Raw genomic sequence first — 69623 nt, 5'->3', positions numbered from 1 at the left:
CCTTTCACAGGGGTCGCCTAAGATTCTCTGCATCAGTGTTCTCTGCCTGTAATATGGATAAATGTTAAGGTTGGGGTTCACCACAGCATGAGGAACTGTATTAAAGGGTCGCGGCATTAGGAAGGTTGAGAACCACTGATATATACTCTGTTGAGATAATTAAAGGAGACTTTAGACCATTTACTCACACGAAGATATGTGAGAGGTACGGACTACACCTTCCGATTATGAATGGCTCAGCAAAATTTATGAATGAAATGTCATGAATGGAATGTTATTATTATACTGAATATTGTGTTGATTTCACTACTTCAATATAGTTTATATATGTCTTCACCAATTCATCTCCGGGTCCTGCCTTGAGTTTGCGGGTTGTTTTGCTTTGGCCGAGCTTTTTCTCTATTCTTGTTCCCACGGCTACCCATTTCTTTCTCACTCTTCACCACTACACCGTGTTGGCAAGCGTGAGCTCGGGTGTGTTTGTGTATTAGAGACCACGCTCTCTGCTAACTGATCAGCTTCCCTGCCTAGGAGAGAAGGGGCTTATAGGTGGTTCTGTGGGCAGGAGAGAGGAAGCCACAGAATTAGCAACAAGATTTGTTTGCTAATCCTCCAGATATCCTCCCTGCCTGCTTGGCCCAGTTACGAACCTGGAAGGGGGGTGTGTGAGAAAAAAGGGCATAGATGGCAGGTGGTATGGGGAAGGGAGGTGTACCTATTGGCTTAGCAGTCAACTGAGAGGGGACCCCTCCACCTGGATAAGCACAGGGGCCTGGATCTGAGACTTGCAAAATTTGAAGCTGGATGCTCTTTTGTAGAGAAGAGTGCGAGCAGGTAACACCCAGCTGCCCTTTAAATCCCTGCAAAGATCAGTTTAATTCCCCCCTTTCCACTGCCTCCTTTCAATTGACCTACGATAAACTTACTGCCTGGGCCTTCCCTGTCCCAGATAAATCGTTGCCGTTTGCCGTTGCCCAAATCCTGCTGGCCAGAAACCGCTACTGAAGCGATCTAGTTTTTATTTTAACAGCAGCATACCAGTCACCTGCTGCTCCCAGCCTACTTTTTCTTTTAATTTGCAAAGAAGGTTCCATCTTTAATGCCTTCATCCTCACAACAGTAAGTACTCAACAGAGCTGGAGACGAATTGTGGGCAAAGAGTAGACGGGAGTCCCTTTTTCAGCATTTGGAAGTCACATAGAAGATATTGAGCCATTAAAATAAGGGGTTTTTTTTTCCTGTGTTATTTGTGAAAGAACAGATCAATTGTGGGAAAGCTGCTTTCCGATTTTTCCCCTGAAGCGCCCATTTTCTGTTCATACCAGATTGGGAAGAAAAATAGATTTCTTCCACAATTATTGCAGTGTATTGGTTGTTGTGGGCTTTCCGGGCTGTGTGGCCGTGGTGGCCGTGGTCTCGTAGATCTTGTTCCTAATGTTTTGCCTGCATCTGTAGGTGGCATCTTCAGAGGTGTAACACAGAAGTGTGTTGCACAATGTGTCCAGTGAGAAGGGAATGTTTAGTGAGGTATATATATTTAGTGGGGTATTCTCACTGGACACAGTGTGTAACACACTTCTCTCTGTGATACACCTCTGAAGGTGCCAGCCTCAGATGCAGGCGAAAAGTTAGGAACAAGATCCACACAGCCCGGAAAACCCACAACAACCAGTTGAATCTGGCTGTGAAAGCCTTCAACAATACATTTCAGTCTATGTTCCACACAAGCCTTTCCAGCTGGAGACTTGGCCCCTACATTTTCTTGGTGGTCTCCTTTGCTATAGCTTTTAGGAACTTACAAGGGAGCCACGTAGTTGGAATTTGGAGGTGAAATGCTGATTTTGTTTATGGACCCTTCCCTTTTGCCCCTCTAATAACTGGATATTGCCTTTCCCTCCTCTGGACCTCTTTAGTACCAACATACCTTCCCTGTCTCTCCCCTACATGAAGACCCAAAAAGCTGACCTATATAAGAAATGGACTGAACTGTGCATGTGTGAGAGCCAAGCCCGGATCCGGAACCAGCAGCTGCTGCAAGATTTTTTGGGACTGGAGGCCCAATTAGCAGTTTTGGTAGCCAAGACAGATGCGCTGAGAAAGAGGAAGGTGAGAATAGCCAAAGTTGGCAGAGATTATGAGCCAGAGTCCCAGGTGAGAACATCTGCAGGAGTTTTCCACCTGCATCTTGTTTGGGGCTCTGCTGTTGTGCATTCCACATGTTGACAACAGGCAGAAAGGCAACAGATACAGTTTTCCAGCATGGAGGTACAACTGAATATCTGCTTGCTGAGTAGTAATAGAGACAGGAATTTTGTGGGAAGTAATAAAAGGAGCAAATCAGCCATGGCTACAAAGCTCCCCCTCCTAAATTACATTTTCTGACTGAAAAGTTGGGAAGATTGCTTCAGATCCATAAGTGACAGCACCCACAGCATCTTTGTGGCTTGGCAAACAAATATGAAATTGCTTGAAAAAGCCCTGAGGTGTCATAGGTTTCAAGGTAACAAAACATTTATCATTAACCCAACAACTTTATGACTAGAGATAAAACTGTATCATCATAGCTATGAACATAGCAACATTTGCAGAGACAAGGTCTTCAGTCCCGTACACCTGCTGTACACCTGGCAAAGGCAAGTCCTGGCAAACGGTCCTGTACACAAGGAAAACAAAGTTCAAAATGTTAACTAAAAGTGCAGGGCTGCTCCTTCCCCGCATGCTCCTCAATGGCCCTTGTAGCTGCTGCCCTGGTTGCAGCCTTTCTCTGGCTTGAGCCTGTCAAGAAATTAGCTTTTTCACTCAAATCAGCACAAGGCCTTCTTTCTCTTGCAGCTGACCGGAACGACTGAGGAGAGTGGAGCTCTTGCAGTGGGTCATACAAGAGCAACTTCCTCAACTGTGCATGCTCTGCTACCCTTTGATCCCTAGGCGCTAAATTATAAATCCTTTAATAGTAATAACAATACATTAAAGTGAAAATGACATGGGGTTACACGCAGGTCTGAACGAGGCTTGATGGGATGCAATGTTTAATGAATTCATAGCATTAATAAGTAGGGTTGACAAACCTTCAGGTGATGTCTGGAGATCTCACAATTTTGACATCTCCAGGCAACAGAGAGCAATTCACCTGGACTCTATGGCATTGAATACCACATTGAATTCCTCCCCTCAGCGCACTCTCCTCCCCTCAGGCGCTGCAGAATCTCTGGGTATTTCCCAATTCAGAGCAGGCAACCCTATTAATAAGATAGGGAAGTGATCAGATAGCGGGGCGGGGGTGGTGGGATATAGCAGCAGGCCAGCTGCTGTCAGTAACATAACCAAGCACTTCTGCATTTGGTCAATAAACTCACACTGTTTTGAAAAGCAAAGTAAAGCTCCATTAAATAAAGCTAGATGTTTTAAAATCAAAACAGAATATGGTTTTAGCATTGACAGGATACACAGAAAATAACAAAGCTAACTCTATGAAGAAGAAGAGGAGGAGGAGGAGGAGTAGTTTGGATTTATTCTCTTTCTCTCCTCTTTCTCCTAATCCCATCTTTCTCTCCTGTGAGGAGACTCAAGGTGGCTTACAAACTCCTTTCCCTTCCTCTCCCCACAACAGATACTTTGTGAGGAAGGTGGGGCTGAGAGAGTTCTGAGAGAACTGTGACTAGCCCAAGGTCACCCAGTAGGAATGTAGGAGTCAGGAAGCACATCTGGCTCCCCAGATAACCCTCTGCCACTCAGGTGGAGGAGTGGGGAATCAAACCTGGTTCTCTAGATTAGAATCCACCTGCTCTTAACCACTACACCACACTGGCTCTCTACTTACTGACATCTTGTACAGCGTAATTGTTTCTTGAGGTCTGAAGTTTCAAAATATAAGCAAAGTTCTCTCCTAGAGCAAGGTGGAGGGAAAGGCAAAGGTCGACTGATCGTTACAATGGATGTGCTTATGGAAACGGTGGCCACAGTCTGGTGACCCCTGTCAACTAATCCTGGGACTGTCCTCATGGAATCCTCCAGGATGAGTTAACCCAGTGGTGAGATTCAGCCTATTCGCACCTATTCGGTAGAACCAGTAGCTCATTTTTTGTCTAGTCCAGAGAACTGGTTCTAATCCTACCACTGAGTCCTTTCGGAACCGGTGGTTAAATGATTTGAATCCTACCACTGAGTTAACCCCTCCCAACTGAAAGTTCTCAGCCACAACAAAGGATCTAATTAAACCTAACCTGGGAACTTGTCCTTGAGGTAAGCAGGAATTGGGGGTGGGGGGGAAGCACTCTGCCCCTGACAAAGGACAGCAGCCAGCTACAACGGAAAGATTCTTTCAAGATGATCTTTGACAGGGCTGTAGATGGCCACAGTGGAGTAAAATGATGACTGTGCCGCTGAGCTATTTTCGGCTGGGAAAATGGCACGGGTGAGTCTCCCACCCAGTCACAGGCTGAACTGAGTCCCTGCAAACAGGAGTTTTAGAGAAATACAATGCTGTGAACTATTTCCCCCAAACTCCCAGAATCTCACAGTCGAGTCTTGATCTGAACTGTAGCCGTTGTTCTTTCTTCTGGGTGACCACTGTGAGAAAGAAGCCACGTGGACTTTTGATCTGACCCAGCAGGGCGAGTCATTTCTATGATGGGAGAGAAAGAACTGATCTGAAACTTTAATCTCTATTTCCTATTAGTTAAATTGAGCCTCCTTGGTTGACAGATTGGGGGTAGGAGTCAGAAATCCAGACCCAAAACTGCCTTTTGTTTTAGAGCGATTATGAGGAATTCCTGCAGAGACTGAGGAGGGACCTGCCGAAGAACCATGGAGCTAGTAGGAGACAGGTAAGGTTCAAAGGTAGGTCTTTGACAGGTAGGTCAAAATCGATTCCTTGTAGAAGCTACTTTGGCCTCTGCTAAAGCTGCCATAAAATTCACAGGCATTCAAGACTTGGCAAATTTTAAAACTCAAATTCCAGTTAATTTTAGAATTCAGTTTTTAAAGTTACAATGTTTAGTCAGTTAACCGGTTGATTAGATACCTTCTGGGTTTTTTAAAAATTGGGCAGAAGATTGAAAAAAATTGGTCATTATTGTAGGGATGAGCCCTGCGAACCCAGCAGAGCCTCAGAAAGAGCGCAGGAATGCCTGTGCCATCTGTGCCCTTCTGGGTGCACCCGCTCACCTGTCCCCAAGCCCCCGTGAGTCATAGGTCATGAGATACCTGACTCATGGTCACGAGACATCCCAGACAAAGGGACAAAGGGGCGCAAGCCCCCAGGTATGGATTAGGCCCAGACAGGAACGTTTCCTCCCGCACGTAGGCAACCCCATGAGTCACATACCGTACAGTATTCTCCTGCTCTCCCACCTCCCGATCCGCCCCTATGAAACCCTAATAAAAGGTGCCAGGGACCAGACCACGGCAGAGTTGCCAGATCCACGGATCACGCTTCCTGCCGCTGGCTCTCTCCACCGGATGATATCGCTGCGTCTCGCCTCTTCCTCGCGACCCTCGCGGACCGACTTCAATTATTTATATTAGAAGTAGTGGTAATAGGGGGAAATACTTGGAGGTGTGGGTGGGTGGGATGCTTCTGTCATGCCCTGGTGCGGGGTGGGGGCATTCCGGGTGTGGTGGGGGTGCAGGGCGCACTCATGCCCCGACACCATTCCCCCTCACTCTGCCCCTGCATTTCCTCCTCTTACTTAGAAAGACAGTTCTTCTAGTTTTTTCAAATATTTCAATTGTTTTCTTGGTTTTTTTCCTCACAGGAACCTAAAGTAGCTTTCTGTATTTTCTCCTCCACTTTATCGTCAAAACAGTCCTGTGAGCTAGGTTAGGTGGGTCGTCTGTGATTGGCCCAATTTTCTATACTATTTCCCACAACTCCTGGGTGATTAAAGCCTATTCTGGCATGAGGGGGGGCAGAGGTTGGTTAACCTATTCAATTCCCCACTGCTGGTGCTGTGCCCTCCCCACAACTGTCATCTCCCTGCCACTGCTGTTTCCAGAACTTTGAAAAAAAAATCACAATGTCTTACTGTGGATAATATTTTCCTGTTCTTGTAAGCAAACGTAAGGTTTAAGGCATCATTCGGATTGTCTTTTCTACAAACAAACAAAAATAAATCCAGGTCTGTTTCCTTTAATTTGACTCAGTAGGGTTGAATTCTAGTATGCAGTTTATCTATCTATCTATCTATCTATCTATCTATCTATCTATCTATCTATCTATCTATCTATCTATCTATCTATCTATCTATCTATCTATCTATCTATCTATCTATCTATCTATCTATCTATCTATCTATCTATCTATCTATCTATCTATCTATCTATCTATCTATCTATCTATCTATCTATCTATCTATCTATCTATCTATCTATCTATCTATCTATTTATTATATTTGTAAACCGCCCCATCCCCTAAGGGCTCTGGGCGGTAGACAACAAACATCATAAACAATTCAACAATAGCAGTCACATTTAAAATCAATAAATTACATAAAATTACATAAATTACATAAAATTACAGCGTTCCATGTAAGTCACATGACGTCCAGTATTAAACTATCAATAGATAAAAAGACCCCTCCCACTGATATCATATTTGGCATTCAGACCCCAGTTCTGAAAGTTGAATTTAACTGTCCCTGTTTAATTGCCGGGTCAATTGTTGGTTATTGCCATCAAGTCGTTCCTGAATTACGGCGGCCCTGTGAATTAACATCCTCCCAAACCTCCTATTGTTAACAGCCTTGCTCCGCTCTTGCAGACGGAGGGTAGGGCTTCCCTTCTTGAGTCAATCCTTCTTATGTTGGGTCTTCCTCTTTTCCTGCTGCCTTCAACTTTTCCTATTACTTCATAGGGTTGCCGTGACTTGATCACACTTAACACAGACACACACACACGTATATACGTGCATGTGTTTTTAAATTAAACCTTAACATTATTTCAGCATGGCAAGAAACAAGGGAGCCCCCGATGAGGGTATTAATGAAGGCGTATGAACAAAGATTACACTTCTTTTTGACTCTAACGATATTGCTTTTGACATCTAGGATTTGGACTCGGACAAGCCCCCGGAGTTGCTCTCTGCCGAATGGGATGGGCCGCTGCCTTTTGAAATAGACTACCAGAGTGAACCATCATCATTTACCCCCTTTGCCATAGCACCAGCTCATACCCCAAGAGCTCACAGGAGACTTAGGCCAAGGTTTTGGGAATGTAATCAGGCCAGAGCCCCTTTGGAGTATCCTTTCAATTCCCCCACAACTCACCCTGCTAGAAAACATGGCAGCCCAGCCTTGCCTTCCCTGTGGTCTCCACAGGGATTGCAGAAAGTTAAAAAGGCCCGGGACTTTCCTGGTCAAGAAAGCAGCCGTGCTTCATCCTCTCAGCCTTGGCCAGTCCCTGGTAAGACGACTGTGTTGGAAAGAGGCCTTCCTTTCCCAGAGGAATGGCTGGAGCCTGTCATGACCCAGGTTCCTCAGGGTCAAACTATCAGTAGTCCTATGGCCAGGAAAGTGTTGAGGCAGGAGACACTACCATACTGGGAAAAGCCAAGTGACAGAGAACTCAAGGGAAAGGAGGGAAACAAAAGGGGGAGCAATGTTGATGAGGGGGGAGAAGCTGCAGGAAGTCTGAATTTGGTCCTGGAACAAACTGCAAAGGAGTCCAGGTCTGTGAGAGAGGTACCAGCCCAAGTAGATGAGACTGGGGGACTGGAGCAGGGACAAGAAGACCAGGAGGACAACTATGTGAGTGAAGTAGGAACACCTGGAGAAGGCAGTAGGCTGGGATGTTCTGAGCAGAGTCCAAAAGATTTAGTGGCAGACAGTGTAGCAGAAAGGGGGCAGGCAAACGTTGGGTCAGGAAGTCAGGAGGGTGGAAGTGAGGAGGGAGAAAGGAATCCACAGCATGGTTCTGGAGAGGGAGAAAAGAGTGAACTAGAAGAGGAAAGACGATCTGCTGAGAAGTTTAGCAAGCCAGACAGGAGTGAAGAAAGGCAGAATGGTGTCAATGGAGACAAGGAGGGAGACCTAGAGCGGGCTACTGGGAGCCAGGAGGGACCCAGTTGCCCTGAAGAGGAAGAAGATGCTGCCAGCACCGAAAGCAGCTTGGACGAAGTCATTATGGGACCCAAGATGTGTGTCCCATCACAGCAGTAAGTTTCCTCTTCCCGCATAGTTAGAGATGGGACTATAGGATGAGAGTCCTGTCCTATCCTTTCTGGAAATGGATCCCTCCACCATGATTTTTTCTTTCTTGTCTTCAAGGGTCAATAGTGGGGGATCTCAGACCTCTAGTCTGCAAAGTGAGAGGCCTCTAGCTGCTGGGACAGGTAAGTATAAGGTCTGGGTCCCCTTTTCTAAACCTGATCAAGACATCGTATAGGAATTGTCCTTCCCAGTCCTCTACCTCCTAGTCTGAATGGAATGAGGAGAAAATGTACATCATCAGCAGAATAGGCCCCATTTTAATTGAAGACGAATGTCAATAACACATCTGTTGGTTTTTGTATCTTGCACAAAACCGGAATTTAGCAGAGTGCTGAAAGGCTATTGTGCACAGTTGGCGAGGAAGGATTAGAGCTAATTGCAAATTAGGTGTGTGTTTCTGGATGGCCCTCTCTGCTTTCACAGTCTGTTCAGTGCTTCAAATGGAAGATTTAGTATTCATCAGTTAGTAACGTTCAAACTAATTTTATGAGATTGGCCCTACAAAGACAAGAAGTATCTGTGCTTAACTAGGAGATATCTGGTAAATCCCATGGAATCCTCTAAAACTGTGCAGAACAAATTACAAAATGGATTTCTGTTTCTAGTTTCACCTGTTTCCTCCTATGTACTTTGAAAATGACTAGTAACTGGCTATGGATTTAAAAGCAGCGCGTGCTTTGCTGACCAGCAGTGTGGAAAAACTGCTGTAAAATTGCCATAAAAGTATATTGCTAGAAAAAGTAAGATTCAGTTGAATGTATATTAAGTCTAGAGCTTTAGCAACTAGTATACTGTACATGCCATTGAATCTCACCCTATTTGGGGGAATAGGGTGGCCAACTTCCTGGAGATTGTTTCTGGCAATACTGCCTTGTAGTACTGTCCAAGATGTTTGGAGGTTATTTAAAAACACAGTCTTAAAAGCTCAGCTGGAATGTGTTCAGCAGGTTAGGAAAGGCAGCGCTCAGTCAAAAAGAAAGCCACCATGGTTAACAAGGGAGGTTGAGGAAATTATTAGGGAAAAAAAGATGTCTTTTAGAAAATGGAAGTCCAACTTAACTGATGAAGAATACCAGAGAGAACACAAATGGTGGCAAAAGAGAAGCAAGTTAGCTGTAAGGGAGGCAAAAAAGGATTATGAGGAACACATGGCTGCGAACATCAAGACCAGCAACAAACAGTTCTTCAAGTACATCAAAAGCAGGAAGCCAGCTAGGGAAACAGTAGGCCCATTAGATGACAAAGGAACAAAAGGTGTGCTAAAAGATGACAGGGAGATTGCAGAGAAACTGAACGAATTCTTTGCATCTGTCTTCACCCAAGAGGAGGTGAGGAAAATTCCTGCACCTGAACCAAGCTTCTTAGGAGGTGAATCTGAGGAACTAGCGATGATAGTGGTAGACAAGGAAGAAGTTCTGGCAGCCATTGATAAACTAAATGCTACCAAATCCCCTGGCCCAGATTGCATTTATCCAAGAGTTCTTAAAGAGCTCAAGCATGAAATTGCTGATGTTCTCACATTAATATGCAACTTATCCCTGAAATCTGCCTCCATCCCTGAAGACTGGAAGATGGCCAATGTCACACCAATCTTTAAGAAAGGGTCTAGGGGGGACCCAGGAAATTACAGGCCAGTCAGTTTGACATCTGTTCCTGGTAAATTAGTAGAATCTATCATTAAAGATAAAATTATTAAACATGTAGAAAAGCAAGACCTGCTGAGGAAGAGTCAGCATGGCTTTTGTAGAGGCAAGTCCTGTCTTACAAACTTACTAGAGTTCTTTGAGGGTGTAAACAGACATGTGGATAAGGGGGAACCAGTGGACATTATCTACTTGGATTTCCAAAAGGCTTTTGACAAAGTTCCTCACCAGAGACTGTTGAGAAAACTCAGCAATGAAGGAATAAGAGGGGAAGTCCTCCTATGGATTAAAAACTGGTTGAGGAACAGGAAACAAAGGATGGGTATAAATGGGAAGTTCTCACAATGGAGAGATGTAGGGAGTGGTGTCCCCCGAGGATCCGTATTGGGACCAGTGCTCTTTAACCTATTCATAAATGACCTGGAAGTAGGGGTGGGTAGTGTGGTGGCCAAGTTTGCAGATGATACCAAATTATGTAGGGTGGTGAGAACCACAAAGGATTGCGAAGAGCTCCAAGCGGACCTTGATAAATTAGGTGAGTGGGCTAAGAAATGGCAAATGCAGTTCAATGTAGCTAAATGTAAAGTGATGCACATAGGGGCAAAAAATCCATACTTCACATACACGCTACAGGGGTCAGTGCTATCAGTCACAGACCAGGAAAGGGATTTGGGCGTCTTAGTTGATAGTTCCATGGGAATGTCAACTCAATGCATGGCAGCTGTGAAAAAGGCAAACTCTATGCTGGGGATAATTAGGAAAGGAGTTGATAATAAAACTGCAAGGATTGTCATGCCCCTATATAAAGCCGTGGTGCGACCGCACTTGGAGTACTGTGTTCAGTTTTGGTCGCCACATCTCAAAAAGGATATCGAAGAGATAGAAAAAGGGCAGAGAAGGGCAACGAGGATGATTGAAGGATTGGATCACCTTCCTTATGAGGAGAGGCTGCAGCGTTTGGGACTCTTTAGTTTGGAGAGGAGACGTCTGAGGGGGGATATGATTGAAGTCTATAAAATTATGCATGGGGTAGAAAATGTTGACAGAGAGAAGTTTTTTTCTCTTTCTCACAATACTAGAACCAGGGGGCATTCATTGAAAATGCTGTGGGGAAGAATTAGGACTAATAAAAGGAAACACTTCTTCACGCAACGTGTGATTGGTGTTTGGAATATGCTGCCACAGGAGGTGGTGATGGCCACTAACCTGGATAGCTTTAAAAAGGGCTTGGACAGATTTATGGAGGAGAAGTCGATCTATGGCTACCAATCTTGATCCTCCTTGATCTCAGATTGCAAATGCCTTAGCAGACCAGGTGCTCAAGAGCAGCAGCAGCAGAAGGCCATTGCTTTCACATCCTGCATGTGAGCTCCCAAAGGCACCTGGTGGACCACTGCGAGTAGCAGAATGCTGGACTAGATGGACTCTGGTCTGATCCAGCAGGCTAGTTCTTATGTTCTTATGTAGCCCATTTTCGGTTGCTGTTTCCTCAGAAATGGCGGCTTTCCGAAAGTCAACAATTCCAGGGGGTAGCGGTTGCAGTTCAGGTGAGGTTAAATACTCAGAAGCAGGGGTGGGGGAGATATTATGAAGAGAAGCAATTGCAAAACAAGATCCAGTCAAAACAGAAATCAGTTTATTTAGAATACATGAGACACAATGACTGCAGCCTTGAATGAGTTTGTCTTGTGACAACGCTAATAACTCACGTATCCGACTCTTTGTTGCCTGAGGGAAGAATGAGCTCCAGGGTGCAGAAAGACAACACAAACAACCACCTTGTTATACAGACAGAAGCCTTTATTGGCATTATAAATTACCATATTACAATGATAAAAACAAAAAAGGGACCGTTTATCTATTCACTGAACCCATTAAAATACATTAAAAATATGCATTAGATATCTACATACAGACCCTGTATACAGAAAACAAAGAGAGCTAAATTTACCATGACTATTTTATGGAGAGTAATTACGCTTAGCCAGGTAATGCTTCAGAAAGTTCGCAACATTTTCACATATAAGATCACAAGAACCATTGAGTAGGAAGTTCATAACAGATGATGACATGTCAATATTTGACCTCTCTATCAAGGGATGAATAAAAATGGGGCATGGTAGATCATATATGGAACACTCTAAACAAACATGTTGCAACCACCTTGTGTGGAATAAAATTTTGCCCAGCCTGTTTATTGGTAAGCTGACTGAAGGAAGCAGAGGCGCAGCATAGGGGATGGATCTGGCACTGGGCAGCACGTCTGCTGTCCCCAAGTGACCACTGGGCAGCACGTCTGCTGTCCCCCAGTAATAACCTTCCACAGCCGGATGCGTGGGGGAAAAACCAACACCTGGAGCAGCAAGATACTGGGAGCCACCTGGACTCTAGCCTCTAGATGAACTTTCCTTGCTGCCAGATGTTGGTGTTTTTCATTTATCTATTTATGTAATGTGCTTTAAGAACTATGTTGTGAATAGTTAGATTTGGTTCCATTAACACCTTAGAGATCTTCTGGGTATAAGCTTTTGAGAGTTAGAGGTTTGCCTCTTAGAAGCTTATACCCAGAAAGCCTTCTTGGTTTCTAAGGTGCTAATGGACTTGAATCTAACTGTTCTGCTGCAAACCAGCACAGCTACCCTCTGAAACGTATTGCTAGGAATGACTCTTAAAATTCTCTAAGTAAATAAATACTGGTATGATTAATGGACCTGGTTCTGCTTATTTCACAATGTGGAATTCTAGCACATTCAGTGGTGTTTATTATCTGCTTAGGTCAGTGGTGGTGAACCTATGGCACACCAGATGTTGTAGTCCATGAACATCTGGAGTTCCATAGTTCACCACCACAGGCTTAGGTGGTTATGTGGAATAATGAGGAAGCAAACAGAATTTAGGATCTTGGAACACACCCTAATATGCATTTGCCTAGGGTCAAGATGTGTCTACCTTTCTTCTAAGAGAAGAACTTTTGTGCAACTGTGCCAGCTGCAACAAAATAATGGGAACAATATTTTTGCCAAGTATAGCAGAGTGTCCTGGGCATCTAGGAATAGGTGCCTTTTCTGTACTCATAAATCCCAAAGTGCTTCTTTGAAGTAAATCAAGCCCTTGAGATATGCAACACACACACAAATTAACGTTATGTGAAAGGACAATGTAGCAGCAAATGAGATTATTTGGGAGAAGAAGAGAAGAAGAAGAGTTTTGGATTTATATCCCCCCCCCTTTCTCTCCTGTAGGAGACTCAAAGGGTCTTACAATCTCCTTGCCCTTCCCTCCTCACAACAAACACCCTTTGAGGTAGGTGGGGCTGAGAGAACTCAGAAGAACTGTGACTAGCCCAAGGTCACCCAGCTGGTGTGTGTTGCAGTGCACAGGCTAATCTGAATTCCCCAGATAAGCCTCCACAGCTCAGGTGGCAGAGCGGGGAATCAAACCACGGTTCCTCCAGATTAGAATGCACCTGCTCTTCACCACTATGCCACTGCTGCTCCCTTTAGATTTCTAAATTGCTAAAACTAGGGGTTTGTTGATGCAAATGGGAAGCATTCTCATGGAAATGTATAGTAAAGGTGCTACTTTCCCCTTTCTTCTGGCAAATTTGTCCTGCTCATGTATATCCTATCCAAACTCAGAATCCATTTGTGGGGAAGAGGAAGATGAGGAGGAGGAAGAGGATGATGAAGATGAAGATGATGAAGAAGAAGAGGAGGAGGAAAGTGAAGCTGATACAGATATTGAAGCAGCATTGGCTCCAAACTCCAATAAACCAGAAACTACAAGGTACATCTTTATATCCTCCTTGCCATCAACAGTAGCATGTCTTGGGGGGGGGGGGGGGGGAAAAGGGGAGGGAGTTCTCACTTGGTATGTAGTTTGTGTGGTGGGGGGGGAGAGCAACATACAATATAAAATGAGATGCATTTGTGGAAAGGGGAATTTTGTTTATAAATTATTGGACTGGTCAGTTTTTGGGTCCCGTGCAACCATTTGTTTCCCTTTTGTTTTATCTGAAGCAATTGTAGCCACAATGAATTTGTGATAAAATTATTATTCACAGGTGCAGGTTTCATCTTCTAAACTGATGTTGCTGTAAAATTATCCTCCGGCTGTGGAAAAGGAACTTCGCCTCCTGCGGGATTTTCTTCCCTGGACTCAGATTTTTGCTATCTCACAAAATACTAATTGTGAGATGAGGGTGCCATCTACTGGCACAGAACTCATAACGCTGCCGTGTACTATTGTCATGTACGTTGGGGAGCAGGTCCCCCAGAACCTAGTAGGACTTTGCTTCTAACGAAATGTGTATAAAATTAGGCTCCAAATGAACTTCTCCAGTCCTTGTCCAGCTATCTTCTAGCACCCCCCCCCAAAGTTCAGTTCATCCCTTTTAACATATAACCTTGTTGTAAAGATTCAGTTCACATCACTTACTACTGCCAAAGGCTTTCACGGCCGGATTCAACTGGTTCTGGTGGGTTTTCCGGGCTGTGTGGCCGTGGTCTGGTGGATTTTGTTCCTAATGTTCCGCCTGCATCTGTGGCTGGCATCTTCAGAGGTGTATCGCAGAGGGAAACCTGTTACACTTCCCTCTGTGATACACCTCTGAAGATGCCAGCCACAGATGCAGGCGGAACATTAGGAACAAGATCCACCAGACCACGGCCACACAGCCCAGAAAACCCACCAGAATAATTTACTGCTATTTTTAGAATCTGTCACCCAGCTCCCCCACCCCCCATAAACCATTCCAATTTTTGTAGGTTTTTTAAAAAATCTGTAGACACAGATTGGTTGGCATTTAGCCCGATGCTGCTGCATATTCTCCTTTTCTCAGAGTCCTGGGTACAATCCATTCTCCTTTTTGCCTCTTCAGCATGCAAGCACAGTATGAGACATTCTTCCTCTTCTGCAAAAAAGATTCTGATGAGAGGGTAGGGCCTAATATATCAGTGTCTCTTTTTTCCTCTTCCTAGGAATCGGCTGAGAGAAGCTACAATTCCAGACTCCCCAGGTGAGAGAACATATCCCATTTTTCAGTATGTGAAAAGAATGCCACTTGCCACCCTGAGACACAAACACAACTCAAATATTTTGCTTCTCCAAGAATGCTGTTCTCAAGATCTGGATTGTTTGCTGAATTTCAAAAAAGTCTCATGATCCAGCAAGCAAGAAGGGCGTTTTTTAGACGAGGCTTGTAGTACTTGGCTTCCTCCAGGAAATTATAGGCCCAATGCATTCAATAAGAAATTAAGGCAATCTGCTCTTTTGTTAGGATTGTCAGCCCTTGGGTCAAACAGTAGAGCAAGCAGAAAATACTAATTCAGACTAAAATACACAGCCCTTGTTCTCTTTGTCTTTATCTGTGGCTGAGGAGATGCCAGGAGGGAAAAAGAAGAAGAAAAGGCAAAGACAATGTTTGGATGGTGGGAAACTAGATATGTAAAGTCTGGGATTTAGCCAGGCTTTCCATTCAAGCCGATGTCCACAACTAAGAATAAAACATGTGCTCTTCAAGACTGGTAGCTTTCCCCATTTTCTTAATCTTCCTCTTTCCATTGAAATGGCCCACTTTCCCATTCTCCTCCTCCCATTGCTTTGGCATGGCTCTTGGTTTCTGCTATGAAGCCCTCCCCCCTTTAACTTTCTCATAGCCTCTCTCCACCCTCCCGCCCACCCCAATTTTTCCACACCTCCTGCGTAACTCTCCCTCTTTAATCCCCAAGCCCCCTCATTTTCTTCCCCTCTTTCATGGACTAGCCATGAGTCAGATAGGACTGGACATCGGGCATCCTAATTATCAGGACTGGGGCTAGTCAAAGTAATATTTCATTTTGACTTATCAAGTGTTTTGTAGACCGCTGCGTTTACATTCCCTTTCTGTCCATTTTTAGTTAATAAAATTCATATGTTTATACGATGGTCTCATGAAAACACTACCTCCATGTATAATCTGTGTCTACAGATTCTCAGGAACCAAAAAGCCCAGAACATGTGAGATTAAGCCATGTGCATCTCCACCGTTCCCTGGGTAACACTTGCCATTGGAAAACCAGCCAGCTGGCAATCTTGAATGCAAAGGCTCTGGAGAAAATTACAAGTATTTGCATGTGTTTAACTGTACTAATAATGAACACCATTAAATACCTTTAAGTGAATTAAACTGTTTCAGTTTGAGTTCTGGTTATTCTGAACTAATTTGTTTTCAGATACAGATACACACAGACACAGACACAAAAGCTCTACAATATTTCAAAGCCTGTTGAGGGATAATTTGGGGATTGAAACAGGTTAGTAGCAGCTGGGAGTATGGAATGAGAACCTAGAGAGATAATTATCTCAGAGTAATTAGGGTTATAAAGGAGGTTGTGATCTTTGTGCATGAGTGAGTGAGGCTGGTGGATCTTATTTCTCCATAGAGGAAAAGGGGGCCAGAGGTCTAGTATGAAACCCTTTTTACCATAGTGACATGATTGTCTGCCTTCTTTCACAGAACTCGAGACTGACTCAGAAGAGGCGAATAAAGACCGGGATCTACATGACAAAGACGATTTTTATGACTGAAGCCAAGAGCAGAAAAAGGAAAAAAGGAAAGGAAGAAACGAGGACAGGAAACAGAGTTCAGCCGGTCACAGCAGGGATGGAGGACTTATTTGGCAACACTGCAGTTGCAGTAACTTTAGCATGCTTCTACCATCTTTTTGACCACAGTGGTGAGAAAATTAAGAAAAGAATGGACTTCGCCCCCTCCCCTCTCAGGCTACCTCCCTGGCTTCTAGTATTCTTCCAGGGGGATTACCAACTTTATTTCCATGGTAGGATTTTTGTGTTGTTAAAGCTGCACAACTAGAGGAAATTCATCTGGCAAAGTCCCCCCTCCCGCTGCTTTATGTGCTTTCACAAGGAGGTTTTGTTCTGCTTTTGCTTCCAAACTGGAGCACTGCTTTGGTATCATCTACATGACATTGCGCTCTAATGTTCTTTTCAGGTTTTCCCATTTCCCAAACCTTCAATACTCTGATCTTTTAGGAAATGATGCAACTCAAGCATGCAGGCCAAGTAGAAGAAATAGTGCAGAACAGAATAGCGCACAGCGCAGAAAACCCACCAGAACCAAACAGTGCAGACTCTCCTGCCCTGGAAAGGTCCTCCCAAAATTGGGCTTTTCCACATGAAGGGGGGGGGGGTTTGCATAGGTTCTGGCCCCATACTGCTTCAGCTTATCCCCTGATTTCTGCAAATATTTTTGTGCCTTTAGTTTTCTCTTCATCGCCCCCTGCCTTTCCCAGTCCTTCTGAGATCACTTTATCCTGATCTTTTTTGGAAGCTAATTTTCAGTGCCCCTTTTCCTTGTGCATAATGTTTCCATCGGTTTTCTTTATCTCCTCTATTCCCACACACCCCTGACTCCCTTTTATAGTGACTGGACTGTCATCATCCGTCAAACCATTTTCTCCCATCCCAGCCCTGAAGATGAGTGGTTTTGTTTTTGATTTTTTTTAAAAAAAGTCACTAAACTATAGGTATATTGATATAGCGTTGTAATGATAGTTTAAACAGGTCCTTAAAAAACCCATTTTAGTGATTGGTCCGGTTGATATACTGGCCTTGATTGATTTTATCCTTGAATTCAGCAGCACCAAAGTATTATGCATTATGGAAATTTGATGGATTTTATTGTATGATGCTGTTTTATGATGTTGTAAATTCTTCGTTGAAAGCTGCATGGAGGCCATTTGAGGGAAGGGCAGTCTAGAAGACAAATACATTTCTTTTTTAAAAATACAGCCATTATATCAATAAAAGTGTGTGAAAAAATATAAAATGGGGGTGCTGTGATAGCACTGATGATGACAGAACCCTCCCGTGAGAATTCTGACTATTTGAGATATGTGTGGAAGAAAATAAACTGCCTCCAGAACTGTGAAAATGTAGAGAGAGGGCAGACCTGTGGAAGTACTGTGCTCCAATTAACTCCAACGCTTGTGGATCAACTGCCAACAAAACCAGGAGTGAACTGAGCATGTGGAAAAGCCCATATGTCACCATTTGTATGCTGTCCTTCTCTTGCCACTGCCATTTTCCCAGCCATGGTGCTAGAGGGCTTTTAAAAGAAATTGCTCTAGCAATTACTATTTTTTTAAAGTTATCACAAAGTATTCTGGTGGAGCTGCAAGAAAAAACACAAAGAAAATGGAAGTTGTGAGGAGCTGACAGATAAAATAGTTCAGGAAACTGCTTGTAGGGAAGTTCTGCTGCCAACCACGTGTCTCTGTATTTGCAGAGTATATGAATGCAACAGTGATATTCCATGGTGTGTGGTTAGCAGCCGTAATGACGTATAAAATGATGTTAAAAAGTATAACTGAATCAAAATAAAATCTGGCAACATTTCTTTTTTGTGACCTACCTTTAAATAAGCCAAGTTGCTGCTCCTGTCTGTTTAGAAATTTAATAAAAGAGAGAATTTTATTCTAGGTGTGTTTATCCTCCCTCCCCCGTCAAAATGCTGATTTTCCAGGATAAGTTGGACCTGGTAGAGTTAGCTTTAAACTGCAGAAGTTTCTTGGGATTTAGATCTGACAGCTTTACCTGGCCTCTATGGTTTTTCCTTTCTGTATATCTCAGCAGAGTTGGGGGCCACCAGATGTAAAGATGGGGATATCAGCTCACATTTTGGATATGATTACTACATTTGGAGATTGATACTCTTGGACACCCAAGATAACACCTTGGATTTTACTATACACATTCCTGTTGAAAAGTATAATAACTTTTCTTCATTATGCAATGCTCCATCAGATGAAACCTTTGATCATGTGGTCAAGAACAAGGACCCTTTACCATCGTGGAATCCCATTACATCCCCTGAATGCTCACAGGATTGGTAAGGCCCCTGGGAAGGACCACATCCCTTCTGAAGTTTACAAGCAGAATGAGCAATGGTGGTACCCAATTCTAGGAAGGCCTTTTACAGCCATAAATTAATCTTGCCCTATCCTGGTAAACTTGAAGTAGAGTATTATAGTCCCCATTTATAAGAAAGGGGAGAGGCTCAACCCAGCAAACTACAGACCTATCAGCCTTTTAGACATATCTTCCAAACTTTATACATATTACCTTCTCACTAAATTGAATAAACGGGCTGATGAATCTAAGCTCTTTAACATCAGGCTAGTTTTCATAAAGGTCTCAATACTATTGACCATTGCATGACTTTAACGACCCTGATCCAGAAGTATACTTCTTTTCCAAGAGGCCGCTTATAGGTTGCATTTATTGACCTTTCCACTGCCTTTGATTCAATAGCTAGATTGAAACTGTGGGCAAAACTGCACAACACAGATATGGATAGAAGACTGTTTAGGCTCTTGAGAGAACTCCATTCAGACCTCACAACCAGAATAAGAATAGGGTGCTGTGGTTCTCTTACAGACCTTATTCCCTTGGAGAAGTGTGTAAAACAAGGGGGAATGAGGTGGGAAAATGGCGGCTTCGCACCGCTGGGGAGGAGCGAGGGTGGCGTGGCTGCGAAGCAGCTGCGCCCCCCATGCAAACAGCTCCCTAGGGACGGTGTTTTTGCCATCCCTAGGGCACTGTTTAAAGCCCGTGCGGGAAGGGCCAAGGGTTCTTATTGGTCCCTTTTAAATTTCTACATAAATGACTGTGTTCAGTTTACGGATTCTTGTGAGCATTTCCCACCCTCCCTGGCTGGCAGGAAAATATCAGTGTTATTGTGCGCTGACAATATGGCTTTTCTGTCATTTACTAAAGTTGTATTTGGAAAGATGTGGTGAGGTTAGCTGAGTATTGTGAGATGAATGAGCTAAGAATTAACTACAGTAAAATTAAAATAGTAATTTTTGGAAATAATATAGCCAAGAATAAATGGGCCATTCAAGGACATGAAATAGAACAATGTTTCATTCTTCAGATATTTGGGTATAAACCTGAAATCTACCCCATTATGGCAGGCCCAATCCAAGGCAGATCTTATCACAGCGTGATGCACAATGGGCGTCATATTAAATTTTTATCACTCAAAGTGTAGCCAGCTGGTTGAACAAGCCCTTAAGGTATTCCAGAGCAACATAACTGGCCAAACTCTCTATGGGCAGAAATCTGGGGATGGAAATTGAGTCTAGTAGAACAGTTAGAAACTATTCAGAACACATTTTTGATTAAGATCCTGGGTCTTCCCCAAGCCACCCTACTGCACTGTTAAGGCTGGAAGTATGCCTGCCTGCCATTACTAAAAGGGTTTATCTCAGATTGCTAATTTATGGCAATCCCCCCCCCCCCCCAAAAAAAACCCTAGAAAGTCACTCAGAGAACCACTTAGTCAAGTTCTGTTATTGGCACCAGGTGAAGGATAACAAATGATCCAATTTATTAGCTCCCATTCTACGATTATATTCTCTGCCATCAATTGAGACAGTTAAACTATGGGAAACCAATAAAATTAATGACTGGTTTTTTAAAAAATGGATGCCTTCTGACATATCAAGAGAGCAGCTGGCTCAAAATTTTCAATCTGGTATCCTAAAGTCAAAAAACATAAAAGTTATTCCCAATATATAACTGATCTCTCCAATACCACATTAAGAAAAACATTTACTAGCCTTTGCTTTTAATCCTTTCCCACCAAATACCTCCATGGTAAATACTGGAAGCTTCCAGGAGGAGGAGGAGGAGGAGGAGAGTTTGGATTTATATCCCCCCTTTCACTCCTGTAGGAGACTCAAAGGGGCTTACAATCTCCTTGCCCTTCCCCCCCCCCCCCCAGCATCTTTGCCCTTGTGGCCCTGACCAGCCAGAAGATTAACAGTGCAATCCAGAACACAGTTACTCCAATCTAAGTCCACTGATTTCAATGGGCTTAGACTGGAGTAAGACTGTTCTGGATTGCACTGTTAGGCCACTATGTCTTATGGTTTCCCCTATACAATGTTATTCGAGGTAAATGTCTGTCAGATCCCCCAGTCAGACAATAATTCACTTGATGGGTTCAAGGCTTTTATTGAAGACATGGCAGGAACGTAGAAAGAGAGTTCTGGCGAAAACCGCACCAAACTCTTGATAATATGAGTGCAAGATCCCCAGCCCCCACATGAGAAGCAAACAGTTCACATTGTCTAGCCTGGAGTCTACTCCCAGCCACAGACTTCCAAGGCCACAACTAGAAATGATAAAACTGCACCTGCCAAAGCGAAAGCTAATTCCCTCCACCCCACTGGAATCATCATGACAATGTCTCAACTCAATTTTATCTGAAATCACTAGTTCTGAAGATGACAGGCTGTGATTTTTATTGGCTGATGTTTTCCCTAGGGTCACCTCTAAGGCCGCTACATTTATTTTCTTAGCATCTATCTGCAAAGGCAGGTGCAAAGGCAGGTGTGTTTCCACCTTAAGGAGGAAACTAGAAGCAGATGAAAATTTGAAAACTAAATTGTAAATGTAACCTGAGATGTTTGAATTTTACAGTTTCATATTGATGATAGAGATATTGTGCCAGTGTACGTAGGGGACTACATGGTTTACAGTATTTTATATGATTGTGATGGTCTAAGATTTATAATAGATTACACTACTACTCTCCACCCTGTCGACATCATATTAACTGCAGGTACCCTGAATGTCGTCTTTCTCTGCCTGGAATTTAATTTGAGCTTCTGTAAACATAGTGGCTGAAAGTGATATCCCTGGCCCAAAATCTGACAGCTCCACCCTGGGAAAAGTCTGACGAAATTGCAAAAGTCATGTGGCAGCAAGTTGTTCTAGTGGTGGTCTCTGCCTGGCTAGGGTTGCCAGCCTCCAGGTGGTGACTGGATATTTCCTGCTATTACAAATTATCTCCAGGCAATAGAGATCAGTTTACCTGATGAAAATGGCTGCTCTGAAAGGTAGAATCTATAGCATTATACTCTATTGAAACCCTTCTCCCCTCCAAATTCCACCCTCCCCAGGATCTACTCCCCAAACCTCCAAGTATTTCTCAACCCAAAGGTCACAACTCTAGGTTCAACCAAGTCACACAAGTTGTGTAGAGGCTGTCACTTGGCCCTAATGTTGGGTTGCATCCACTGCTGCACTTGGGTGTAGTGTACAAAATGCGCTGTAGCAAGTTACTGATCGTTACTTCTGGCCCTGGCCCTTGTGAGACTTTCCTCCAAGGCTTCTGTTGTTATTTGTCTTTTAGCTTTTAGGTTTTTCATCAAACCTGGGAATTCTCTCTGTCTTGTCCAGTGGTTCTCAACCTTGGGGTCGGGACCCCTTTGGGGGTCCAATGACCCTTTCACAGGGGTTGCCCAAGACTCTCTGCATCAGTGTTCTCCATCTGTAAAATGGATAAATGTTAGGGTTGAGGGTTACCACAACATGAGGAACTGTATTAAAGGGTCCCGGCATTAAGAAGGTTGAGAACCACTGGTCTTGTCAGTGGCTCCAATCTCTAGATTTATGTATGTATAGATGGAACCAACCATGTTAAAAAGTGGATACATTGATTAAAAATCCAGCAACAGGGCCGGTTTGGAGCATTTGCTACCTCTGTTACACAGAAATCAATTATCATTGTTATGGGTATGTTACTGCTGTTTATGAAATGAATTAAGTAGGTAATCTTTGAAAAGTTAAATGAAACGTTAAAAGATTAATGGCACTCATAATCAATAACAATACATGAAGAGTAGGATCACATAATGTTGCTGTGGGAGATGGGAGCTTTGCTCTTTCCCTAGTGAGAATTCATTTTGAATGATAGAATAATGTAGATTGGAGTTTAAGAAAGTGTGTTGGTTTGGAGTCTTGTCTGACCAGTTTTCTGCTAATCTTTCTTGTGTGTGTGTGTGTTATTTTATTTACCCCGTCCCCAGCAGTCTCATTTTGATGCCTTAATGTCAATAAAGATGACGTTTTTGTTCTCTACCCTTTCCCCCTTTAATAACTGCCTGACAGGATGATATTCAACAGATAGACTAAGATGCAGAAACGTTTTTGTTGGGTGACTGCTTGTTTCACAATAATTACAGGAATTGGGTCTAGTTTATGTTTAACTGATCTGTCTTAGTTTTCTGCTTCGTAACTTTCCTTCTCTCCTTTTTGGCCGGCTGCCATTTTTTTAATGTTCTACATTAGCATGATAATCGGCTTTTATTTTATTTTTTTAAGTGCATCCTCAATGCTCATTACGCAAAAGAAGAACTGCAAGGGAATAAGACAGCTTTTTCTTTCCATTTGAAAGGGACGCTGCTGGGCGTTTAGAACTGACTAGTTGCCGTGGAAACGAACGCCGCTGGTCCTGCGGGCTAAGCTCCAGCTTCCCAGCATGCCGGCTGTTTTTGACCTCTGACCTAAGATGGCGTCGCCCAGGAAGACGGAGGAGACGTGCTGAGGTTGGAGAGAGGGAAAGGTAAAACGGGAGGATAAGAGGATTGAAGGGAGGGGGTTGTACTCCTCCCCGGGGTATATTATGACTTCCGTATCCCGCCCCATTTTGGCCAAGCTGTCAGTGCAAGTCTGTTATCTCTGTAGCAGCACTGATCTGACCTGTTACCGTTGTACTCAGTGCGAGTCTAGGCTGCTGTGCATCCTACCAGGGTGTCTATGGATGAAAGGCAGGTGTAAATGCGGGTCTACGGAAGTGAGTGGCAATAATGGTTCTGGGTTACCAGAGGCTAAGCGCAATGAGATAATCTTATCTATAATAACGAAATGGAAAAATCCGCACACCCGTTCCCCGCTCCGAGTTCGTTCGTGCATTGAAAGTTTCTCCAGCGGCTAAACGTCTCTTTCCCTAACATTATGTATCTGATATATTCCGGCCACATCCTCCTCAGTTTTCCGTTTTCCATAGCCTTTTTGATGGCCAGGTTTACACATCAAAGAAAATGAAACAGTAATGGGATGGCCAATAACTGAGGTGGCAGAATGTTTGCGTGTGTGTAAAAGTGCTTGCAAGTTGCAACCGACTTACAGCTTTCAAGGCAAATGAGAAGTGGAGGTGCTTAGCCATTGCCTTCCTCTGCTGTCTTGGTAGACTCCTTTCTGAGTATTGGCCCTCTTTAGCCTCTGAGATCTGACTGATCAGGCTATAACACAAGACTTTCTTTCCTGGGGGGCAGAAGACACTACAGTTGTTCCTTCCACATCACAAGGGATCGGGGCAGGGCACCTCTCTGTGATCTGGAAAACTGCATAACATTTTAAAGGCATTCTTTTGTGTGGTGGGGCAGCGTGAATCAAAGAGGCTGGCAAGGTGGTCTTTTTAAAAATCATGCTCATGTTGGGGGGTGGGGTCCGGCACCAACTAGCAATCAGCCAAAACCCCATGTGGAAAGTTGCGACTGTTGCAAGGGGTGACTGTATACTGTTTCATTCTGCAGGGGAACAATTGCATTTTGGAATGTTGTGTGTTTGTTTTTAAAAAACCTTCCTGAAAATAGTAAAGAGGTACAATTTTTCTCCAAATGTTACTTTTCTATTGGCAAGGAAGTTTTTATCAAAAAGTGCATTCCAAGCTGTAATCCTGAGACTTTTATTCAGCATGTCCTCATTGCTTATTTACTTCTTGAACCTTACGTTTGCCGGGCCATTTAATTCTGGAAAAGTCTGGAAGATGCATTCTGCTGATCTGAAAGGCCTCCCCCCCCTCCAATCTAAATATTCAGGAACTTGAGGATGGGGGGCTTCTGCACATCCTTGGAGAAGATCAGTAAAGAATTGTGTGGCATATGACAGATTGAGTTTTGGCACAGATCCTTCCTGCCCCATCAATAATATGCATTGCTGTAGACCTAGGAATAATCTTACATCCTAACTTCTTCCTACTCTGCCCCCCCATAAGATTGTAATTTTTACAATACATTCCTTTCCCTTTCACTGCCATTCTTACTAGCCTTTTTTTCTAATCCAGATAAACCCAGAACCTGAATTACCATGTCGAAGGTCTCCCGTGCTGCCAAAGCAGTACAGAAAGTGGACCCTGCAGGTGTGATCCGGACTATCATTCGAGCAGGGCAAGCTGTTCCAGGACCACCCTTAGGGCCTACCCTAGGGCAGGTATGCATGGGATGGGATCATGATGGAATGACAAGATATTAAGCTTGAGCGTAGTATGAGCTCAAGCTTAATGGTCATTGAGCTCAAGCTTAACGGTTATTAAACTTGAGCATAGTATGGTGTTTTCAATTGCAAACTGGCCACATCCTGGGGAACCTGAATTGGGTGGAAGTGCAGCATAGAAATGTTTTTAGTAATAATATTGGTACATGGATTGGCTTCTTGGCAAACATAGGCTTTTGTTGGTTTGTTCCTGCATTGCTGATGGGTCGCATATATATAAGGTTGCCAACAACCTGGTGAAAAAATGTCCTCTTCTCTCAACAGACACTTAATATGTGGGAATTGGCAGATGAATGTAAATAATATTAGCTGATAAGTGAAGTCTCAATAAGCCTGATCAGGTTGTTGGCAACTCTATGTACAGAGGATACACTTGGAAGGACTTGTTGTAGGCTGATGGCAGTTCAGTGCCATGGGATTTGCTGGTAGCTGCACTCTCTCTCCTGGGAGTTCTGTGATCCTTGGTTTATAAATTAAGCATGTGTTTTCTGAATCCCTTTTTGTCATTATCACTTACTGTGGTAGTGAACTACAAAGATCAACAGTGTGCTCTGTGGGTGTGTATTTTTAGAAAAATGTTCATTGTATTAATTTCATGGAGCAGTCCTTTGCTAGAATTAATATGTGCACAACCAGTAATGAATGATTGAAGCATCTGGCACAGGACCTTGAGCCTTTGTGGAATATGTCCTGATCGGGTTTGTCATTTAACCCCAGATGTAGGTAGGCATTTAGTGTGGTGACTGATTGTTAAGAAAAAGGCACTCTCGATATGCTCAGAGGCACTCTTCTTTATTGCTTCACCCACTGGGGGCCAGGTCTCCCTGACCCCAAAACCACCCTGATCCAGCTGTAAGCAAAATGGTGTAATTGCAGCATGTGCTTGGGTTAGTTGCAATATCGACTTCCTCTTGTAGCAGAAGGGGCATGGTAGTGGGTGTGGCTTCCTTTTAGGGATTAGGTAGATTAAACATTTGAAAGTTAGAAGGACAGTATCTTTGCAGGACTGTTCCCTGGCCACTCCCATTAAATTTTATAGATTGGCTGTGCAGTGTGTAGTGGAATATTTTGGAGATTAAGATTGCAAAAGGGCAGTCCATACAAGACATATTTCTAGAACAACACTGTAAATCTCTTGTGTAAGTGATTTGGAGATGACCTGTTGATTTGAATTCTCTGCACTAAGACTAGTTGGAGCATCCTGATTGGTCATTGACCTCCCCTCCTGCCACAAGTGATGACAGAACACTTGCGGCCAACCAGATGCCTGTGTTTAGTGCTGTGAGTGGAATAAACATTGGTGTATTTGGATTTTGTGCCCACTAATCTAGGTGGCTGACAGCCTTGCTGGTAGCTGTGTCTCTAAACTGTGATTCTGCCCTCCCGGTAGGTCTCAAGGTGTGCAAAGGCAGGTGTGTTTTTTTTTTGTCAGGCAGCATCCCTATGAAAGTGTATCATGGACCATTCCATACAGACTTGAGCTGCACCCGATAACCTGTTCTGAGTGCTCTGTCAGTGGTGGGACCAATGGTGGTTGGATCTCTCGGTGAGTGCTGGATGGTGTGTCTGTAGTGGCTGGATTCTTTGATGCAGCAGTGTCTATGCAGCTGGTGGTCTGTGGTTTGAGCACTTCTGTGGGACTGTTCATCTGTCACCTGGGCCTGTTCCAGGGGCATTTCAACTGTGGGATTTCTGTGACTGGCTTTGGCTTTAGCCTGTTCGTGTAGCTGGTCATTTGCAGTATGTTTGCTGGGCTGGCCAGCTGCGGTTTGAGCATATTCATGACTGTAGTCAGCTGTGGACTGTCTGTTGCGTATTTCTGCTGTGGTTTGGACGTGTCTGTGTTGCTGCTCACCTGTGGTCCGGGTGCGTCCAAGGGACTGGTTGCATGTGGGACATCTGTGGCATGTTTCCCTTGCGGCTTGGGTGCCTGTGTGGTGCTGCAATACCGCACAGCTCTTCAAGGCAATGGCTAGGAAGTTTTTCCCCATGAAGATGGAGGAGATGCGCTGGTCATGGCAGAGAAGGAGCAGCCCCCCACGGATGAAGATGGTGGCCACATTCACGCTTGCCAGACTCAGCAGGGGGTAGAGTGTGCCGCAGTGGGGGTTCTGTACACCCAGCTCACTCAGCGACACACAAGGGAGTACCAGCAGGAGGCCGTAGCAGTAGAAGAACGTCAGGCCCTCTGCCCACAAGGGCAGCACTCGCTGCTGCGGCTCCCAGAGGCTGGCTTGGATCTCCAACACATCCAGCAGGTCCAAAACCACCCAAAAGAGGCGCCTGCGTAGTTCATCTTTCTTGCGGAAGCTGGTGGTGGCCTGGGCCAGCAGCTCGGTGGCTCCCAGCACTGTATAGAGAGCAGGGATGCAGATGGACAGCAGTAGGGTCAGGGTATGCCGGGCTAGTGGATCAGGAGCCTGCCCTTCCGTCGCATAATGCTGGTAAATGAAGTAGAGTTTGATCTCCAGGGCAAACGCAAAGAGAAACCACAGCACCATGGCATACCCCCGCTGGGCCAGGCGCGCCTCACCACCCAGCCACACTGTTGCAAAGCGCAACACCAGGAGAAAGAATAGGTCTCCAGCCAGGGCCAGTGTGCAGACACCCAGCCGTCGGGCTCCAGCACTCTGTTCCACCAAATAGACGTCCATGGCTCCCATGGTGCAGACTATGACTACAGCTGCCATGCAGGTGTGTGGGATGTTGGGGGACAGCAGCTCCATGGTCCTTTGAGGGGAAAGAGCACAAATAAGAAGGTTGTGGGTGGTGCATGAGAAAGGTCCATTCTAAGCTACAGGGGGTACTTCAGATAAAGTTTGGGAGAGCTAGTTTAGGAATTATCCATGCCCAGCAAAATGTTTGTTGTGATCTTTTTTGGTTATAGAGGGTGCATTCCCCACTGCCACGGCCTGTTTCTTTATTTCTGACCTCATGGCCAGGCTGCAATATAGCAACGATTAAGAAAACCCCTACGGGATCACAGTGGTCCATCTAATCTAGCATTTCCCTTCACCCAGTGGCCAGCCATTTGCCCTACAGTACCAACAATCATGACCTAGTAGAGGCCCAGGCCTTCCCTGACTTTTGCCTCCTGCCCTGGTATTCAGAGGTTTACTGGTTTAATGCTCTGAGAACTAGATTAAGTGCTCTCTAGCCTGGGTGAGTATAGACACTATCTGAGGCCTTCAGACCCACAGTTAGGATATTCTGCTCTGCTGGGTAGGCCAAGTCAGACGACAGATTGCTGCTAGTATTTATAACTGGCCTGGGCAACCCAAAGGTCTTACCCTGCCTGCCAGTCACAGAGTTTGGCCTTGTGTGTGTGTGTTCTCTGCTGTGCTTGAATACAAGTCTGACTTAATCTTATTAGCAACAGGATCCCAGCTTCAGACCACCCACCCTCCAACAGTTGAGGGACTGTTTTTTCCCCCCGCACAGAACAGGAGAAAAGAAAGAGAAGTGACCACTTGCCGTGCCCTTTCTGCTTGGTGGTTCTGCCCAGTCTGCAGAAGTTGCCTTTCTTGCTTCTAGTTAGGTTTGGTCTTCTTGCTTTTCTGCCAGCTCCCAGATGGAAGGGTCTCTTCATCAGAATGCAGGGGGAGTGGTCTTTGTGGTGGTAGAGAGGACTCCTTGTTGTGTTTGGTCACTGAAAGTGCTGTGGATCCTGGGTTTGGGAGCCTTCATGGGACAAAAAAGACATTCAATAATTAAAGAAGTTCCGTCTCCATCTTCCCTTAGATGCCTCCTTAAAGCCTACCTCTTCCAGGATACCCTTAATTAAAGCCTCTAGCCGCCACCAGCAACTATAACAAACTCTTATGTAACTTGATCTTCTCATCTTCTTCTCTTATTTACTTTTCTCGACCTGTCTTGCTGTCACACGTTATCTGACAAGCTCTACTGGATAGGGATTTGCCTTCTTTGTGCTGCTATTCAAGGTGCTACTATTGACCTTTAAAGCCTTATACACCTGGGAGTCAGCATACCTGAAGAACCGCCTTCTGCTATATGAATCAACTTCCCCAGTCAAGTTATCTTTAGAGGCCTACTTCAGATGCCGTCTGAGACAGAAAGGGCCTTTTTAGTTGTGGCATTAATACTTTGGAACTCCCTTCCCAGGGAGATTCATCTGTCCCTCTCTGTTGTCTTCTGCCCATGGGTGAATACTTTCTTGTTTGTTTGGCATACCTGCAACAACTGCTGTTTGGAAAAGGACTGAGAATAAAACTTCTAATATTGTTATGCCCTTGTATAGAGCTATGATGCAACCTCGTTCACTGTGTACAGTTCTTGTCACTATTGCCAAACAGATATTCTAGAATCCAGAGCATGAAAAAAACACAAAGGAGAACAACAAAGGTGGGGGTTGGAGTAACTTTCTCACAATAAAAGCCTGGAGAATCTGGGACTTCTCAGGCTAGAAAATATAGGTATCAGGAGACAGTACAGAGTTGTTAGGCACAGGTTTATAAAATTAGGCACAGGGCTGAGAGAGTGGACAGAGGCCTCAGGGACATCCAATACAGTTGGTGGGCAGTAGGTTCAGGATGAAAAATAATCCATCTTTACTCAATGAATTATTAATCTGTCACAGTCGTTTGGAATTTTGATCCTGTCCTCTGGGTTAATAGCTGCCCTTCCTAATTTGGTGTCATCTGCAAATTTGATTAGCATGCCCTCCTATTGATCATCCAAGTCACTGGTAAAAAATACTGTATAGCACTGGGCCCAGGACAGAACCCTGTGGAACCTCACTCATCACCTCTCTCCAGGATGAAGATGAGCCATTGGTGAGTGCCCTTTGGGTTTGGTTGGTTAACCAATTACAAATTCACCTAGCAGTAGCATTGTCCAGCCCATGTTTTACTAACTTTTGTTCTGCAAGGATATCATGGGGGACTTTGTCAAAGCCCTTATTGAAATCAAGGTAGGTTTGATTGGAATCTCCACATTCAGAGCAGTCAACCACTGAATACCAGCACTGCAGAATAATCTCGGGTCTCCCAGCTTTTAATTCTACATTCTAACCCCACAATCACTCTTGATTTTCTTGAACCCATGCAAAGCTGTTTAAGCCTCTACGATATTGTCTCTTGCAACCAAGAAAGCCCCAAATGCTTTAGCCTTCCTTTAAGGAAAAAGTACTTTAACTGGTTGATCATGTTACTTGACCTTTTCTGCACATTTTCCAGCTCTACCATATCTTTTTTGAGAAAGAGAGTGACTAGAATTACACAGTATTCCAAGTGCAGCAACTCTGATAAACCTGCAGCTGCACTGGGATCATTTTATTTTTAATTGCAAGTCCTAACATGGACTGTGCCTTTTCCAGCATACTGAGCTGATGGTGTCATTGAGCTATATACCCTGATCTTTTTCCAGGTTAGTAATTGCCAGTTCAGTCCCTCATCAGTGTGTGGGTGAATTTAGGATCTTCTGCCCCAACAGAAATAGTTCTTGCCATTTTGCTTCTTTTCACACTGAACCGCATTTGCTATTCTGTTGCTCCATCTGCCCAGTTTGGAGAGATTATTCTGGAATTCTCTGCATTCCACATGCATCTTCCCCAGGGACTGTCCGCAAACTTGGTCACCTCATTGGCCATCTCAGGACTCCAGGTCATTAATAAACAAGGTTGACAGCACCATTCTCAATACAGATCCCTGGGAAGCCCCACAGCTTACTTCCCTCTGCAATACAGACTTTTCCCACTGATTCCTGTCTGCTGCTTCCTTTACTCAAGCCCTCCAATTCATTTAGAAAACATACTTGCTGCTTCTCCAGAGACCTGCTTGAGGCCACTTACAACTAATAAAACACAGCCATTAAACCAACACTGAAAAACAGGCCAATGCCATGAAAACATAACCAATTAGAAAACAGGCCAGTACCTATTTCTTTCTCTGTGTGACTGCATAAAGGAAAGTCTATTTCATATCCTTTTCTCAGTCCAAGGCACAAAGCTATGTTTGCCATCGATCCTCAAATATAGTATTTTGTCATTTCCCCTTACATTTTTCCATTAGAATAATTAAATGAGGTACCCCCCTCCCCTTGTTAAATGTTCTCATAATTTCTTAGGCATAATAACCCTTATTTTGGAGAGGATCAGTAGATTCTGTTCTTCACGACCAATACATGCAGTGGAGACCAAAAGGATGGACACGGGGTATTGGTGGAAAGGTGTTTGGGAGTAAGAGTTATTGCATGGAGAACTACTCTGTACATGCTCAAGTCAGTCTTGTTTTGGGGTGAGTCTTGGCATGAGAGGATCAACTTCTCCCCATAACAAAGTGTTAAACCTCTGAATAAATAAATGTATTTTCAGAGGGACAGTAGTAAAGGCCAGCCAAGAGCTTGCTGACTCCTAGAAAGGTGGCTCTGGGCAGCAAGGGAAATCTTGATGGCTTAGGAAAAATAAATTTCTTTGGGAGTGTTGCGGAAGGAGAAATCAGGATACTGTGCTTAGGGGCTGGGCAATCCAAGCATGTAGAGGAGAGTTGTTCTGTTCCCCAAGCAAACTAAAATCAGGTGCCGTGCCCTTAGCCAGAACAGAGTGTAAGACCCACAGACAAATAAGTAACAGTTCAAAAACGGTTTAATAATATTGAAAGCTTAGGGCTCTGACTTTTCCCATGAAGTCTACGTAAATAAAGAATACTTGCGATGCTGGAAACGGTTGGAGATGGTTTGAAGAACTTGCAGACATCAACTCTTTCCTTAACTGCTTCTGAGGAAGCCTGCTTGTATTGCTTCTGAGATCTCCTCTACCTGGACTCTGTTTCCTTGCAATTCTGTTGGAACTGGATTACTTAAAATATCATGGATCTTTTACATCTTAAACGTCTGAGATATTGCTGTCTCCAGCCTTTCCCAGACACCTGAACTAAAACAAACTGTAAAGCAGGAACTGCTAACCAATAAGAATGCTATAGTGTTTTGCCTCTAGAGGGCTTCTTAAAGGGACAGGGTCTAACTAAGGTTCCCTCGGACAGGAAATTGTACAAAAAACCAACTAAGCCCATTCTAACTAAAGATATAACTGAGGCCTAAATAAGGAAAATAGTGAGGGTGCCTCTAGGGGCATGACAGGAGTTCTGAGGGGAGGGCGGGGATCTTTGGTACGTGAGAACGGGCTTAACATCTTCATACCCTTTTGTCTCCCCCCAGAGAGGCATCCCCATCTCTCAGTTTTGCAAGGATTTCAATGAGCGAACGAAAGACATCAAAGAGGGGATTCCACTGCCCACGCGCATTACTGTGCAGGTGAGAACAGACACAACTTGTTGGGAAATAGACATAACTTGCCCGGCTGAGAAAACCCTGGGAACCAGCAATGTGGGCTTTTCAAAAGTCAGTGTGCCCTAGGAGAAACCTTTTCTTAATTCTGTACTCTCGCAGTTTCAAGGGATTCACAATATTGCTCTAGGTCTCCGTGAAGCTTTCTGTGCTAAAGAGCTTCAGTGGCTCGCAACTGGGTGAGGCTGGCTGGCTGGCATGAGAGAGAGAGCCAGCTTGCTCTAGGCTACCCTGTTCGCTTTGAGGACATTCCATATCCTCACCCAAGGAATTGGATCAACTTACCCAGGACCAGTTAAGTGGCTAGTTCAGTCTTTTCCAGCCTTCTTCCCCTGATCCTTTCAACTAGGACTGAACCAAGGACTTAATGCGTAGAGATGTTCTTCTGCTGAAATAGGCTCTACCACAAGGGATTCACAATATTGCTCTAGGTCTCCGTTGCACATCCCATGGTGTGGATTTCAAGCAAAGAGGGACTCACAGTAATCCTGCCAGGTAGCCCACACTCATTCCCTGATTTACAAGTGAAGGAATTTAGATCACAGAGTGTTTAAGTTCTCTCCCCCATTGTTGTGGAGTCAGATGCGTAGCTAGGGAAAACGGAGCCTGGGGCAAGATCTTAATTTTCCATCACCACAAAGGCCCCCATCCCACGTGCACCCCATTTACCTCCGGGGTGGCGTGCTCCTCCTGGGCCCATCCCTCTGCGACCCAAGGACTGGTCGAGGAGCTTTTGGGGGTGGGGGTGGGGCTGCAGCCAGCTGGCCCCCACACTGGGAGACAGAGGCATATCGGGGGTAAATGGCCCAGAGACAAATTGCCTCCGGACACCCCCAGACTCCACCCCTCCCACTGCTGCCAGGTGCCCTCGACCCTGCCTATGTTGATGACACATCGGCAGGGTCGAGGACGCCTGAAAACGATGAGGCAGCAGGACTTCCTGGTCACGTGGAGGCCCGATTTTGCACCTCCCACATAACCAGAAGAGTGGCGCCCTGGGACAAGGTAGATACGCCACTGCTGGGAGAAAGCCCCTGTCCCTGGGACAGGCTGGGGAGCTTTTGGGGGCGGGGCTGCAGTCCAACCAGCCCCTGGCCCTGGGGCTGGCTGGGCTGCAGCCCCGCCCCCAAAAGCTCCCCAGCCTGTCCTAGGGACAGGGGCTTTCTCCCAGTCTAGGGGCCAGCTGGGCTGTGGCTCTGCCCCAAAAACCCCTCGGGGCGGGGCTGCACATTGCGCCCAGGCTCAGTCATGCCCCCTCTCCTTCCTGGAAGTGTGGAGGGTGATTTTCCACCCCCCCCCCCCCACGTGACTCCACAGGGGCCGTCTGGGGCACTTGTCCCTGGTTATCCCCGTGGCAATGTCTATGTGTGGGTTTCAGTTCAGGGTGTGCATGTGCTTGAAATGTTTTAAAGAGGAGCAGTGACTTTTCAAGGCTTCAGGTTCGGCCTGTAATGGCTCCTGAGATGTATTTTCAAGAAAGGCCTCTGCTAAAACTAAACTATAAAGCTGACATTGAGGACCCTGGCTCAGCTCCGACTGTAGAGCACAGTTGCTTTTGCTTTATACCTGAATCTGCACACTGGTCTCACACATCTTTCCTCGGCACAGAGCATGACAAGCTTTTCTATGGGCTTCTTTCAAGAACACCCAAGAGACGGTCTTTTTGTTCTTTCCAGTGGGGCAACAGTGGGAAGAATAAAAGATAACAAAGATCATAAAGATAACAAAATCGTACTCCAGCCTGAGACTTCATTAGTTAGAACTCAGTTCATCAAATGCATTGGAGTGTATATCCATTGAATTATGTTTTTATATCCAAATCCAAATCCAAAACCTTTATTAGGCATAAAACCAGTGCCAAGAATTTCAAATACAATAAAAAGATCATTATTGCTCAAGTTGCAGTACACAGAGCAAAAACATAGCAACAGCTTCAGAGATTTCAACACTAGAGATATTTAGAAGCTTAGCCATTTTTATTTTATCAGAAAGGAGCATAAATCCTGTTGGTAACACAGTTCTCAAATAGGTTCTGATGTTGTTGTACTTTGAACAATGAAGCAGAATATGAGAAAGTGTATCAGTTGTATCGTGTTTTTATATCCATGACAGAAAAAGGGCGGAATATCCATCCATCCACACATGAAGCCTGCCGGGTGACCTTACAATTCTCTCAGCCCCACCTACCTCACAAGGTGTTTGCTGTGGGGAGAGGAAGGGATGGAGTTTGTGAGCCCCTTTGAGTCTCCTTATGGTTAAGAAAAGCAGGGTTTAAATCCCAATTCTTCTTCATCATCTGATGGATAAACACTACAATACATCCAATGAAGTGAACAAGTTAAACACTTGTCTGAAGACAAATCTCTGGGGAGCTCCTTGGCTCTCAAAAGCTTATGCTGGAAGAAGCTGTTGTTAGTCTTTAATCTGCCTTTGTTGCATTTTCATGCTGCAGACTAAAATGGCTGCCCCATCTGGAATTATCACCACTAAGGAAGATTCCGTTTGGATGGCTTTTAAAATTCATGGTGTTGCGTTGATTAACCCTAATATTGGAAGGACTTTGGCTTTACATGCTTGATTTCCTGGTATCCCCACTACAATCAAGGAGGAATAGTACTTTGTTACATGACTTAATCTATGTTCAGTGTTTGCCACTATTTGGGATTAAAGACAGTATGCTCTTTTCCAAGGGAAAACACCCAGCCATCTCATCTAAATAACACTACTTTGGTGGAAATGCTCTTCTGTCACTCCAGCATGCACATGTGCACACACAGTAGCATGCACTGTGACGCAGAGGCGTAGCAAGGGGGGAAAGCACCCGGTGCACTGGTGCATCCTCCGCCCCTGCCATGCTTCCACCCACCCCTGTCCCGCCCCCGGAACGCCCTTGCCACGCCCTCACAGGGGTGTGCACCCAGTGCATCATGCACCCCCCCTTCTCCCTTGGAGCTACACCTTTGCTGTGACGCCAACACACTGTCCTTGTACCTTTGCCAGAGATCTTTGGGGCACCACTGACTCTTCTTTTTCTTTCCCTCACCGTTTCCTGGGGGATTTTTTTTTCTGCAGTCCAACAGAACATACGAGATCCAGATTAACAAGCCCACGGCCACCTATTTTCTGCTGTCAGCAGCTGGGGTCGAAAAAGGTGCAACAAACCCTGGTAAGAGATGGGAATCCTAGGATGGGACAGCAAAGTGCCTGGGGATGAGGAGGGGAAACAGTGTGGGTGGAAGATCTGGAACAGTCTCAGCTGCTAGGTGGCCTGGGCACCAACACATTTCATCATTGGGAACTGAGAGTGTTTTCTCAACCCTTCATTGTGGCACAAGTCATTGTAGCAAAGAAGATCTTTTGCTATTTGGTGCCTTGTAAGAGCGGAGGCGAAATCAGCACGAGTAAGGTTTTGGGATCAAAATACTGTTTTGCTGACTCCATTTGGAGTCCTTGGCCCTTTCCACATGGGTGCTGAGCAGGGGTGCATCGGCATAAATTATGCCGATGCACCCTCTCCCATTGGGACAGTTCGCACAGACAGTCCCGGTAGGGGTGCAGGGGAAGGTGCAGCCTTCGCACAGGCTGCGCCTTCCCCAACCGGCTTACCTGCTCCTGCTGACTTCCATCACATTGTGGAGGCCAGGGGACACGCCCCCCTGGCCAGAGCGACGGCTCTGGAGACGGAGGCATGTCCCCTGGCCTTCACAATATGATGGAAGCCAGCAGGAGAAGGTAAGCCGGCTGGGGAAGACGGGAGGGAAACGCCACCTTCCAGCCTCTGCTGTTCGCACGGCAGCGGCTGGAAGGTGCCACTTTTGAAAAACCTCACTCATGGAGCGAGGTTCAAAAGTGGCATTTCCGCGCTGCTTGGGCGTTTTTGCCATCCCTGGGGCCCATGCGGAAACAGCCCTTGGGAGATGAGAAGAGGTGGCTTGCTATTGCCTACCTCTCTATGGCCACCTTAGACTTCCTTGGTGGTCTCCCACCCAAGTACCAGCCAGGGCCAGCAATGCTTGGTTTCTGAGATCTGACGAGATGAGGCCGGCCTGGGCCATCCAGGCCAGACAGCCAGCATAAAAGGTATAATTTTGGTCTAAAACGATTGTTTCTGCAAGGCCATTTGTTGGGCTGAAACTGAATCCAAGTAAGATGGATATTATGCTGTTCAGAAAGGTAGATGTAATGAGAGTCTGTGCAGCAGCTATTCTCTGCATTTATTGGTTGTGCCGACCCCGGCAAACGTTCACTCTGCTGCTGCTCACTCAGGGGTGGTTTTGGTAGCAGCTGTAGCCCTAGAGGCCAGCATCCCAGATGAATTAAGACCATCTTTGTTACCATTTTGAAGGGCTCACAAGCCAGAACCTTTTTAGGAGGGCCTTTGGAATCTCTTAGCGTGGTGCAGTAATTAAGAGTATCAGATTAGTATCTAGAAGGCCTGGGTTCAAATGCTACCCAAACCGTTGAAGCTCACCTTGGGCCAGTCACTTTCTCTCAGCCTAACCTACATCACAGGGTTGTCGTGAGGAGAAAATGAAGGAGACGAGAATGATATAAACTGGGGGGAAAGGCAGGACATAAATGAATAAGATAAATAAAAATAAATAATAAACATCTGATTTTAAAATCTCTCTTGCCTATACACAGTGGGTTTGGGCTTGATTGGAATATCATGCAATTCAACTGTGAGCACTTGAGTTTGAGGCATTCCAGAAACTGATCTGGATGACGTTGTGCAGAGCTGCAGTGGTTGAATATTTAACTGCCCAGAATAGGCAAAAATGACAACTGACTGGGGACAAAGGCAAAGGGTAGATTAAGCTGCGGGGTACTACGTGAATGAGGGCTTGGTGTGGTTTTACTGCCATTATAGGAGATACCTGTTGGGCATCGCTAATTTTCTGTTTTCCAAATGATGTGGCAGGGGCTGGAAATGCATTTTGCAGTGTGCAGTCAGCCTGCTCTGCAAATGACACTACTGAAGCTTCAGTAAAGAATTCAAAGTTATTGAGCACTCACTGTTGGATACAAGTTTGGAAACCCCAGGACTCAAGAGTGTAATTCTACTGTGTGAAATCTCTTGTTCTCTCTCACTCACTCACACACACACACACCCCCACTCACTTTGTGGTGAATGGGGGAGAACGCCTTCTCACAAGCGACACCATGGGCCGGACTTTCTAAATTTTGATTTAAATTTGATGGGACTATCAGGGGCTAGACCAGGGGTCTGCAACCTGCGGCTCTCCAGATGTTCATGGACTACAATTTTCTTCAGCCCCTGCCAGCATGGCCACTTGGGATTTGTAGTCCATGGGATTTGTAGTCCATGAACATCTGGAGAGCCACAGGTTGCAGACCCCTGGGCTAGACAGATTTGCATCATGGGAGAGATTCCACCACCAGGTTGCCAGCTTGGTTTAGCATTATCTTTGTGCTTTGCAGGGCACGAAGTAGCTGGGATGGTGACTCTGAAGCACCTGTATGAAATCGCCTTGGTGAAGTCTCAGGACCCCTCTTTTGTATTGAATGACTCGACGCTCGAGGAAGTCATCAAATCCCTTCTAGGAACTGCCCGATCGTTGGGCATCAAGGTGGTGAAAGAGTGAGTATCTCTAGGATGTCTTGAGGGGGGGATCAGAAAGTCAGAGGACAGGTAGCCTTTCTTTCTTTGACTTCTTGGGGGGGGGGGTGTCATGATCAATGTGTTCAAAGGGGCTGGGGGTCCTTGTGTTTCTGTGCTGTTTTAAGGGAAGATGAAAACCAAAATAAATTGGTATTGTTATTGGTATTGTTAGATCTGTTGGTATTGTTAGATCTGACCGCAGCGTTTGATATGGTCGACCATGACCTATTGACCCACCGCCAGCAAGCTTCCCTGAGTGCAGGGTACTGTCCTTCAATGGATTGCCTCGTTCCTCCGGGATCGGAGTCAGCAAGTGTGGTGTGGGGACCAGGCCTCCCGACGGTGCCCACTTCATTGTGGGGTACCTCAGGGAGCGCTATTGTCCCCGCTGTTATTTAATATCTACATGCGACCCCTTTGCTCAGCTGAGTGCGGAGTTTTGGGCTGATCTGTCATCCAGTAAGCTGATGACACTCAGCTCATTCTGTTGATGGAGAGGCGGTCATCGCCCCTGCAGCTCTCCAGCACTGTTTGGAGGCGGTTGCTGGTTGGTTGCAACAGAGCAGGTTAAAACTTAATCCATCGAAGACGGAGATCCTCTGAAAGCTTGGCGTGGGGAGGGTGGAAATTTCCAGCCGCCCGGTGTGGGAGGGGCCTTATTGGCGCCCGGCCCCTCGAGTCCGCCAGCCTGGGGGGTCCACCTGAATTAAATCTCTTTCAATGGAGACCCAGGTGGCCCATATAACCGGGTTCGTTTTCCATCTTCGACAGGCCCGGTGGCTGGTTCCCTTCCTCTCCCACACGGACCTGGCCACGGTGATCCATGCAACGGTCACCTCCAGGTTGGACTATTGTAACTCGCTTCGCTCGCCAGGCCTACCCTTGCGGCTGATCCGAGATTACAACTGGTCCAAAATCGCGTGACCGCTTGCTCACGCGAAACCTCGTGACCATATTCAACCAATATTCGCGTAAGCCTGCATTGGCTCCCGGTTGAATTCGGATCATCTTCAAGGTATGGGTACTTACCTTTAAGGCCTTCTGCTGACCTGGGACCCTCATACCTTCGACCGCATTACCCCTTATATGTCCCCTACTAGGCCTCTGCACGTTCAGCAGAGCCAATCTACTATTAGTCCCTGGCCCCTCAATGACGCGGCTGGCAGCCTCCCTGCGGGCCAGGACTTTTGCAGCCCTGGCCCCTGCCTCGTGGAACACTCTTCCTCCAGCTGTCCGACCCCTCGCCGGGATCTTGGTGAGTTCCGCCAGGGCCTGCAAAACTGAGTTGGTTCACCGGGCTTTTGGAGTGTCCAGCCGCTGATGAGCGCCCCCTCCACCCTCCTGCTTTTCGAGCCATTACCACCTATGGGCCCCACTTTTTTCCTCCCCTTCTGGGAGCATTTAATTGGTACTATTGCGGGCATTGTTGTTATTATCTGCTGCTTTTAACTGCTGCTTTTTAAAACCTATATGTAATTTACTGTTGTTCACCGCCCAGAGCCCTTCGGGGGTTGGGCGGTATATAAGATTAAAAAATAAATAAATAAATAAATAAAAATAGAGAAGCCACCTGCAGCTGCTGCCAACTGGCAGAGAAAGGTGCCGAGAGTATTCTGGGCAGAGAGACAGGAGCAGACCCTTTGTCAGGCCGGTTCGAAAGGGTGGGTGGGTGGGCCTGTTATTACAGGGAAGCACCACGCTTAATAATCTGTTCTGTTCTCACCTTCCCTCGTAGGCTCAGTGCAGAAGAATACGGCGTCTTCCTGAAGGAGCGCGAAGAGAGGTTGGCAGCAGAGGCCGCAGAAAGAGAGGCAGAGCTGGCTGCGGGGAAAAAGAAATGAGTCCCTACGCTTGCTTTCTGAGAGTCAAAAATCATGGACAACTTGATGGGGGCAGGGTTGCCAAGACCGGTTTGTTCCTATTTCATGGGTACCAAAAATGAAGGACTTCTTGATGACCAGATAAGTGGTTTCTCACAGACGTGATGAGGGAAGAAGAAAGGCATTGGCCCTGGGAAGCCAAGCTCTTGGCAGGGCCTGCCCAAGATCGTAAGTCTCGATGTACTGACTGGCTGTCCCTTTCATTAAAAGCTCATGAATTTCTTGGGTGTCCCGTTGTCTTTATGTGCAGAGGTAGGGATCAGGATGTGCCTTTCTCTGATCCTTGGTGGTTATTAGTCAGAGACTGAGACAATAGGAACAAGTTTATATCTCACTATAAACAGCCAGAAAGATAGTTATAGAAGGCAGCTGCTTTCCCGTTTCTCACCAAAAGCAGCTCTGGATCCAGCTTACACAAGAAGAATAACGAGCAATAAGGATCAGCAGAATGGGACAAAAGCTGGCCCGATGGGCAGAAGAAGAAGTTTGGATTTATACCCCACTTTTCTCTCCTGTCAGGGAGTCTCAAAACAGCTTACAAACTCCTTCTGTTCCGCTCTCCAAAACAGGCACCTTGTGAGGTTGGTGGGACTGAGAGAATTGTAAGATCGCCCAAGGTCACCCAGCAGGCTTAATGTGGAAGAGCAGGGAATCAACCCCGGTTCTCCAGATTAGAGTCCACCACTCTTAACCACCACACCACGCTGTGCACTACACGCAGTAGGAATTGGCCAGAGTTGGTTGAAACCTGGCACACTTCATCAGAGGCCCACAAGGTGGGAATAGTCATACAGGCTGCCACAAGCAAGAAGGCATTGGACTCGTCGTGATATTTCTAGGCAGCCGTGGGACCAGCAGGAGGAGGAGTGCCTTCAAATCTTTAGGTCCAACAACCATGGCTCCTAATCAGGGATGCTGTCAAGTATAAACGGAACATACCTGCCACAGGGACTCCTACCTGCAAAGGAGAAATGGCTAGTTTGGACTCTGATCTTGTCCCCAAGTTCCTTAGGGAAGGAATGGAACTTTGCTTACGCTGCACCTTCAGTGGAGCTTCCCATATTGCACTCAGTTTGGGTTAATTGGCCCTTCATTTCCAAGCTATCTTGCACAGAAGAAGAAGAGTTTGGATTTATACTCCACCCCTTTCTGTCCTGTAAGGAGACTCAAAGGGGCTTACAATCTCCTTTCCCTTCTACCCTCCCCAACAAACACCCTGTGGGGTAGGTGAGGCTGGGAGAGTTCCAAACCACTGTGACTACTAGCCCAAGGTCACCCAGCTGGCGTGTGTTGGAGTGCACAGGCTAATCTAGTTCCCAGATAGGCCTCCACAGCTCAAGTGACAGAGCAGGGAATTAAACCTGGTTCTCCAGATTAGAGTGCACCTGCTCTTAACCATTAAGCCACTGCTGCAGGCAAACATTTTATCCCATTGCCCATTCCATATTTCATCTCCTACTGTGCTGTTTCTGACCAAGCCTCATGACGCTACTGTCAATCAAGGTGGAAAGGGAAGATTGGGCTTCAGTGACTGCTTCTGCATACAGAGGTTTCCTTTGGTCACCATAGCTAGCGTCCACTGATAAACCTCTCCTCCATGAATCCATCTAGTCCAGGGGTGTAATGCATGCTTCAGATGTTCATGGATTCACACCGCAATTCCCATCAGCCCCTGCTGGCATGGCCAATTGGCTGATGGGAATTGTAGTGCATGAACATCTGAAGCGCCAGAGTTGAACACCTCTGGTCTAGTTCCATTTTCATGCTATCTATACCTGTGGCCATGACATCCTCTGACAGCAAATTCTACATTTTAATTACTCGTCGTGTAAAGCAATATTTCTTTTTATCCATCCTGAATCCTAGTGACCATCAACTTCATTAGATGTCCTTGAGTTCAAGTATTTGGGGAGAGGGAAAAAAAGTTCTCTGTGTCCATTCTCTGCCCTGTGCAGTGCTCTGAAAACAGTGACTTGTGTAGGATGAATTCATAATTGTGGGGGCAGATTTGATGTGAGGATTTCTCAACCTATCTTGCCTGTTCTTAGGAAAATCTCTCTTGCACTTAAGACCTTACACTGTGGGGGCAGAAATCAACAACACTGTTTAATTAAAAAGTCAAACTACATCAGAATTTAAAGCAAGAGGTTAACAGCCAGTATAAGAAAGTTCATTTGCATAATTTAAAAGTGTATACTGGCTATTGTGGATTTTCTGAGCCGTGTGGCCGTGGTCTGGCATCTGCAGGCAAAACATTGGGAGCTAAAAGTACCAGACCACACATGACTTTAACCATAAAACCCTCAATAGCCACGCCACAATAAATTAACCTGGAAAACCCACTCAGCCCAGAAAAACTAACAACAGCCAGTGAAGCCTTCGACAATACATTAAATTATACAGTTTAACATTACTGACAACGTTTCTGCAGCCCAGATGCTGGTGGCTGTGAATCATGTATTAGGAAAAGGCACAGGAGAGGTATAAGAGATAAATATTTAGGAGCACCCTGGACAATTGTTTTCGTACACTGGCAGAATTTGCACACACATGGATTCCTGGCAACAGATCACCCCACCATTACCTTTTCTGCAAAGCATCTATAAGAAGCTCCTTAGCTCTATTTAAAACAGTCTTTGGCTGCCATTCTTTTCACATGCTGGTTATTCTCCCACCTCACTTTTTAAATATATCATAATGTACAGATTTCATTTTCTTCTTTTTCTAAAAGAACCGTATTTGGCTCCCTATTGACTCACAGTTTTCTCTACAGCTGTGAATTACTAAACCTTGGATTTGGGGCTGAGTAAAATCCCACTCTTGCTGCTACAGACTCAACAGGAAGCTTTAGGCAAGCTACCTGTCCACATTATTATTAGCTACGGTACCACTTCTTCCAGTGATTATTATAGCATCCAGATATCCTTCACCAGAGTAACTGAGTAAATTAGCACAGAATATCCAGCAGGTGTCAGGATTGAGCTGTATTTTATTAAAGGTCTGAAACCCATTTATCACTTCCTTTCCTTAGAAGGTTTGGCAGGCTCCCTTACCTTCTCACATGAGAAATCAAGCATCTTGGGATACCTGTTGGGATGCTCTCCTGAAATTCTGTGACAATCCAAACTCCTTTTCCTTGCTTCACCCAATGGCCTCTCTCTAATTCACTCTCTGGTACCCATCATTTCCATAGCAACCAGTGATGCTCCTCAGGATACCAGATGCCTGTTGCTAGGGCTATATGAATGGAGCTTGGACTTGCGGCAGTAGATTGAAGAGGGAGGGTGCAGGGAGGAAGATTAGGAAGTAGAGAACAATCTGTGGCTCACCGGAGAAGGGAAGGCGCTGTGGCTCCAGTAGAAGACCTCTCTGTTTGACATGTGGAAGGACCCAAGTTCAAGTCCTGATATCTCCATGCCAGTTAAAAGGACCAGGCAGTAGGTGATGTAAAAAAACCCCCTCTGAACTGCTGCTACCTGTCTGTAAATGATACCGACTCTGATGATCTGATGTCTGATTAGCCAGTATAAGCCACAGAAACCTGTCAAAAGATTTCCTTAAAAGCAAAAGCCTCCAAATACCCCCCTCGGACCTCAAACAACTACTGAATGTTTTATTCATATAGCTATTTATACACAACTTCCCTTCCCAAAACGACTTACTAACAGGGTTCTTCCCTCCTTAGCATTTCCCATCCCTACGAACGTACACAACCCTGGGATGGGAGGGGGTCACCCAGCAAAATTCTTCTTCCTGGCAGAGGGGGTGGGATTAGTGCTCTGGGTCTCCCAAATCAGTAGCTAGTCAAGGATTCTGGACCATACTAACATCAAGCTGTACGTATTTGTTATTTTATTTATTTATTTACTTTAAATTTCTATCCCTACCGCCTCGTCCTCCATCTCCCTCGGGAAGGTCACCATTACTGCAGCGTTCTTAGGGTCAGCTGAGCCATAATATGGCCAGAGGAATTGAATGCTAGCTCCCCAATTCCAATTCTCTCTACTTGCTCTCCTTTGAGCGCCACATCCTGATCACAGAAACTCACCAGACAATGGTTCAGGCCCAGTGGCTTCTAATGAATGCATCCATTGAGGAAAATTCTATGCTGGTTCCTTTCTAGCTTTTATCTCTTCTCTGCTCTGACTTCAGCAGCAGCTAAAAAATCGCGAAAGGTTTCCTTTGGCTGGCTATGGTTTTCTATGAGGATGGAGATTAGCTGAGGTCGTTGTGGTTTTTCTTCTGGGTTGCATGGCCGTGGTCTGCTTTAGTTTTGCTCCTAACGCTTTCAACTAGTTTTTTGCTCCTAACGCGTTAGGAGTTTTTTGCCTCCTAACGCTTTGCTCCTAGCGCTTTGCGCTCCCACTTCCCCCCCCCCCTCCCTTGCATGCCACCCCTCACTCACTCCCCTCATTCCCTCCCGTTCACTTGCATGCCACTCCTCTCTCCTCCTCCCTGGTAGAGTGGGTGAGACCCGTGTCCAGACGCAGCCCCTCCCCTTCCCGTCCTTGCATGCCACCCCTCCCTCCCCTTCCCTTGCATGGCACTCCCTCCTCCTTCACCTCCCCTCCCTCCGCATGGGATGTGGGTAGACCATGTCCAGATGCCTCTGAGAGGATGCCAGCCACAGGTGTAGGTGAAATATTCGGGCAAAGCCAGCCAGACAACCAGGCCATGCAGCCATAGGAAAACTGACAACAACCGCTTTTGCCGGGCATCTACTCCTCTCCTAAGAACCTTTTTACAAAAAACTAAGGATCATCGATCTCCTCAGGACCTGGAGGACCTCCTGGAATTCAGGCAATTCGATCTCCAGACAACAGAGATTAGTTCCTCTGGAGAAAAAATGGACTGTCTTTGGAGGGTGGGCTTTATGGCATTATACCTGCTAAGGTCCCTCTCCTATCTAAACCGGCGTGGTGTAGTGGTTAAGAGCAGATTGATTCTGGCCTTATCTGGTAAATCAGATGTGCTTCCCACACTCCTGGCATACTCTTAAGCTGGGTGACCCTGGGCTGAGTCACAGTTTTTCAGCACTCTCTCAGTCCCACCCACTTCACAAAGGTGTCTGTTGTGGGGAGAGGAAGGGGAAAGGGAAGCTTGTAAGCCACCTTTGAGTCTCTCCTTACAGGAGAGGAAGGTGGGGAATTATAAATCCCAAATTCTTCTCTTCTTCTTTCCAAACCAGTGCGATGGCTTTTAACCTTTTTTTGACAACCGAAAGTGCCCAAAACTGCAAACCCAAACCCCACTCTATTTATTGCAGAAGTGCCAACAGCAGCAATTTAACCTGAACTCAATCCCCTCAAGCGGGGGGCCAGCCTAGCTGTAGCCTCCAGGCAAGTCCTTCAGAGCACATCGCTGCGGCCTCTGCGCCCTCTAGCATCTCTGCCGGGCCACCACCACTCACCCCAGGCAGCAGTTTCACCGCTGGAGCACAGGCATCCAGGGACCCTTCAGCCGAGTCCCTCCTGCCAGCTGGGGTGCACGCGACATCCAAGTCTCCAGTGGCCCAGGCCAGCCCTAGATGTTGTTGGGGGGACGACTTCCCCACCACCATGGCTGTAGGGGAACTTCTGTGTTACTGCGTGCCCACAGAGAGGGCTCAGAGTGCCACTCCTCTTGGGCACCCGATGCCATGGAGTTAGCCATCACTTCTCTAGGACTAAGTGCATACAGTAATTGCTCCCTAGCCTAGGTACAACACCCAGGGCAGTCTGTGTTGCACAGGCAGGAAGAGGGCTGTGGGTCGTGGATAGCGCATCCATTTTTCATGCAGAAAGTCCCAGGTTTGATCCAGGTTGGGAAATTACTGGAGATTTGGGGGTACAGCCTGCGGGGTTAAGGGTTTAGAACAGTGGTGGTGAACCTATGGCACGGGTGCCAGAGGTGGCACTCAGAGCCCTCTCTGTGGGCACGCGCAGAGTCCCCCCCCCCACACACACACACATCTAGGCTGGCCTGGGCTGCTGGGATCGATTATTAGCATTAAACCTAAGACCTAATTTTGGGGAAGCAGTGTAGGTAATCCTGTTAAGCACTGTTAAACCCCACTGATTTTCATGCAAAGAACTAGAGCGTGATCCTTTCACCTGGGAGTAAAGCTTCCAGTTGCCCCAGCAATGGACCTTGCTTACTGAAGGTAAAACCCTTCTAGGGTCAATGATTCACCTGTTGGAAGAGTTTGCATGGTTGCTTCAAAGCAAAACCAGCACTGGACTACCACCAAGCTTACTCCCCGGAAGTAACAGCATGCCTTGGGAGCCAATAGCCGCTTTTTTTCTAAACTGAAACCTCAGTATTCAGGTTAAATTCGCCGTGTTGGCATTTTGTAGGATAAATAAGTGGGTTTTGGGTTGTAATTTCAAAGGCCTCGGTCTCGAAAAGGTTCACTATCACTGCTTTCTTTAGGCCTGATCCAGGCAGGTTGAGCAGGGGTTGGACTAGATGGCTTCTGTGGACCCTTCCAACTCTTATGATCCCTGGCAGTGTTTCTTAAAAACACTACAACAGAAATTCCAACAGGTTCAGTGGGATGCGTGGGAAATCTTTCCTCTGTTGAAATTGTCTATTGTTCACAGAAGCCCTGCATGAAGCAGAGTTAGCTACAAGATGCCTTATTCTCCTCATGCAGAGTAGCGGTCCTTGTTTTATGGTACAATTCAGCCTAGCTATAGCAAGCAATTGACCCCTGAACAAGTATCCTTTGAGAGGTTCCCATGGTGTTTTCCGGGGGGGGGGGGAGGGATGTGGTTTGCAAATGGTGGCTGCGCATTAGATAGCGGGGCCTGAGACAAGCTGGGCATTGGCCTGAATCCTCCCTTTGCTAGGCTAATTGCAGAAAGGGAACTGAATGGATGCATTTCAAACTCAAAGAGCTCTTCCTCCCACCCCTGAGATGCCGCTTCAAAAGCATTCATGCCCTGGATGTTGTTTATACTCCAAGCTTGCCACGGCAACGTGGATGCAGGCAGCGAGGAAGGGAGGAGGAGGGGGCTGTCAGTGATGTCAGAGCCTGGTTGCTTGGTGCCGCTGATTTTCCTTTTAAAGCATTTCAGCCTTTTCCCTATTTTGGCAGCAAAAGGCAGAATCCAGCCACGTCAGAGTACCCCCACGCAGCTCCTCTGCCAGTTTTAAAGGAACAGAGCTCAACTGGTAGCTTCCTGGTGAGGGCCTCAGAATAACAGGGACAGGGCCTGGAAAAAGCTCCCTGTGTTGTGTCCTACAAACCCGTCCAGCCACTCAAAGCCCACCCACCCCCCAATTATTCTCAGAATGGCTATTCCTGGCAGGGCTGCCATATGCGTGTCTCTAACACGTCTATTTTGCACGTGTGTGTGAGCTGGTCCAAAAACGGCAACACCACCGTTAGAATTTTGATATATACCACATCCTTCTACCACGTCAAAAGAATCACGTCTTAGTGGAGTCAGTACACTCAGCTGCCAAGCCATTGAAGGTTGACTAATGGAGGAATAGGGAAAAACGCAGTGAAAGAATCCCTGGTGTGCAGCTCTGGGCAAGGATGAACACCGCAAAAAAACACATTTGTGTTTGGAGGGAGGGCACAGGAAGTGGAAATGTTGCCTGGAGAGGCTGACGAGCTCATTCAGACAGGCCAGTCATCGTTGCCTACTGCGGAGTGATCAGCCTGGGTGCGTACATTTTCCTTTCCTTTATTTCAGGCCTGTGCAACTGGCCGCTGCTGATCACATGTTAATAGCCAGGCCTGCAATGCATTAGGCAGGCAACCTTTCAATCCCTCTGGAGACACCTTGTTCATGACTGGTGGCCAGACCTAGTTTTAATAAGCATGGCCCTGTATTGCTTTCTATCAGTTCCTGTGAGGAAGTTATATGCTTGCCAACAGTTTGCAGGAAATAAACACCCTATCCCTTTAATAGGGGCTAAATGATATCGATAAATTACATCCCAGTATAACATCTCTACTGATAGGTGCAGAATTTTTTCCCCCTCCATAGTGTTGTCCTAAATGTCCACGAGCCCTCTTTGCCCAGCCCCAAAGCTGCTTAACATTTTGTCAGCCTACCGGGTATTTCTGAAGAATAGTTAAATGATGTGCCATTTCCTATACTGCTTTGCTTATTTGAGGATTTTATCTCGCTTCTTCACAACACAAAGCGGCTGATAAAGTTCCAGCATACAACAAAACCAATACTGAGGGGCAAAACCCTCAAAATTGGGTCACAAAAGATCTAGAAAGCGCAGAAAGGCCATATCTAGTACTTGGAGAAAGCCCCACATTTGGCAAAACAAAGTTCCTCGGGGAGAACACCTTTTAGCTTTCAACTCTAAAAAAAAAACAGCAACCTCCATTTAGAAATTTCACCCAACTTTGTTTGGGAGTTCGAGGGTTAAACATCACCACTCCCTCAATTTAATCTGATTTTTGTTTCCAGCCTCTTCCCTCCGAGGAGAGCTCAGGGCAACTTAACCGGGGGCCGTTCCCCTCCATTTATTGCTTTTTACCTCATCCCTCTTTTCTTGTGATTCCCTCCTGTTGTTTTCCCTCCAATTTCAGACAATATGTTCATGATACAAAAGGCAATATGCTCATGATACAAAAGTGGACATTTGGATGAAAAATACTACTCCACTTCAGACTGCAGGCAGAGAATCACATTTTTAGAAACCATTCCCTGCAGAAACGAAAACTAGACTTCCAGGGTACAACCATCTAGACCTTTTTTCCCTTGATATACTAGATTTCTACTTCCCAGGGTTTTATGTGAGGACTTCCTCTTCATCTCCATAGTCTGAAGTGATTCACTGTGCTCATAATACTCTCAAAGGCTATGCCATCTCATTCTATTGTGCAAATGAAGGATTCTTTTTTTTCTTTCTTTTCAACAGAGGTCAGTTTACAAAGTCATCGAGTACTGAGTAGTTTAGCAAGGTTATGTGCACCTGTGAATCAGTCATAAAACAAGAAAGGAGATAGTTTAAAAATCTGGCAGCAGTTAATAGCCTTGTTGAAGAAAGGTCACATTTGTATTTTTCTTTCTCCTACAAGAGTTGCTGTGCTTTGAACAGCAGTGTGACAGGCAGCAGTTCAACAGGTGGGCATGTTCCTGTCACACAGCTATTAAAAACGTAGGAGTCCTGTGCTGAGAAAAAGGAGATAGGGTCCATATCTGTTGACAACAGGGTTCGTTCAAGGTCTGTGGTACGAACTCTGCCCCTACCAGGAGAATACAGTGGATCCTGCTAAGTCCTTGGGGGGGGGGGGGGGGGGCTTTTGGGAATGGGGTTGATAAATTCCGCACCTTTGCTCTCTCCCCTCCTGCAATGTTTTCAAGTATAAAAAGCTTCTCTCTTTCTCTCTCTTGTACTTTTTGGTGAAGCCGTGGGTGGGTCACCATGGCAACAACTGAGATATTTTCGATGAAGAAGGGGACCTTTCTTGGACAGGTTCCTTACTCTTATCTTGTTCCCCCGCCACGCCATCCTTCCCCTCCTGTACCAATGGAGATGGGAGTAGCAATGGGAAGGGGCTAAACATGGCAATTTCTTCATGGGGCCACAGCAAAGGGGCTATGACTGGAGCAAAAAAGTAGGAATATTTAGAGAGAGGCTGTCACTGAAGCTAAGGCTGTTTGTTTTGCTATAGGGGCAGGCTATTCTTGCCCATCTATATAGGCTACAAATTCCACCCTCTGAGGTGTTGTAGACCTTGAAGTAATAATATATTGCCTCTGGTATTGCGCAAGTAGTACTCCTTTTCACACCCATGCTGTGGATGTGTTGGAACTAGAGGGTGGGATCCAGCAGGTTCTCACAGGTTCCCTGGAGTGGGTTATTAATTATTTGTGTGTGCGAGGGAGGGGTTACTGGTGGTGATTTTAAGCCACATGATTTTTTTGCCCTTGGATTCGCCCCTCCTCTCCAGCGATAGCGTGCAGAACTTGAAGCAGTCTAGCAGGAGGTGCACAGGCATTACAGCAGCCTAAACCTGCGCATTCGTGGATTTCCCACCCAAGGACCGGCGCAGTGGCTGCGTCCTTGCCACAGCCCCGCCCAGGAATGCCGCACCCCCGGAATGCCCGGCCACGCCCGTCGGCAGTCCTCAGCCTAGCCCAGCCTAACCCCATTGGCGCTTCACATACCAGTTTGAATCACACCACCATGGGAACCTGTTACTAAAATTTTTGGATCCCACCACTGGTTGGAACCCAATGCACTGTGGTTCTTAACTTCAGTGGTCCTGAACAGAAAGTTATCTCCAAGTCTTTAAGCCTGATTAATGAAGATGAATTTGTTCCTAGTGTTTCAATGAATTTGTTCCTAGTGGTTTTAAGATTATGAAGAGTTATGTATTGTAAGATAAGATTTTTGTCCCCTTTATTCTTTTTGGCTTCACAGGCATGATGATGAGGAGAAGATTTTGAATGGCAGTGCAATTTCTTCTTTGGGGAAGAGCCTTCTGTGTAGTGCATAGATTAGCATTCAGGATGCCACAAGGGCTAACTGCCAGCTATGCGGTAGGAAAGGAATCCCCTTGTCTATATCAGATTGGTTGGTGGTCTAAATTAATTTCAATCTTTAGGATTCAAAAGGCTCAGTGTTGAAACATGTGGTAGAGAAAGAGCTTTTGGATTTATATCCCCCCTTTCTCTCTGCAGGAGACTCAAAGGGGCTTACAATCTCCTTTTGCCCTTCCCTCAAGCTCACAACAAACCACCCTGTGAGGTGGAGTGGGGCTGAGAGAGAGCTCAGAAAAGCTGTGGCCCCAGCCCAAGGTCACCCGGCTGGCATGTGTGGAGTGCACAGACTAATCTGAATTCCCAGATGAGCCTCCTACAGATCCAGGCTGACAGAGCTGGGAATCAAACCCAGTTCCTCCAGATTAGAATGCACCTGCTCTTAACCACTATGCCACTGCTGCTCCTAAGCACAGACCTAAGGGTAGGCCTAAGCATGTGCAGAGTGCCTCTCCCTCACCACTAAAAAATGACAGCCAGCATTTACTGTCTTGGAATGAATGACAGAAGAGTTTCCAGAGCAGTTGGTGCGATCCTCCCAGGCAGATTCTAGCCCTGGCATGTCTCACTCTAGGAAGCCAGCACTTCCTTGCAGGGATCCTGGAACAGCTGTGGCCCAGGTGGAACAGGTCCCAGGTTCAGACCCTGGCATATCCAGCTTGAAAAGATCAGGTTAAATCCTCAACATCTTCAGCTAAAAGTATCTAGCAATATGTGATAATACAACTCTCTACCTGGGACAGCTGCTGCCAGTCAGAGCAGGTAATACTGACCTCAACAGACCAGTAATCCGGACTATGGCAGCATCATGTGTTTGTCCCCCAATTCTTTTGTAGCATATAGTTTGACTTACTTCCTTGAGTCACCCAGACCTACCTGCAATCACCCTGTCTCCGTCCTACCCTCTGTATCAAATGATGCTTTAGAGTGCCCAAATGTCTCTATGGCTGGGTGCCTGGGGTTTTACCTTTGACCTTTCCTAGTTTGTAGATGGGGTTTGGAATGAATGTCCTTTGAGAGAGTTTTCTTGGGACTAGAACAGTTGTTGTTTTGAACTCATGTGTAGGTCACCAGGCCAGGAAACATATAAGAGGCAAAGCAAGATTAATTCAAACGAAAAAGACTTCGATTGCAAGTATGTTTGCAGGGAGTGGAGTGGTTTAAGGTATGAAAGTGACCCCCTCCAGTGGACCCAGATTGCATCTCAAAGCCTTTCTGTGGCTCCCTGTTGGAAACATGATTACAAAACACACATTTTCTAGTTTTTTAAATTTTTTCTTTGTCCCTCTTGGCTAGGTGGGAAATATAAATAGCCTGTTCTCTTGGGTTATTAAAAGCAACAGATTAAAGGCAGTACAAGTGAGGGGGCCCTTTTTATATAACAAGATTGCAACCCCTAGAATGATTTTCCTTTCACCACACAAAGTACCTCCTCCATTGTCCGTCACTGAATGTATTATACCCGCCCCCTAAACTAATACAGATTGCAGCATTCAGTCCCTGGTTTCAGATACAGCAGCATGGATGTGAAGCCTGCGTCTGTCAGAAGGGCCTTTGCCTCTTTTGTGATCATCCTGAGATTAAAGGGAAGGAAGGAAGACTTAGTAGATGGTTGCATCTTGTTCCAGTATCACTGGGGCTGCGTTTTTATGGCTTCTACAGTCCTGGGACTGGGCCATTTACAGAGGCCCAGAAGAACACCAGTTGCTGTAGAAAGCTACAATAGAGTCTCCCTGCTCCATTTCCTTGGTGGAAAGGACAGTCAATCAGAGAAAAGCACTTTCAGCCCCAAAATGCTGTATCAAAGGAAAAGGATGAAAAGGGGTCCTTTTCAGCAGCACGGCTGATTTTTTACTACATTATTGGACACCAGGAGGCTACTTGCTTCTCTTGAGTCATATCCTTTGACTCAGCTTCATATCACTGTACTCTGGCTGGCTTAACAACTCCCAAAGGGTTTCTTTCATATCACCTATGGATTGCTTTTTTACCTAGGAGGTGCAGAGTCTCCCTTCTTTGGAGGAGGTTTTAAAGAGAGGCTGGATGGCCATCTGTCAGGAGTGCTTTGATTGTGTGGTTCCTGCATGGCAGGGGGTTGGACTTGTTGGCCCTTGGTGGTCTCTTCCAACTCTATGATTCTGTGGTGCCAGGGATTGAATCTGGGACCTTCTGCATGCAAGGCAGGTACTCTGCTACTGAGCCAGAACCCTACCAAAGTGGGAACTGAAGCTTATGATCTGCAATAACAGGCCCATAGCAGCAGATGTTTTTTGGCCAGCAGGGGAAAACAGCAGCTTGCCATAACTAACACTGTCCTTACAACTAAGAGAAAAAAAGGGGGGTGAGAGCGAACATGACAATCCAGTGTTTTGAGAATACATACATCATATACACTTCTACTTTAGTCCAGAGCTAACAGCCGGTAGGTGGCAAGCTGCTGTATGCATTCAGGAAGTGTGTATATTCTGTGGCAAAACCCAGTTTTGTTAAGCTGCCAAGATCAGCTCAAGTGCCTGGGAGGCAGGGTTGTTTCCCACCACATCTCTCTTTGTAGGGCAGTCCACCTGGTGGAGTGTAAAGCTGGATTGGGCCAGAGAGTGAACTGCTACTCAGAAAAAGGGTTGGGAGGAAGGCTGGAGGCGGGGGGGGGGGGTTGTGCTCAGCAAAGGGATTGAGATTTTGTTTTACAGAAGCCCAAAGCTGTGTGTGTGTGTAATATCATTACTGTTAATTTAACAACTTAACAATAGTAAAGCTATGCACCATTTTGGAATAGTCAAGCTGCTTCCATACATTGCTTAATTCTTCCCCTGCTCTTCCTCCAAAAGAGTTTAATGTGGGAGTTTACCAAAAGTCGCTACCGCTTCTTCTGCCCAACCACTTTATCCTCCCACAGCAACCCTCTGTAAAATGTAGGTTGGGCTGGGAGACTAGCCAGGCAACTCCATGTGGCCTTAGCGGATTTGAGATCAGGTCCTCAGGCCAGCATAGCCTATCCGCACAACACTTCAATTCTTCCAAAAGGAAATTGGAAAGGATCCAATGCTTTAGCCAAACCTACAGGATAGTTTCAGGTGGAGCAGTGGTGTTGGTCTGAAATAGAACACTACTAGATTTGGGCCTAGTGCCTTAAAGACCAACAGGATTTTCAATGCTATATATTTTTTGATGTTCAAGGCTCCCTGGGTCGAAGTAATATCACTGATATTGGGGAGCCGGGCCCTGAAACTTGGAGAAGGCAGTCTTATCAAAGGCTCCTTTGTGGATTCATGGCAGAAATATGATCTGAACCCAGGTGAAGATTCAGGTGAACCCAACCCTGATTCAGGTGTGAAGAATAGTGTACTAGAAATAATATTTACTCACGTGGCCTTCCATTCCAGGTACTGGGCAACACTGGACCTCAGTATCAGGAAGCGTGGGACATCAGTGGTGGCCTGCATTCAGAGCTACCCTGGTATGCCCTGGGACCAATGCCAGCTCTGTGTGGTCCCTTCTCGAGGAATGACAAAGGGATGCTCAGCTTGCAAAATACTTGACCCTGGGAGAGAGAGCAGCTGCATGAGCTCAGGGGAAAGGAGGGGGTCAAAAATGTGCGACGGGAAACAAGAAAATAACTCCACAGAGCATGTGGTTTGAATGATCACGAAGAACCACTCCCGTGTGTTTGTGTCTGAGTGCATGTAATACATACTCCTCCTCATACAGCAAAGGCATATGTGTGAATGAAGTAAAGCTTATAGGGTTGCCAGCAAACAGGTAAGGGAAATTCCTGAAGATTTGGGGAGTCCAGGGCTGGGGGAGGGACCTCAGCCAGAGGATTTAATGCAAGCAGAAAACACCCTCCAAAGCAGCCATTTTTTTTCCAGGCGAATTGATCTCTGCTTAGTCCTGGGGACCAGTTGTGATTCTGGGAGACTGCCAGGCCCCACTGGACATTGGCAATCACTTAATTACAAAAGATTGATTTTTTGGCTGGCAGTGGTCCTGACCGGTATCAGCATATTCCTGCAAATAACTCGAATTAAGTGTGGCTAGTTAAATAGCTGCCCTTGGTAAGTGGCAGGGGAAGCACCCCCATGGACAAAGCTTCTGATTAACTTTGGGTGGCAGAAAATGAACATATGGAAGTCTTGACACACTGGATCACTCATCTTGCTTTTTACCCAGGGGTGAAAAGAAGCCTCTGTAATAACAGATTCCTATGGAGTATTAATAAAAGTGGCTAAAGGGCACCTCCCGATTTCTGCTTCAAAGCTAAGCCCGCACCCCCATGAGCTGCGCAGTACCAGAAACAAATGTAAGTGACAGGTTACATCTTAGAAATCCCCGCTCAACAGTTCGAGGAGTTTCCAGGAGACTGGCAGATGTCAAAATCAGCCTGAAACCACAGTTCCACAAGCACCAGGAAAGGGCGTAGAGTATGGTCAGTTCTGCTAATGGGGTGCTGTGTGTGGTTTTCTGGGCTGTATGGCCATGTTAGAGCAGCATTCTCTACTGACGTTTAGCCTGCATCTGTGGCTGGCATCTTCAGAGGATCAGATCCTCTGAAGATGCCAGCCGTCTGATATCAGGCGAACTATCAGAAGAATGCTGCAACGTACTGACTTTCCTCCCAGGAACCACACCAAAAGCACAACACCTAGTGATTCCCGCCGTGGAAGCGCCTCGGACAGTACAGTTCTGCTAATGTTTCCTCTCCTCCTCCTGCCTCCAATATAGGTTGTGTTTCAGTCAAAGAATCAGAGTGCCTGGTGACCTGGGGTTTAAATCTTGTTGCTGCCATGAACTCCTGAGTTTGCTTTCGGCATGCTGCTCTCCTCCAGACTCAGAAATCATATGGATCAGCTCGCTTGCTTGAGCCACCTGAAAGCTGTTTAGTCTATAAGTACCTAAAACCACACTAGTCCCATATTGAGGTCTAGGTTGTCTGAACTAACAGTAGGAGAGGCTGGTGAATTTATGGACATGCACCATTGCAGGGACTCAGAAAGAATGGATTTGGGGCTACTTCTGTGTTCCTGTGCTTAGCTACCAGACAAGGTTATCAACATTCCTGAGCCCATTTTGGGAACTGTTGGGGAAAGGTCCCGGAGGACAACTAGAGCTCTGCCCTTCTTGTCTGGTAAAGTCAGGGAAGCAGCAGAATGTATTCTGCCTCTCACACATTTGCTCCAAGCCACACCCATATGGGCGGGGCCTAAGCAAACAAACAGCAGCAAAAAATATCAGAACCTGGAGAGATGGCCAAATCCATTGATGCTCCTTGTGTAAGATCCCTCTGACTGACAGGGGTCTTTCGGGTGGCACTGCAATGCTAGACTTAGAAAACCCAGCACAAATCTACCATCTGTAGCTGCTATGCTCGTGCATGGTAGAGCATGATGTGCTCTTCTTTCACACACAGGTCAGAGCATACCTCATCTCTTTCGAGAGCAGGAGGGTATTGGTATGTCTGTCACTTGTGATACAAACAATTCCTTATGCCAAATATGCATTATATATCTATCACTCCCTTATTGGGGTAAAAATACAGCTTCAACGCGCCCTCCTCTGCTTTCACTCTCTTCCCTCTCCCCACTGCAGTGTTCAGCTATGAGCGACGCTGTTGGCCGCCCCCACACTCTGCAGCAAAGGGACTGTGCATTACAGAAGCTGAATTGCAAAGCAAAGGAGCTCCATCATGCACACTCCAGGCTGGCTATATTTAGCCACTGGGTTGCTGTTTTTAGCTTCTTGATTCAGAACCCAAATTAGCAGGGAAGAGGTGAAGGGAAAGATGCCCAAGCAGATTTCTAGACCTGAGGGGGGAGAGGGGGGAGAATTTTGGAAACTTTGCCATTATGAGTAGTTCTGCAGTCACCAACCCAATCCTCCCTCCCCACAAGCCCTTCTCTTCCCTTCCCTCCCCAAATCCACACAGGGTGCTACAAGGGCAATGAATCACTAACACATTTGCTTTCAGATTCACTGAAATTTAGGCTAATCTGGAAGCACATAAGACCTCCTGTCTGCCACTCTTTTAGACAGACCCTCCTCTTTGTTCAGACTCCCCCCTGGAGCAGAATTTTTCTAAAAAGGATAGACTTAACAGGTCTTCATTGCAACCAAGGCTTCGCTCCATAACCTGTTCGGAGTTCAACCCAGAACAAACTCTGTGAGATGTCCAGTAACAAAAGAATCATGCTTCTGATCATGCTCAGAGTATAACATTTTTCCTTCCCCACTGAATGAATGCAGCGTGGAGTTTAAAGAATGGGACTTTCTGCTCCAGACACGCTCAAGCCCTTGGACTTCTCTTGAGTTAGCAGACGGCCACCACTTGATTGCCAGCATTCCCCTCCTTTCTGACATTTCAGTCAATAACATAGAACTGACTTCTCTGATCAAAATTTCACATGTGCCTCATTCTAAAGGCAATGTTGAGGAACCACAGGTTTCTATGGGAAATAGAAATACTAATTAAAAACAGCTGGTGAATAAATACTCAAGTTTTGTTCTTGGGGGGCAGGGGTGGGGCTAAACCTGCTCCCAGCCCCTCATGACCAGAGTGGCTCCAGACACTGACAGTACAACCTGCTCTTATCTCTGAAACTACCATCAGTGAAAACAGGCTGTCAGTGTGGAAAAGGGCCTTGAGGGAGAGGACAGCAATGCATCTCTTCTATGAATAAAAGAAAAAAGGCCCCGGAGCTGGGGGAAAGGCAGCGTGCACATGTTCAGAGGAACTTTCTAGTACTGTACATTGTTCCTTTCTTTCTTTCTTTCTTTCTTTCTTTTTATTTATTTATTTATTTATTACATTTATATACCGCCCTCCCCCGAAGGGCTCAGGAGCACCACCCAGGAGCACCACCCAGATTGGATATGATGTGCCAAAGGAACATGGTTAAAGGAGGGATGGAGTTCCAAGCCCCACTGCTTCCTCTCTCTCCTCTCCCATGCTGGACTGGCCATATGCCTCCTGTAAAACACACCACTATCCCTCTCATTCATTCTTTAAACCCAAGAGGTGACCCCACTTGCCAAGAAAGTTGGCTGCTACTGTCTGAGGCCCTGGAAAGATTAAAGTTGTGAGAGAGCTATTGGGACTAGAATCACAAAGCTCTTGATTTGTGCTTTCATGTGTCCACTCAGTGCTCCCAGCACACGTTTCAGCAGCCCAGAAGTTTGCCTTAGCTGGTAAGGCCAGATCTAGGCAGCAACAGACTTGCCTTTTGACTGACTGGGAAGATTCCAAAGGGGCTGCTACCTTGGAGGATGGCAAAGCTGAGTCAAGGATTCCCCTTTGCAGCATTGTCAGCGCTGCAGCAGGCCTACATCTCTTGTCATTGTCGTTGCAACCTGGGTACAAGCTTTGTCCAATCAGTGATATTGTCCAGCCCAGCTAGTCCCGCACTCCACTCTGCTGGCTCCACTCTCCATTGCATAAGCCTGCAAAGGTGACTAAAAGCTTTGTCCAAAGCTACCCAGCAGACTACAAGTAAAATGCCGTGCATAACTGCACTGCAGAATTTAATGCTAGGCCCAAGCTGCTGTCAGAATCATATCAATTGTAAAGTTTTTTCTCCCAAAATAATCTGAGAAACTAGGCCTGAAGCCTAAAACAGGCCTGAAAGGGTGCATTGTTTTAGAAACTGGGGAGATTGAGGAAAGCTTCCAAGGGGTGGCATTTCAGTTAGAAGCTCAGAGTCCAAACAGCTTTCTTCACCTTCTCAGATCTGAATGCGGTTTGGACTCTATCACCTATTTGAAGTGTGGCCTGTTGGCTGATGCACCAGACCTTGAACAGGTGGCTGCTAACCTCCAGGTAGGGCCTGGAGTTTCCTGGAATTACAATGGATCTTCAGACTACAGAGATCAGTTCCCTTGTAGGAAAAAGCAACTTCGGAAGGCAGACTGTATTATGGCATCACATCCCTAAGCTCTCTCTCCTCCCCAAACTCTGTTCTCCTCAGACACTGCCCCCCAGTTTCCAGGAATTACCTAAGCCACCGTTGGCAACTCATACAATCATAGAAGAGTTGGAAGAGACCCCAAGAGCCATCCAGTCCAACCCCTTGCAATGCAGGAACACATAATCAAAGCACTCCTGACAGATGGCCACCCAGCCTCTCTTTGAAAACCTCGAAAGAAGGAGACTCCACCACACTCTGAGGTAGTGTATTCCACTTGGAAGTTTTGCTCAATGCACCTCTATTCCTCAAAGGACACATAATTTCAGGCCTATCTACAGCATCCAATATCCAGCACCCAATTCCTTGTTGAAATCTTGCCAGTTTCTTTTTCAGCCCTCTGTTCCTCTGCCTTTAACAACAGCTTGGACTGGTATGCAGATTGAGTTGCTGTTAGGCATGGGTCAGGATTTGGGTTTTTAACCTCCCGCCCCAATTTTGCAACTGGAAATTCTACCTAGCTCAAATTTCTTTTTGTCAGTATTCTTTTATGCTCCTCTCTTCTTGGTGCAGTATGAAATTCCCTCCTCCAGATGTTAGATTCGAGTCCAGTAGCATCAAGAGACGGACAAGATTTCGGGGGCATAAACTTGTGAGAGTCAAAGATCCCTCCAGTGGTTTTATTGAGGAGGCTCATTATAAAGTTGCTGACAAACCAGGAGGAAAAATATCCTACCCTTTTAATAGAGGCTTAAATAGTCTAAGTGTGGCCTAAGCTTATGAGGGCTTGGGAACTAAGCAGGGTCAGCCACAGTTGGTACTTGGTTGGGAAACCATGAAGGAAAACTGGGGCTGCTATGCAGAGGAAGGCAACCGCAAACCACCTCTCTTCATCTCTTGCCGAGAACCCCCTGTGGATGGGATAGCCATGAGTCAGTTGCATTCAACAACACATTCTTCTTCCTCAAGGGGAGGAAATGGGCAGCTGAAGCTTTCCATGGCATCAAGTTAAATGACAGGTGTGATTATTGTATGCAGATCAAACTGATAATAAAGGGCCAGCTAGCTTAACAGTTGGCAACCTTGGCTCACTGGTCTCCTTGGCCCAGCCACTATCTCTTAAGCAAGGCTTTCGAGAGGTTGCAATGGAGGAGAAGTGAATTGTGTAAGCTGCCAAAGTTCCGTGGAGGAAATCTGTGATGAAATAGATGGCCAAGGAATGATTCGGGATGCCTACTTAGGCTAGTTCAAAAGCTCATGCCTCCCCCTCCCCCTCCTATCTGTTCTTCCTGCAGAGCAGAGCAGAGAGTCAGACTCAGGGGCTCAGACAGGATGTGCATGCAGAATGTACAAAACAGTGACTAAAATGTATGTTTCTGCCCACTCCCTCCCTGCAAATCTTCATTAAATGACTGTGCCCTTTAAAACTTATGTTCCCTGTGGTATGTGTGGATGGAGACTCACTGCTCTTTGCAGGAGCAGATGGCCCCTCTTGACAAATGGCCACAGTTGTTCCGTATACAGAACTCTATGCTCTGTTTCTACTCGCTTGCTCCACAGACCCTCTTTGCTATTCCTGGTCCTGCCAGCTCAACAGTAGAGCTCAATGCCATACAGGGTGGGCACTTGCCAAGGATGACTGGTAGCAGAATATGATCCTTGAGGCAACAGAAGAGGACTTCCCACTGGTAGAAAAACCTCAAATGTGCAGGGTGGGTGGGTGTCCTGCTACTTATTTATAGCATTATGTTACTGGAAGAAAAACAATGAAACATTGTGGATTCATTTCCTTTCTCCCCCTTCCCTCCTTTCCCCATTCAAATGTAAGAACTGCCTTCCAATCCAGTGTCCTGCTTTGGACAGTGGTCAGACAGATGTCTCTAGAAGCTCACAAGCAGAACATGAAGACAGACCACCACCACCACCACCCCGCACCAAACTGTTTATCCTGGCACTTGATATTCTAGGTTTTGATTAAGGCCATAGCCCTATCTTTTTAAAAGGCCATTTCATAATCGTCACCAGATCTTGGTCAGACTAGGAAAGTATGCCAATTTTTTTTTTGTAAATCCCAATTCTTGTGCCATTTTCAGCTAAGCTGGTGTCTTCAAGAATGTGCTCCACAGCTGCCATTATGAAAGGTTCTGGGGGAACTTCTGTGACGTATCCACCTGTTTGTCTGGAAGTAGCACTTACGAGCCTTTCCTCTGTAGACAGTGCCATCTCCTAATGAGAAGGACAGACCTTACTGGTGCCCTCACATGAATGCAGGTTCTTCTTGTGACATCTAGTCCTAAGAGCTTGGGGGCAGTACAGGCCAGTACAGTTAATGCCATCTAGATTCCTACAAGAATTCAGTAGCTTCAGGGTTGTTCTCTTGAGCCAATGACCCCCTTTCTTTACAGTCAAGGCATATAGGTTCAGTCTTGTTGATTTTCCTGGGTCATTCACAGGTCACTCCTTCTTTCTAAGAAATTCTACCCTCCAATGAGTACTGCAAGCTGGAGGGGATATATTACCAGTGTGCTCACTTATCTGAGGATAGAACAGAAGAGAGCTGTGCCGAGCCTAATTGCATCTTCCCCTGCCCCCCAGAGAAGTTCATCCTCTGATTATATAGACATTCTAATATATGCACATACATCGTCCCTTCAGCATATAAATAAAAGCAGAGTTTGAAGGAACTTTTCAGAGGTTCATTATCACAAGACAACCCAATTGCATCAACAAAGCTTCTGCAATGCAGAAAAGCTATCATTGCATAACACCTTGGAAGTAGTGCCTCCCCCATCACAGGACTAGTTTAGTATTGCCTCTTTAAAAAAAAGAAATATAACACAGCAAATAGAAGAAGATGACAAGAAAAGCAAATCTAGTATGATCTTAGATCTGGTCAAATTTGTTTTCTTTTTCTGTAGCTTAAAATCTTTCCATAAAGAACATCTTGTCGGATGCATCCCTCGGCAGAGCCTCAGACAGGTGCAAAAGCATCCAGACCACAAAGGGTTATTCTCTTCCCACCATCTCAACTTCCTCTCCTTATATGGAGTGAGAGATTATGCAAAAGCAAGTTACCTAATTTAGGTTACCCCTCTGGAAAAAAAAAAGAACAGCCCAAAAACAGGAGACAGAGAGCTGTCACTTTTAATTTAGTTGCTTTGGCAACAATGGAGCCAAAAAAAGGCACCTTTTTTCCCTTTTCTTTTCTTATCTATTTTTGGCTCCATATAGAAAATGTTATTTAAGACCATACTTATTTATTTATTTATTGAAGAATGGCTGGGGGAGTTAATGACAAAAAAAAAGAAAGAAAAGGAACTCACTCACCCTCTACAGATTGCTGGGTGTCAGAAGTCGGAATTCCTGGAGAGAAATCCTATATAAGGGTGTGCTTGGCACAAGGTTTCTGTACTAAAAAGAAGGGGGGAAAACAGTAAGAATATGTAAGGCAAACAGAAAAATCCAAGTTGAGGGGTGCAAAGCATAAGAAAACAGGTTGGGATGATTTTAACAGATCAAACATTTATATTGTTAAGAAGCCACATAGGTACATTTTCTTACGGCATTACAAAGAGACGATGATTAGAGAAATAAGCACTATATACCAAAAAGAAAGAGGAGAGAGCCAGGCAAGAGTACAAGAGAAACACACCTTTTGAGGTTGCAGTTCAGAGCTACTTTTTGTACAACAGCCCATCAATTTTGGCATTTCTCTCTCTCCCCTGCCACCATCAACCGGCCCTGTTTTTCTGTTTTGGAGAAGTGGTGAAGAGGTTTGAGAAATAAATATTTTTGTGAAAAGGAAGAGGCAGGAAAAAGTGAAGGAAGAAAACAAAGAAAAACAATTGTGTGAGGAAGAATTCAGTATAACAGGTAAACAATTTTGTGCAAGAAAAAAAGGAAGAGAAAGGGGAGAAGGAAAGGAAGACTGAAAATCTAGAACTGATGGTTGCACATGAAGGAGTTCAGAAAGCAAGCATTTTGTGTGGGGAGAGAGAGAAGAGAGAGACATCAGTAAGCAAGAGCTGATATCTGGGTCTGGGAGCAAAGGGAAGAGAGAGAAAGAGGCAGGCTTGGAGCTTTGATTCCAACAGTCTCTTCTGTCTGGTTTATCTCCTAATTCGGTGCAGTGTTTCTTTGGCTGCCTCCTCCGCTTCTCCACCCCCCCTCCCCATTCTCACTACGTCATTCAGGAGCCAGTGACGTTGGGTTCCCCCTAGCCCAAAAAAGGGAGGGGGAACGGCTCTGCAGCCATGTCCCTCCATTGATCTGAACAAATCTTCCCACCCCACTTTCCTTAACATGCCCACACTCCCAACAGCCTATAAAAGATGGGAGGCAGGCTGTGGTTCTCAACCAGATCCACAGGCAGACATCTGGGAGACAGAGAGACAGAGACTGAGGGAGCCGGAGCGCTAGCCACGCGGATCTTCGGAAGCCGAAATGTATCGGTCGACGAAGGGAGCTTCCAAGGCACGGCGAGACCAAATCAATGCGGAAATCAGGAATCTTAAGGACCTGTTGCCCATAGCTGAAGGGGATAAACTCCGATTGTCATACCTGCACATCATGTCTTTGGCATGCATCTATACTCGGAAATCCATCTTCTTCTCCAGAGGTAACTAACTGGATGCTAGATTTAAAAAACAGCTCAATGCTTGAGAGGGCAAAGAGTTGCTGGAGGTGGGAGGACAACAGTTAAAGCCTAAAGTTGGGAGGTGGGGTCTAAAGGAACAAAGTGTCTTTGGGATGGAGGGAGCCAACAGGTCTCTGTCCATGGTGCTGAAATGTCAATAGCTCTAATCAGGACTGGGGAAGTGTCTGCTGTCTCTGGTGCTGAAATGGCCAACAAGAGGTGGTCAGTGACAGCTGCTGTCCCCAGTGCTGAAATATAACTTGCTGCTGGTCATACTAGCATGAGGCATGATACTTTTAAAACATTGCTGATTTCTCTGCTTTTCTTTATCAACAGGTACAACTTCAGAAGGCGTGGAGGGATTGCTTTCTTCCCAAGACTTGGATGATTTCATGCAGACGCTTCCGGGCTTTCTTCTGGCATTCACCGGACAGGGCAAACTCATCTATGTGTCAGAAAATGTTGCTGAGCACCTGGGACACTCTGTGGTAAGTATTTGACCTGCATGTGGGTTGAGAAAGGGGGAGACACTGTAAAATGTTTCCTATAAAGTGGAGAGACAGAATAACCCTTTGGTTTCGTACCTAGTTATGCAACAATCTGAAAGTGCTTCAGGTTCTGCTAGCCATTAAAGTAGACATATAGCATGAGCACTTCATCTAGACCTTTTGATCATTTTTATTTAATATAGTAGTACCAGTTATTGATCTGCCTATCAATGTCTGTTGGATGTTGTTTCCTTTTGATACTAGCAACGATACCATAGTGCTTTTTCTCTATCTCACCTGATGTCCTTCTTTATCCTCAGGTGGACTTGGTTGCCCAAGGGGACAGCATCTATGATATTATTGATCCAGCGGATCACTTTGTGATGAGGAACCAGCTGGCCCTGCCCTCTCCAACAGATACCAGTAAGTTCTTTCAGTAACTTTGGGGTTGTATTATGAAATGTAAGGGATGGAGGAATTGTGGCAAAGGAAGGAATCCAAACCAGCCAGCCAGTTAATAGAAAAGTTGACCAGCAGGGATGAGAAAGCAAACATATCCAGCTGGGCTTAATTCAAGCAAAGATTCACCAAGGCAATTCCAGCACTTTCCCCCCAATGCCTAGGCTCAGCCATAGCAAATGTGAAGTAACTGTAGAAGAAAAACAGCCTTCCCTCACCATCATGCTGCCAAAGTCAGCTTCTGAATACCAGGTTTTGGGAAGAAGGGATTCTAGGTCAGAAGTTTTGAGCCCCAGATTTTCTCTTTTTTAAAAAACAAAATAAATATTTGAGCCCAGAAATGCTTCCCACGTTAAAAGGCAAACGGCTTGAAAAAAGTGAAATCCCAGCAGAGTAGAACCTTCAGTGTTAGAAAATGTGCTAGCAGTGTGAATGTACGAAGCAGCTGTTACTTTCATGGCTCTCTTTTCTGACCTTTCCAATGCTTCTGGTATTCCAGGTCGACTCTTCCGTTGCCATTTTAACACTTCCAAGACTATCCGGAGGCAAAGTGCGGGAAACAAGCTAGTTCTTATCCGAGGGAGCTTCTACCAGCCACCAGCTGGTTCCTACTGGTCCACTAACCCGGTCTTCACTGCCTTTTGTACTCCTCTGGACCCCAAGCCCAGAATCAGTCCAAATTCATTCTTCCTGTCCTCATTTGAGAGTCGGCACACAAAAGATCTTGCCATTGTGGACATATCTGAAAGGTGAGAAGGTGCTCTGTGAATGTGAGGGGATGGGTGCCTGGCAGAAGATGTGAGGGTGCAGCCTGATACGAGCTACTGTTGGCAGATGATTATCTGTTCATTGGCCAGTACTGACTGTTCTCGTTTTGGTTTTGCTTGTTTTCTAGTGTGATTTTTCACTTGGGCTATGAGAAAAGCGAGCTTTTACGCAAGTCGTGGTACAGCCTGATCCACCCGGAAGATCTCACTCATGCTTCTGTACAGCACTACCGACTGTGTGAGTATCCCCACTGCTCTATCCCACCCCCTCCATTTGCTGTGTCCCAGGAAACAGTGACTCAGCTGCATCTTTTGGTGAGGCCGATGGTCTAAATGTTTCCTTGTGCACTTCTTTCTCCAGTAGGTGACACGAACGAAACCCAAGCTGAAATGGTCCTCCGACTCCAAACGAAAGATGGCCTGAATTGGATATGGATCTACTCGCTTCTCCGCTTGGAGAATACTGATGTCCCTATCATTTGCCACAGCTATATCATAAGGTAATGATTGAGAACCTTTGATGGGGGATGGGCAAATTGTTTGATGGGGGGCAAATTACAATTCTTAATAAGCTTAGCAATGGATGGAATTGTCAAGGCTTTTTTTCCATCATTTTGTTTGGTCACTGGTCAATTGCGGGGAGGGGTACACCATCTGAAGTTAGCCCTCTATAAAACTGGATTGTATCCCCTGGCCAAAATTGTCCCTCTTTCGCTCTGCCTTCAGAAAGGTCACCTCCACTTGCCTTCTATAGGACCCCTGCTGCATGGGAGGGACAAACTTTATCACAGGCCCAACAACTCAGACAAATGGCCGCTTACAAATCTGCTATGCAGTTGCTCTGGCCACATGGAGAAACAGGTGCTTGAAGCCTCCAGACTCACCAATAAGACTGTAAAGTCTGGAAAAGCAACAGACAACAGTGGGAACAAACAATTTACAGGGGATTCTGAAAAGAAATATTGCAGGGTGTAATCGATTCCCACCTGATTTCATTTTAATCTAGGGCTTTTCACTCCTGAATGAATAAACAAAGACAAACATATAAAAACGGAATAATTTAAAAATGAATGGGCAGCACAGTGTTCTAGAAAACAAGGCAAGGGGAATTGATGGTAGGAGTTTTATAGGACATTGGAGCTTCACAGAATTTATTATGCAAAAAAAAAAGACACTTCCCTGCCTGCGAGGAGTTTATAATCCAAAATCTGGGATTAGAGAAAGGTTGGAGAAAAGGGAGCAGGTGGTCTTGAGCAGGAGCAAGTCCCTATATTTTGCTGAGGCTGAGGTCCCCTGGGATACTGAACTAAGTTCCCCATTCTTTATTCTCGCAGTGATTCTGAAGCCTGGTGCCTCAAGCAGCAGCTGACCACCGAAGAAACCCAAGTGGCTTATGTCCTTGGAAGCACACCACCTTTCCTAGAAGGTCTTCTGTCTCCAGGGCAGCTCTCCAGCCCTGATCAAGTCTTCACACCTATGGCTAGCACCCCAACCAGCAGTGCTGCTGTGCCATCCTTTGATTTTAGTGCTGTAGGTGGCACAGACTGCCCTTCGGGATTCACAGAGACAACCTCTGCCGGTCTGCCCCAGGAGCTGATAGAGCCTGGAAATATCTCCTCCATGGAGGAGGCCCCTGGCTCCACACTCAGTCTCCTCGGCAAAGGCCCAGCATTCAGCTATGTGATTGTACCAACCGGCTATGAGCAGACTTTAAGAAGGGACAACCCTGGTGGCTCCTCCAAAGACTTTGTATGCACCCCTCCCTATACGCCCCACCAGGGCTCTGCCTTCCTCTTTGCCACCCAGGAGTCTTACACCTCAAGCTCTGCCCCAGCAGCTTTGCCTCCAGTGACTACTCCTGCTCCGTCTGCAGCCCCCACCACTACCACCATCACCACCACCTCCTCTGAGCTGTTCTACACCCAGGAACAATGCAGTGCTCTCTATGAGAAGTTACCGCCTACCCCGGACAGCCCTGGTAATGGGGACTGTACCGTCATGACCTTGCCTGAGATCAGAGGTCCTCTCTATATTGATGTGCCCATGGTGCCCGAGGGGATCCTGACTCCGGAAGCCTCACCCATCAAACAGACTTTCTTCAGATATTCTGAAAAAGAGAAGAATGAGATCAAACTACTGGCCCAGCAGATCAGCAGCTTGGCTGAAGCTTTCAGCTCCATCCCTTCCAGAGAGCTGGCCAAGAACAGTCAGGTTGCTGTTGACTTCTCTGCACTGGCCGCCATCCCTGAAGCATGCCTGGACTTCCAGCTTCCAAAGAATTGGAGGAGTGTTGACTTCTCCTTGTTGACCTGTCCAGAGGAAGATCTCCTGGAAGAGGATGCTCTTGAGACCCTTCTCCAAGACCTGTCTGCCTCTCTGTTCGAGAAAGGTGGCACAGGTATGAGGTGCCCTCACCACCAGTTCTGCGGTGGGAATGTCAGTAGTCCAGTGAGCTTGGACAATGAAGATAGTAGCCAAGGAGCCTTGGCTCCCTCGCCCAGCATGGACCTGCCTCCAGAAGAGCGATGCTTTTTGGAAGAACTGGCCTCCTATGAAACAGCCTTTGAGACACGTGCCTCAAACTCTCCCTGTGATGGGTTAGATGAGTTGTATCAACTCCAGAGCCATATGCAAGAAGGCTTCCATGAAGGTAAGCATCAGAACTAGGACTGGTAGGAGGGAAAGGGTTGACTGTTGCAGTGTCAAAATTTTGGACCTGTCAGATAAAGCAAAGGGAGGGTGGGGAGAAGCGGTCAATGTTGCACATATTTTGGTCCTTCTGCAACCGACCACACAATGATTGATGGCAAATATCTATCCTTTAGGAATGTTACAGTGAATTTGAAACCATAGAGTACTAACCAACCACTTCCTTCCTTTGTGTCTCTTTCTACAGATGGAAGCAAAAGTGACCCTTCGTTTTGAAATAAGTCCGTGACTTACTTCTCCGAGTATGGCATATTGTCATAACCAAGGATTTCCTTCTGCTAAACCCCACTGAATGCACTCTAATGGTGAACCAAGAGGATGTCTGCCTGGTGTCCTGCGATGGGGGTTTCACAAGAAGGACTTTTTTTGTTTGTTTTTTAAATAACAAAAAAATTATCTTGATTCTGAGACATCGAAGCTGATCAGAGCTAAGGAAAGGACCATTGTAAGGGGACTTACACATGTTATTGTATTCACTCGTAGTGAGTAACCTTGTATGTAATTTACTAAGAAGTCTAAGGCGGGACCCTGCGCCTTGGCTGCTTCCAAGGGCATTCAACGCACAGTTGGAGCAAAACACCTGTGCAGCAATTCTGCACATTATTTGGGAATGACTCATCTTCTCCCAGTTCATCCCCCACCCAGACAACAGAATGTGTAGGTGGTAATAGAACCTACAACAGTAAGGGCCAATGGCTGGCAATGTGTTACTGTTATCTTTTTTTTTCTTGCTGCTATCTTCTGCTAAACTTCTGTTCCAAAGAAATCTCAACAATTCAAGCTTTAACTCACCCAGTACTGATGGGGTGGTATTGTTAGTTTTCCTTCAGTAACCTTCCTCCTTTTAATTTCTCAGAACTACTCTGGGAGATTAATCCATTTCTAGTTCCATGACCATCAGTGTTCACATCCATTGAATCCATTTTTTTTCCATTCTGGGATGAATGTCAGACCTGGCAGAGAGATTGCCTGCAACAATTGTTATCAAAGGGACGAGTACCCTTTGCGAAGGATCAAGGAAGCAATACACCTAGCGGAACCTCTTGCCACCGGCCTTCCAGTTGCAAATTAGCAAGGGCAATTGGTGCGTTCCTCAAGTCCTCCTTTTGGACCATCATAATAGATTCTACTCTGAGTCACAGCCTCAGGACCAATGGAATTTTGCTGCTGTGAAGGCCAGACTAGGTGATCTATAGGAATCCTTATCAGTTGTGATAGATTTGAATTGTGAATGGTGCCCCTTTAACTGAAAAGTCAGGCATCAATATCTCTCTGCCAGCTCCAACCTCCCCAGACATTTCTTACTGGCTTTCAGCAGAATATACCGATATATTTTGCTCCTAACATGATTTCATCTGCTCTGTTCAAAACAAGTATTTCCTGTTTCTGCAGGATCCCAGCGTGAGCTTGTTGGAATGATTTTTAGAACCCCAAATGTCTTCCCCGGTCATGCTGCAATGTACAGCAACCATGAGTAGGGGGAGACATACTGGTCCAGATGATGGTACGGAACAGAAATGTTTATATATATATATATATAAATACTACTAGCTATCTAAATATAATTTAACAAAAAACAAAACAGTTTTGTAAGAGAGCATGTGAAATTCTCCAGGATTCTGTCCAAGTCTTTTGTTCTGAACACAAATTTATGGGTCCGATAATGGAGATCTGTGCTTCTCCCCTTTTCCTTTCTTTGTTCAAAAGGCAAATGTCTGAAACCTGTGTGGTGGCACCCCCCTGTCTTCGGAGCGGTGCCATCTCTCTCTGTAGAATTATCTACGATCAAGTATCAGGATTGAATCCTCTGAACTCTTTAAATGAATCCTCACATTGTCAGAATGTGGGATAGTGTAATAATAATAATAATAATGTACAATTGTAACACAAAAGAAGACTGGGTTTGCTTTTATAAAAACAGAAGACAGAAATGTCAGCACATCTGAAGCTGTATATTACTGGAGCTCTGTGTACTATGTATGGGGTCTTTGTGCAGCAAATTCTTGACCTATGTTGGGTCTGGATGTGAATATTTTGGAATAAAAGTGATTTTTTAAAAAAAAAGCTAGGGGGAAGAGTGGTTTTTTTTTGAAGCAATGATGCAAACACAGCATAAGGTGTATTATCAATATCTCAACATATCGATGGAATTAAAAGAAAAATGGGATAATAGTTCATATGGATTTTTAGTGTAAGGTTCCGCACAGGAGAATCATAGTTAATAACAACCCAAAACAATTGTGTTTGTGGGTCCAGCAGAAATTTCTTCTTGTGATATTTTTTACTATGTGCAGACAAAATCTGTATAGGGCAGGGGTCTGCAACCTGTGGCTCTCCAGATGTTCATGGACTACAATTCCCATCAGCCCCTGCCAGGAGGGA

General features: G+C 45.7%; 4 protein-coding genes across 6 annotated transcripts; 3 read left to right on the top strand and 1 right to left on the bottom strand.

The window, feature by feature from the left end:
* Window positions 1-798: 798 nt before the first annotated feature.
* Window positions 799-18326, top strand: LOC125443079 (ABC transporter F family member 4-like). Its single transcript, XM_048514964.1, has 9 exons — window positions 799-834; window positions 1914-2106; window positions 4755-4826; window positions 7048-8153; window positions 8266-8330; window positions 11345-11398; window positions 13490-13637; window positions 14831-14868; window positions 16348-18326. The coding sequence occupies exons 2-9, from the start codon at window positions 1945-1947 to the stop codon at window positions 16416-16418; spliced, it is 1716 nt and encodes a 571-aa protein (XP_048370921.1). The 5' UTR covers window positions 799-834; window positions 1914-1944; the 3' UTR covers window positions 16419-18326.
* Window positions 18327-23149: 4823 nt separating this feature from the next.
* Window positions 23150-40007, top strand: MRPL11 (mitochondrial ribosomal protein L11). The gene is made up of 6 exons (XM_048515004.1): window positions 23150-23268; window positions 24772-24917; window positions 32154-32249; window positions 35355-35448; window positions 37725-37884; window positions 39641-40007. The coding sequence occupies exons 2-6, from the start codon at window positions 24795-24797 to the stop codon at window positions 39744-39746; spliced, it is 579 nt and encodes a 192-aa protein (XP_048370961.1). The 5' UTR covers window positions 23150-23268; window positions 24772-24794; the 3' UTR covers window positions 39747-40007.
* On the bottom strand, window positions 25757-62290 carry LOC125443083 (transmembrane protein 121-like). 3 transcript variants are annotated; one of them, XM_048514978.1, is made up of 4 exons: window positions 61835-62290; window positions 61510-61593; window positions 28455-28661; window positions 25757-27710 (listed from the first exon to the last, which is right to left on the bottom strand). In XM_048514978.1, the coding sequence occupies exon 4, from the start codon at window positions 27704-27706 to the stop codon at window positions 26435-26437; it is 1272 nt and encodes a 423-aa protein (XP_048370935.1). In that variant the 5' UTR covers window positions 27707-27710; window positions 28455-28661; window positions 61510-61593; window positions 61835-62290; the 3' UTR covers window positions 25757-26434. The 3 variants fall into 3 exon arrangements, with proteins under 3 accessions (XP_048370935.1, XP_048370942.1, XP_048370951.1); XM_048514985.1 differs by having other exon boundaries at window positions 61510-61588; XM_048514994.1 differs by lacking the exons at window positions 61510-61593; window positions 61835-62290 and adding an exon at window positions 42839-42856.
* Window positions 62291-62506: 216 nt separating this feature from the next.
* Window positions 62507-69305, top strand: NPAS4 (neuronal PAS domain protein 4). Its single transcript, XM_048519352.1, has 8 exons — window positions 62507-62800; window positions 63155-63306; window positions 63627-63729; window positions 64265-64514; window positions 64661-64770; window positions 64894-65032; window positions 65867-67182; window positions 67429-69305. Exons 1-8 carry the CDS (start codon window positions 62626-62628, stop codon window positions 67455-67457), a joined length of 2274 nt encoding a protein of 757 aa, XP_048375309.1. The 5' UTR covers window positions 62507-62625; the 3' UTR covers window positions 67458-69305.
* Window positions 69306-69623: the final 318 nt, after the last annotated feature.

This window comes from Sphaerodactylus townsendi, linkage group LG01 (genome assembly GCF_021028975.2).
Source record: "Sphaerodactylus townsendi isolate TG3544 linkage group LG01, MPM_Stown_v2.3, whole genome shotgun sequence".
Lineage (NCBI taxonomy): Eukaryota > Metazoa > Chordata > Lepidosauria > Squamata > Sphaerodactylidae > Sphaerodactylus > Sphaerodactylus townsendi.
The sequence above is the reverse complement of the archived record's forward strand: the minus strand, read 5'-3'. Positions and strand labels throughout refer to the sequence as shown.

Excerpts from the sequence above, each read along its gene's own strand:
- NPAS4 (XM_048519352.1), top strand. The coding sequence starts at position 62,626 with ATGTATCGGTCGACGAAGGGAGCTTCCAAGGCACGGCGAGACCAAATC. Across the intron at positions 62,801-63,154 it reads ATCCATCTTCTTCTCCAGAG|GTACAACTTCAGAAGGCGTG; the intron begins GTAACTAACTGG and ends CTTTATCAACAG. Across the intron at positions 63,730-64,264 it reads GCCCTCTCCAACAGATACCA|GTCGACTCTTCCGTTGCCAT; the intron begins GTAAGTTCTTTC and ends CTGGTATTCCAG.
- LOC125443079 (XM_048514964.1), top strand. The coding sequence starts at position 1,945 with ATGAAGACCCAAAAAGCTGACCTATATAAGAAATGGACTGAACTGTGC. Across the intron at positions 4,827-7,047 it reads ATGGAGCTAGTAGGAGACAG|GATTTGGACTCGGACAAGCC; the intron begins GTAAGGTTCAAA and ends TTTGACATCTAG. Across the intron at positions 8,331-11,344 it reads GCCTCTAGCTGCTGGGACAG|AAATGGCGGCTTTCCGAAAG; the intron begins GTAAGTATAAGG and ends CTGTTTCCTCAG.
- MRPL11 (XM_048515004.1), top strand. The coding sequence starts at position 24,795 with ATGTCGAAGGTCTCCCGTGCTGCCAAAGCAGTACAGAAAGTGGACCCT. Across the intron at positions 32,250-35,354 it reads CCACGCGCATTACTGTGCAG|TCCAACAGAACATACGAGAT; the intron begins GTGAGAACAGAC and ends TTTTTTCTGCAG. Across the intron at positions 37,885-39,640 it reads GGCATCAAGGTGGTGAAAGA|GCTCAGTGCAGAAGAATACG; the intron begins GTGAGTATCTCT and ends CTTCCCTCGTAG.
- LOC125443083 (XM_048514978.1), bottom strand. The coding sequence starts at position 27,706 with ATGGAGCTGCTGTCCCCCAACATCCCACACACCTGCATGGCAGCTGTA.